The 60,948-nt window shown below is 44.5% G+C and overlaps 1 protein-coding gene across 2 annotated transcripts; it reads right to left on the bottom strand.

Annotated features, from left to right (window-relative positions):
- Positions 1 to 447: 447 nt before the first annotated feature.
- On the bottom strand, positions 448 to 47,918 carry LOC110505498 (cysteine-rich motor neuron 1 protein). 2 transcript variants are annotated; one of them, XM_036962754.1, is made up of 15 exons: positions 47,175 to 47,918; positions 37,485 to 37,646; positions 37,087 to 37,260; positions 25,761 to 26,003; positions 21,776 to 21,955; positions 16,518 to 16,721; positions 14,440 to 14,568; positions 13,996 to 14,149; positions 10,913 to 11,034; positions 7,452 to 7,670; positions 6,672 to 6,887; positions 5,274 to 5,486; positions 4,378 to 4,503; positions 3,599 to 3,777; positions 448 to 2,998 (listed from the first exon to the last, which is right to left on the bottom strand). In XM_036962754.1, the coding sequence occupies exons 1-15, from the start codon at positions 47,461 to 47,463 to the stop codon at positions 2,807 to 2,809; spliced, it is 2,802 nt and encodes a 933-aa protein (XP_036818649.1). In that variant the 5' UTR covers positions 47,464 to 47,918; the 3' UTR covers positions 448 to 2,806. The 2 variants fall into 2 exon arrangements, with proteins under 2 accessions (XP_036818649.1, XP_036818650.1); XM_036962755.1 differs by lacking the exon at positions 21,776 to 21,955.
- Positions 47,919 to 60,948: the final 13,030 nt, after the last annotated feature.

The following is a 60,948-nucleotide window of genomic DNA, read 5'->3' as shown; positions in this document are numbered from 1 at the left end:
AGTGGTTGAAAAACAAGTTTTAATGACACCAACCTAAATGTATGTAAACTTCAACTGTGTATATATATGATTTTCTTTTACTCTGAAAACTTGGGGTGCCAAATAAAACTTCCCGCGGGTCAGTTGGGGAACCCTGCTCTAGGCTTTGAGAAACACCACACACAGATCTCTGGCCACATCCTCTAACACAACACAGATAAGCAGAGCATAGCAACTATGCTAAAGAGAAATGGGAATATTAAATCCTTTTGCAAACTAACGGATAGGGAAAGCTGATCACCTTTGGCAGCACTGGGCAAGAGTAGTTAAAGGAACAGATGTCATATCTAACCATGTTACCTCTTTTGAACCCAACAAGCACAGCACACTTCCTCATTGCAAACATGATCTCACCATGGAAATGACACAAACACTGAAATGTCTTCCCAAACGTTAAAGGCAAAGTCATTTTTGTTCACACATTTTATTTTTTCAAAATAAGTGTAAATGTTACAGTTCAACATCTAAGAAAAATGTATTTACAGTTTGCAAAAGTAAATAAATAAGCTTGAATAACAAAGCAGATAGAAATGGTAAATGGTTTACAATATCGAAAATGTACAGCAGATTTGGCTACCAAGTTCATTTGCCAAAAACACATCTCAAACTATAGATTAGTATTAATAAATAAAGCTATGTGAAAAAATAAATAAGGTACTCTTCTGTCCACTACTTTTATCTACCTTTTTTACACATAGGAAAAACAAATAACTGTATGCTTTTACAAGCCGCATCTTCACTTCATTTAAAGCACATGGTTGTGATTCAAACAGAACCAAATCGACAGAATTACTTTCAGAACTCTTCAATAGAAATCTACATTTGTCTCCACCCACTTTTGACATCACAATGGTCTTTGTATCGAGAGAGTGGCAATGTAAATAGGAAATCATGCCCAAAGATTTCTTATTAAACCCCAGTCTGTTTTGTAAAGCTCCAAAGCACAGCTCTTTCACTAGATCGATCAGATTGTTAATAAGCCAAGACTGTGCTGCAAAAAGTATGTTAACTTGAGTGGTTTATCATTACGTGCTAAATATGCCTATCAAATCCCCGAGTAGGCCTTTATCCCTCTAGGAATTCTCCCCCACAGCTTTTTAAAACACTGAACACTTACAAAAGTGCTAATTTTCATGAACATGCTCTGATGTTGTAATGTACTATTATTTACAGTTCATAGCAGTCTCCTTGAACCCCTTGCCTTTGTTCACTGTAATACGTTATAAACTGGTGGAATGGGGAGACCTTCAGTCAGGTTACCTGGGTATGGAATACATAGCGCATCAGTTGAACTCTTCAAAGTGTACTGAATTGGGCTAGAATATGTTATTGTAGGAGAAACAATGAAATATTATAAACATTTAAGGCTGTAAAAGGAAGGCTACTAATGTTAACATTCTCTGGAAACAGTAGCTCCTGTTTGTGCATGGCTGTAAATTAACTTATATAAGTGAGGCTTACTGTATATCGACATTCCTCATGAGTAACTCGAGAAGGTCTGGCACTGCTTCTGTAGTTTCTTGTAACGAGTCGTCTTATCTGCAAGCTATAAAATAAGTCTGAATTCATGTTAATCCACTTCATCTTGAAGTCCATTGCCATTTCTACATGATGAAGTTCAGTCAATGGGATGATTGCTTCTGAAGGAAACCAGACTAAGAGTTATTGAGTAGAGAAGGATGAAGGACTATACTGTATTACAGACAGACACACTGGCTTCACGGCTGAGGCAGATTACATTCACTCATACTGTATTTGTTCCCTCTCTCCAGGGTAGCTGGTTGTTTTCTGAATGGAATGACTTGGTCATCTTTGAGGCAGACAGGAACCACTACAGTAAGTGGGAAGAGAAGAGCATCCTTCCTCTGCGTTAATGGAGAAAGTTTAGGCTGGTGTTTACAATGTTTTAATCTTGCCACCATGGAGACCATCACAAAACCAAGAAATACACTACAACTAGTACACAGAAATATAACAACAAAAAAAGAATCTAAGATGGATACCAAACATTCTAAAGCAGGAGTATGGGTCTATTTTCCCTGAGTCTGCTGGGTTCTGATGTTGCTCAGTCATTGACTGCGTAGAGGAGAGAGTCATGGATCTAGCCATATACTGTATCTGCTAATCCCTCCCATCTAATTTTGATTACAACTGATTACAGACCAGTTAAATTGGCTTCACATCCAAAACAATTGTTGATCAATTGAGTGCTGCGCTGCAGCACATGGAAACCAGCAGACTGGAGACCCTCTAGTCTAGAACCCAAACTTCTGTCCTAAAGCTTTTATACTCCTCCTATTAGCTTCATGTTCCAGCTCCAGAGGAGGCGAGAAGCAAAAATGATAATGTTCACAGTGCAGAGCTCTCTGGCTGAATAGTAGCCTCTCTGGCTGTCTTTCTGTCTGTGGTGAACTGTATGGCAAAGTCCCAGAATGGCCACATCCTCCTGCCTCCCCTGTCTCTCCTCACCGCAACAGCAGCCAGGCCACAGTAAAGCGCCAAACGCAGGATATAGCAGTATGATAAAGCAACAGGAAGTTGCAATGTTTTGTGTTTTGTTGTGGATCATCAGTTTTACTGCCAGAGAGAGAGGGAGAAGGGGGAGATCCCAGACATGTGTGTGGCTGTACAGTACAATATATAGTTTTGTGGATCGATCACCATGGAAATGTGTGAAAGAAAGAAGAGGAAGTACTGGGTAGCCCTGCGAGCGGTGTAGAGTTTGGGGGTCCGGTTAGGGGGCTGGTGGTCAGGGGCCTGTAGGGATCTAGCGCTGCCCCCTACCCTGGCCCATACTCAGCTTGGCCCGGGGGATGCTCATTCTCTCCACACACGGGGAGCTCATCTCTGGGGAGAAGTTGATGCTGCAGTCATTCTTCACGCTCTGGAACTTGTTCTCCTTTGAAGGTTCCATGTACACCAACGAGTTCTTATTCACATGCTTCTTCAGGATCACAGTCTAAGAAAGGAGAAGAGAGAGGAAAGATTCCCAGGGTTTCAAATATCAATTATTTTGCCAGTTATTGATTGGATCCTACTGCTTTGGGTTAGCGTGCACTGTGTCTAGTTCGGACGGGAGAGACTGTTCAGAAAGTATGTGACGATTTACGATTTTCTGTACCACTAGTCTTATTTCATGGGCGTGTTGTAAAACTATCACACTTGATGATAAACTTGACACAGTTCAAAGTGCTCCTTCAGAATTAAGTCCTGGAAAAAGACATGAATCCCTACTTTATGACGCCCTGAACACAAGTTGTAGCAGGAGCTGGAAGATCAAGGAAAACCCACGACCCACCCACAGATTAAAACCCAAAACAACCGCCCGCCCCACTATGGTGCTATGATTTAGCACCACAAGGGTCTAAGTTTGGGCAGCAATGCTGGGTTGCAGCAGGTAGTTTAGCGGTTAAAAGTCTGTGCCCTTGAGCAAGGTACTTAACCCTAATTGCTCCTGAAGTCGCTCTGGTCTGCTCAAATGTAAAGGTTGAAATTCATTGGTGAAACTGTGCGTTCAGTACAGGGCCTAATGAGCTGATTTACCCACAATGCCTCTCACCTTCTTGGGGGCACTGTAGCAGGACATCTGCACCCACTTCTTTTTCTTGTTGATGAGGAGCGCCACGATGAGGAAGATGATGATGGCCAGGAGTAGACCAGCCAGTATCCAGGCTGCTGATTGGTAGATGAGAGCCATCTCAGTTTGGCTGGGGGAGTTCTCTCCCAGGCTGTTCCCGTCTGCAAGGAGAATCAAACAGTATTAATATCAGCTCTCCCCCACTGACTAGACTACACACACTGCTGTCACACGGGCCAATATTTCCATTACATTATTCCCCTTCTAATCAATTGAAATGAAAAGCAGCTCGTGTCCTTCCTTAGTGTTTGGCAGTTTTCCACGGCCAATACCTCAGATACAGTCTTCAGATGAATGGTCTCTGTCCCAGGACTCTTATGGGTTAGTATTGTTTTGGCCACATCGATTCATCATGTGTCACTGTGCATTTATCTCATTTGTCAAAGTGTCCCTATATAATATATATACTTTTTTAAATGTAACCTTTATTTAACTAGGCAAGTCAGTTAAGAACAAATTCTGATTTACAATGATGGCCGACGCTGGGCCAATTGCGCGCCGCCATATGGAACTCCCAATCACGGCCGGTTGTGATACAACCTGGATGACATGTCAAGTCACAGGGCAGAGTTGAGGCAGGTGTTACCACCCAGTCCCATATTATTACTATTATTAGTTAACCATCGCTGTGGGCCATAGGACAAGTGAGTGAGTAAGTGAAAGAGAGGGACAGACAGACAGACAGACAGTGTTAGTGTTACCTGTAGCAGCAATGATAGGAGGTACGGTGGCAGTGGTGATCCAGACTGTGTTGTCCACTGTGGTAGTAACCCTGGTCTTGGGGTCCTTGGTCGACACCATCATTGGAACAGATGTTGTTGTCATTTCTGTAAATCAGGATATCACAACCATAACTCACATACCCATTCACTCATGTAATGTCAAACACACTTGAACCAAAAACAAATCCCCACATAAGTCAATGTAACAGAAGGTTATTGTTTGGATGAGTGTCTGTAGATAAGGTGTGTTTACAGGACGTGTTCTCTAAGCTTCCATAACCCTCCTTTGTCAAGTGCTGTTTTCCACCGAGCAAATAACCAAAACAAAGATGAAACGGCTACAAATCACAGGGAACAATGCAGGCCTGTGCCAAGGTTTTCCTCTATAGGAAAAGCTGATGGAGCTTTGCCTTCTTGTGCCGCCATGGAGAGTGGCGGGCCGGCTCAGCCGGAGACAGGAAACACGTGTGAATGTGCGGATGCTTGGGGAATGTTTTCTGTCGAAGTGGGTTGTGTCACATGGAATGTTGCTGTGAGTAACCGTGTTTGCCCATGCAGCGCCAGCAAGACTGGCACTCAGGACGCGACTCACACATGCTTGCCTTATTGTAGCTAAAGACTTTTCCTCCCTTCCTACAAGTTACAGTGTGAATAATAATTTTCTCAATAACAAGCTGTACCTTGTCCCAAAGGAACGACTTGTTTTAATGCATACTTAATATGGGTTTCTCACAGTTTTCACAAGACAATACATAAATACTGTATTCTACACACCAGAATTACAGTGGACATCATTAGAGAGGGTAACAAGCAGTGTGCTCTCACCCAGCTAGACTTTCGCACACACACACACACACACACACACACACACTCACCCAGACAGTGAGGGCAGCACTGGCCCTTGCGCAGGACGGGCACCCTGCAGTTGGCAGGCGGGCAGCGCTGGGAGAAACACTGAATGGTTCCGTTGTTGCAGGAACAACTGGTGCAGGCGTTGGCCTTCCAGGTGTCCCCAGCCAACAGCACGTCTCCCTCGCTGGAGATACAATACTCCTGCTGACTGGTGCTCACTGGGAGCAGGGGACCCTCTGTGGATGGAGGGATGGATGGAGAGAAAGGGTTAACTTTATCACAGATAATCCCCTGGCTCCCAGGCTAACACCGGCAGTATAACATCTCCCAGGCTAACACCGGCAGTATAACATGTTAATCCAGAGCGGTTATTGGACCTGTAGGTCTGTGTTTGAGATAAGATGATTTTAACTGTACGGTAAAAACTAGCAGGAGGCTAGCTAATGACTAGGGAACACATGGCTGCTGTGCTCTCTGTCAGTTAAATCTCTGGCTTATCTCTGTGTCTCATTGCCCCCGGGCCCATAGATCAGTGGCCTTCCTGTGACCAAAGACTTAGTTAGATTGTACACATATCGGCAGTACTGTACGCATACTGAACATCATGGGGCCTGTCATTGAAATGTGCATTATTCCCACATTCCTAAGAGCCAGGCTCATACATAAGGGCAAACTGCTTTTCTGGGGGAGATGTGGTGATAACGCAGCTAGCCGAGCATTCCCCAGGAGGCTCTGTGGGTTTCAGGAGCAGTCATGCATTTTTTATTTGTGGGGCTCATGCTTGTGGGGCTGAGGGAGGAGTGAGGGGTGGGAGGAGGTGTTGGGGCGGGGGGAGGAGCGAGGGGTGAGGGTACTGAAATAGTGCAGATGATCACCAACTCTGTTCTTCTCAACAGGGGGTGGGGTCACGTGACCTGACCAGGAGAAACTAGTTATATAGGCTATAACTAGGGCCCAGAGTTTTTCCTAGTCATATCACATTGCCAGGAAAAACTCCTGGCCCTACAAATGACCAGTGGAAACGGACAGGGTTGTCCACATGTGTTCCTGTCTGGAGGACATATACCAATGTAAACCCAGCCAGTTTGGTCTGGTTTCTTTATAAGCCTGACATTAAACTGTCCGACAGCGTTTAACATGCACCCAGGAAAGACAAGGCAAGGCTTCACAGTCCACAACCACATGTTGCGGATAATGGCTCCAGCTTAGATTTATCCCACTCTGACTGACCACAAACTGACATTTCTTTCTGGAATTATTCCTGGATGTACTGTAAGGGCTTTTGATATTATCTGAAATTGCTCTTGTCAAGGCTAATATGATGATGGAGTTCTACATTTACAGAGAAGAAAATGGCTTTGCATTAGATGCGTCCTATTAAAGCAGCCTATGACAGATGCAGGGGATGTAAGGTACTGTACCTGGGCAGACATGGCAACAGGTGTCCTTGTTCCTGGTTGGGGCCTGACACACAGCAGGGGGACACACTTCAGTGTCGCACAGGACGCGGCCCTTCCTGCAGGTGCAGCGTGTACAATCGTCCAGGTTCCAGGTCTCTCCCTCCACATAGAGTTCCCCCCCAGGGGCCCGGCACACCACCAGGTCCATGCCCTCCGGCTGACCACTTCCTGATTCATCTGGACAGATGATATATAGGTTAGGAAAGACAGATAACAGCAACACAACAACACACTCAAAGAGTTCAGAGTCTACAAAGAACAAGGTTCCCATCTTGCTACAATTAGATGTGTGACATCAATGCTGAAAGACTAAAGCCTGGCAGTTACACAACTATGTGTGGTGGACCATAGTTTCCTCTAGTCTAGTACAACTGTACAGATAAAACATTTGACTACCCATAGGGTTGACATTCGTAAGGAGTTAATGTCTTGTCTACTGACAAACGGGTGACTGAAGGTTGCAGACTTCTTTCACTCTTAAATATTTGAACAGTCCACTGAGTCACTCCCATATAAATAGACTGACTGGGAGGGGCATGGATGTGTAACTGTGTATCAATGTGTGTTGCTCCTTACAGAAACACAAAGTGTTCATGGAGCCTGAGGCCTGGGTTGACTACTGGGGCAAAAAGTGGGCGCTTAGGAGAGTGAGATCCTAGGGGACTGTGACCTGCCAGACCTGTGTGTGTGTGTCTTTGTATGTGTGTGTTGATAGACCAGGTGGCTCCAGACAAGACATACCTTCACAAGTGGGGCAGCACTGGTCAGGCCTGACCACGGGGTTGGCGCAACTGGGCACAGGGCAGGATATGAGCACACACATCTCTCTCCCAGTGTGGCAGTAGCAGTCGCGGCAGCCGTCGTGCCAGCTCTCGCCCTTCTCATAGCGGTGCCCGTTGGAGGTCAGGCAGTAGCTGGGCATAGGGGTGGGGGCAGTGGTGCTTGGCAGGTGGCCACTCTCTGGAAAACAAACATGAACACAGACAAACAGACGTTAGGCAGGGAGGGAGGCTGGTGACTTGAACCTGTGAGAAACAGTCACCAGGGATGTTTCAGGGCATGAGAAATTCAAAGTGGAAATTTCATTAAGAAGAATTATTTACGGTTTATAGTAAAGGCAGCAAATGTTATTGTCTTGGCTCTGTTACTGTCCCTGGATTCTCTCAGCTCCACCTTCACCAAACACCAATATGTGACCTTCTTTTTAAAGTCCCTTTATTTCCCAATAATCCATTTACAACAGCACCACAAATAAATAACGTTTAATCATTTCCTTGAGATTTTTGGCACCGGACCCAAAAGTGAGGTCCTGTGTTTCTTTTGAGGGATAGGTTTAGTTTATAAAACCCCACAAATGCCAATAACTGGCCTCCAATGTGTTACAAACCCAGTGTGGCTGTTAAGTCCTGGGAGAGCAGTGTTTTAGAATAGAACATACTGCAGTAGTTCAGTGAATCGCACCATGTTTTCACATCCAGGTCGGTGGTTTGTGCCTCTTCTCTCTTAACACACTGATATAACACACTGTTATACACACGAAAAAAGGTACAGCTCCCCAAAAGTTTCCTATCCATAAATACTTGAAAAGCCCACTGAGTACCTGATCCAAGAGTATCAAAATAAGGTCAACAACAGGACCGTGGAATAGACAGAAGTGTCTATGTGTGGGGAAATGGACCCACTGCACCGGCGTCTTGCTAAGCAAGAAACCAAAAATATATGCCAAGCTAAAATATTTATAATATTACTGAAAAAAAAGAAAATAAACATCAAATATAACTGTCAGTGTATAAATAAGCTGTTCGCAAACTTTCTTGAACTTTTGTGGTTGGTGAATCTAATCAGACATGCACACACAGGCCTCAGAGAGAGTTAAATAAAAACAAGAGTCAAAACATCCATTCATAACAGACCAGCTAAAGGTCCCAGCAAATCACATCTGCTACATAATGGGAGAAAGTCAACACTTCAGAGAGACTCGTCTCTCTCTAATTCACAGTATATCGCCTACTCCTCACCCTGAATCCTTTTAACAGGACACAGACACGATCACAATCACACACACAAGGTCACACACACACACAAATACACATGTACTGTATTTATTTATCTGTATGTTATGTATGCTATGTATGTATGTACAGTTGAAGTTGGAAGTTTACACACACCTTAGCCAAATACATTTAAACTCAGTTGTTCACAATTCCTGACATTTAATCCTAGTAAAAATTCCCAGTCTTAGGTCAGTTAGGATCACCACTTTATTTTAAGAATGTGAAATGTCAGAATAATAGTAGCGAGAATGATTTATTTCAGCTTTTATTTCTTTCATCACATTCCCAGTGGGGCAGAAGTTTACATGCACTCAATTAGTATTTGGTAGCATTGCCTTTAAATTGTTTAACTTGGGTCAAACGTTTCGGGTAGCCTTCCACAAGCCTCCCACAACAAGTTAGGTGAATTTTGGCCCATTCCTCCTGACAGAGCTGGTGTAACTGAGTCAGGTTTGTAGGCCTCCTTGCTCGCACATGCTTTTTCAGTTCTGCCAACACATTTTCTACAGGATTGAGGTCTGTGCTTATTGAAGGCCACTCCAGAACCTTGACTTTGTTGTCCAGAAGCCATTTTGACACAACTTTGGAAGTATGCTTGGGGTCATTGTCCATTTGGAAGACCCATTTGCGACCAAGCTTTAACTTAATGACTGATGTCTTGAGATGTTGCTTCAATATATCCACATCATTTTCCTCCCTCATGATGCCATCTATTTTGTGAAGGGCATCAGTCCCTCTTGCAGCAAAGCACCCCCACGACATGATGCTGCCACCTCCGTGCTTCACGGTTGGGATGGTGTTCTTTGGCTTGCAAGCCGCCCCCTTTTTCCACCAAACTTAAAGATGGTCATTATGGCCATACAGTTCTATTTTTGTTTCATTAGACCAGAGGACATTTCTCCAAAAAGTATGATCTTTGTCCCTGTAGTCTGTCTTTTTTATGGTGGTTTTGGAGCGGTGGCTACTTCCTTGCTGAGCGGCCTTTCAGGTTATGTCGATATAGGACTTGTTTTACTGTGGATATAGATACTTTTGTACCTGTTTCCTCCAGCATCTTCACAAGTGTCTTTTGCTGTTGTTCTGGGATTGATTTGCACTTTTCGCACCAAAGTACATTCATCTCTAGGAGACAGAACGCATCTCCTTCCTGAGCAACCGGCTGCGACTGAGAGGTCCGTGGGGCGACGCACAATTGGCCCAGCGTCGTCCGGGTTAGGGAGGGCTTGGCCGGTAGGGATATCCTTGACTCATCGCGCACCAGCGACTCCTGTGGCGGGCCGGGCGCAGTGCACGCTAACCAAGGTTGCCAGGTGCACGGTGTTTCCTCTGACACATTGGTGCGGCTGGCTTCCGGGTCGGATGCGCGCTGTGTTAAGAAGCAGTGCGGCTTGGTTGGGTTGTGTATCGGAGGACGCATGACTTTCAACCTTCGTCTCTCCAGAGCCGTACGGGAGTTGTAGCGATGAGACAAGATAGTAGCTACTAAAAACAATTGGATACCACGAAATTGGGGAGAAAAAGGGGTCAAATTAAAAACTTAGATAAACTTAGTGTATGTAAACTTCTGACCCACTGGAATTTGAATACAGTGAATTATAAGTGAAATGATCTGTCCGTTAACAATCGTTGGAAAAATTAAGTAGATGTCCTAACCGACTTGCCAAAACTATAGTTTGTTTAACAAGAAATTTGTGGAGTGGTTGAAAAACGGGTTTTATTGACTCCAACCTAAGTGTATGTAAACTTCCGACTTCAACTGTATGTATGTGTATATATACTGTGTGTATGTATGTATATTATTGTACTGCTCTAGGGATGTCATTTACTATCATGTATTGATTTTGACCTTTTTCAGATCATTTAATTACCATAGTGAATTATTGTAATATTTGTTTGTATCAATTAATCCCATAAGGGATGGTTTGCCAATTGCCGATTTTACCCGAAATAAAATGTAATTCACTCACTCACACACGCACACTTACACACGCTCACTCACACACACACACATGATCACACACACACACGCTCACACACACACACACACTACTTTTGTTGTTATGGACGTGTAGTCGTGTGACCGGCTGACCCAGAGGGATGAATATTGATGCGGACCAGATGAGACAGACAGACAGATGAGCACCATACCTTTGCACATGCAGATGGAGCAGCCCTTCCTGTTCTGCCGGTAGCCATCGCTGCAGTGCTTGTCACAGGTGAAGGGGGGACACTTGACACAGCGACACATCTCACAGCCGTGCTTATTCCTCCTGTGGGATAGATAGAACACACAGATGTCTTTATCAGATATGTAATGTGAGAGGGCAAGATAGGAAGGCCGTCTTTACAGCTCAAATTGTGCATGTTTCAGTGAAAGCTCTGAAGCCAGCGGTCGGGTGGAATGCTGCCGTGGAGCCAGATGGTCAGGCATGGTATAATAGATACATGGTTCTGTTATCCCCTGGTATATTAGTTGCCTTTGAAGAGGCCAGATAAAAGCAGCACCCTGGAACACGTGAAAGCCCCATGGTGCACAGCGCAAACACCATACCAATGCTAGAGTCTAGGGCACTGGGTTTAAAGCCAATTCGGATGCTTTCCATTAGATTCAACCTATTCAGATAGTTACTGTATTGCTACCAACTCCTTTGGCGGATATGTGAGGCCCAGAGCAGGGCCAAATGATATTAATGCAGCCAGGTTGATTAAGGGACATAGGTACTGAGAGGCCCTGCTCTCTATTAACTATGAGCTCATCATCATGGTTGATTTGTAAACAGAGCAGGGAGTTCAATTCTGTAGAGAGCAGATACAGACCCAGACACAGGGATGAGTTAGTACCAGAGGAAAAACAAACCCTGAGGAGTTTGAGAGACGATCTACATGGGGACTGAAATGAAAGTAAACCCCCACTAAATGGCCTAAAGGTATGAGGGATACAAACAGAGAAAACAGCCTGTTATTTAGCTAGGAACAGACGCAGATCACGTGACCTAGTTGGATCCAGCTATGGATGTCATAAAACGCACACTGAGCGCACAAAACATTAAGAAACACCTTCCTGGCCTCCCGAGTGGCGCAGCGGTCTAAGGCACTGCATTGCAGGCTTTACTTGGCTCATCGCGCTCTAGCGACTCCTTGTGGCCGGGCACCTGCAGGCTGACTTCAGTCGTCAGTTGAACGGTGTTTCCTCTGACACATTGGTGCAGCTGGCTTCCAGGGTTAAGCGAGCGGGTGTTAAGAAGCTCGGTATGGCGGGTCATGTTTTGGGGGACGCATGACACGACCTTCGCCTCTCCCAAGCCCTTTGCGGAGTTGCAGCAATGAGACTAGATCGTAATCACCAAAATTGGGGTGAAGGGGTAAAAAATTACAACAAAATTTGTTTTTAAATGAAACCTTCCTAATATTGAGTTGCACCCCCCCTTTTTCCCTCAGAACAGCCTCAATTTGTTGGTGCACGGACTCTACAAGGAAAGCGTTCCATAGGGATTCTGTCCCATGTTGACTCCAATGCTTCCCACAGTTGTGTCAAGTTGGCTGGATGTCCTTTGAGTGATAGACCATTCTCGATACACACGGGAAACTGTTGAGAGTGAAAAACCCAGCAGGGTTGCAGTTCATAACACAAACCAGGGCACCTGGCAACTACTACCATACCCCGTTCAAGGGCACTTAAATATTTTCTTGCCCATTCACCCTCTGAATGGCAAACATACACAATCCATGTCTCAATTGTCTCAAGGCTTGAAAATCCTTCTTTAATCTGTCTCCTCCCTTCCATCTACACTGATTTAAGTGGATTTAAGAAGTGACATCAATAAGGGATCATAGCTTTCACCTGGATTCACCTGGTAAGTCTGTTTCATGGAAAAAGCAGGTGTTCCTAATGTTTTGTACACTCAGTGTAGATGAGCAGCAGGTTGAGAAATTATGTTGATCAGATGGACTCATCTATTACATCACTCTAGCCTCTCTTTCTATATGTGTCTCCCACGCTCTCTCTTTTTCTGGAACAAGTAACCCATCTTTTCAATTAAACATTGAGCTTGTTAGGTGGGATTAATTATACTATTATTCTCTGTCGGCCACATAAATAAAACAGGAGATTAACCCTGTGTCCCATAGCAGCCGATCCACTAGCAGAGGGCACATCTCTGCTGAAACAGCAGTAAAGGCAGTATGGAGAGGCCAGGCTGAGCTCTGAGCTGGCTGGGTCCTCCGTGTACAAACACAGAGACAGAAAGTCTGGCCACCTTGGGAGCTGGGCTTTGTTTCAAAGGTGTTGTGTGGAATTTTGTGCACCATGCTTGGCTCTGGGGCTGCTGTCTCTGTGCCGGCCTGGGCAGCAGGAGAATGCCGTGCACGTCCAGTCAGATCCGATGATGATTTAGACCCATTGAGGAGGGGAAACGCTTTAAGTCCTCCTTTGTGTCCTGCTCAAGGCGCTCAACTGTGCCAAATGTCAATGTAAACACACCTTTAGGGCTCTGACCCACTCTGACAGCCCACTGCTCAGTGGTCACGCTTTCCCCCCTCTACACTGTTGAGATAAGAAAACTGGACTGTTCAAAGCAAGTATAGTTTATGAGGTTTGTATTAATTGTGGTTTAGTCACATACGCCACAAATTATATAGTTGATGATATAGTCTAGAGTTCTCTGCAGAGGTCATAAATGCAGCCAATTTATACAAAGCCGTCTCTGTGTTTTTTCACTGGTCCATTTTAGAAGCACCACTCTGCTAGAAAAGTGATGCATTACTTAGCTCATCGAGGATTCAGACTTCTGAAGCCAGTCCTGAACCGATGCTTATGAGTGATGAAGCCACCGCTTCCTGCTCCTCTTCCCCCTCGGGTTGCCTCTCTGCTGGCATCCTGTGCAGACATATCAGGCCCATCTTGAGCGGAGGCTCCAGAGAGCATGGTTCAGATACCAGAAGAATCTCATTGTATACAATTCATAAAGGCCGCTTTTGTGCAGATGTGTTTTTTAGCGTTGTTTTGAAACGGAAAGATGATTTATGAAATGTGTTTTTCCAGCTAAAGAGAGAGTGGATTGTGTGTCAGGGCCCATGTCAATAATAAACCAGACAAATCACCATTCCTTCAGGCTTTGGTCTTTCAGTCGTGACCAGTGGGTCTGTAACAGCCTTTGAGCTGCGTGGAAAATAAGGGGTGAATAATGAGCAGTGCTTAACTTGAAGATGTGTAGACCATTCAGAGGACTTACACATATCCGTAGGGGCAGGTCTTGCTGCAGGTCAGGGGTCGGCACTTGGGCATTGGAGAGCTGCACTCACACACCTCGCAGCCAAAGTCATCCTTCTCGTATCCCACGGGGCATTGCAGCGAGCAGTATTTCCCCAGGTCAGGGCAGGAGTAATCTGAAACAGTTCACATGGAGGTCACCTTACCATCGGCTGGCTCATCCATCAACACCATGTTAGTTTTCTATAGGGCGTTTCATTAGCGAATTCCAATGACAAAAAAACTGTGAATACCATGCAACCATGGTAACAAATGAAGTGCGACAGATATTTGCTTTATGTTTCTGTATTGGAGATAATGTGCCAGGGACTTGACATTTGGAACAAGTTCCAGTATGTGTGTTCATGTGTGTTTATGTGTGTTTATGTATCTGTGTTTAACTCTTTGCGTCTGGTGTGAGACTCACGGTTGAGACACTGGCAGAGCAGGCAGCCGTTGTTGTCCTGCTGGAAGCCGTAGGGGCAGTCCTTCCCTGAGAAAGAGCAGTTCTCCAGACGAGGACACAGCATAGGGCTCACCGTCTCATACGAAGGCTCTGTGGGACAGAAAAGCTGTTATAACTCTCTATGACATGTCATACTATACCTGCCTCTGTGAAGCCTATAACACTCACAGACATGTCATACTATTCTCAAATTAGGATTTTATGAGAGCAAAGAGTAAAGAGCAGAACACTTAGACACACAATGTTACACATCTATCTCCATGCCAACAGAAATGGTTCAGTGTTCACGTTGCTGCCATCTGAGAGAGAGCGCTGTGATTAGAGATAAACGCAGGGCCATTACAGATATAGGTGCTCTCTAGCAGAGGGCTTTGATGAATGAGCACCTCACATGTTGTCTAAACGACCTAGAGGAGTGCAGGAGCACGGCTTGGCTCTAGCCCAAACAGAGAAGCCCCTGTGTGGGAGTCTGGTGAGTCAGAGGCTGGCACTGGACAGACCCAGAGAGCCACATCATCACTGGAGCCCACCAGAGATGAGGTGTAATGCTGGCCTGAGTCACACATGTACAAGCCACAACCAGGGGAAGCTAGGTGGGGGTCTAGTTGGGGGGCCCTCCATTATCTTGCTACATTCAGAGGGAGGAGCACCAAACGAGCTGTAACTAATTACGCTCACAGAAAAACAGTGATCCACTCCAATTAAGCTTGATCCGGCAATGCAGTCGAGAGGCTCCGTACGGTAGGTGTGACGTGATTGCGGAGCCTCAGGAGACTTGTGGAGGCCAAATCAAGCTCTCTACCGCATCGCCGTGAGCCTCCCAAATGTTGTAACAATGCAGAGAGCTCCGTATAGCTCCGCACTGACATGATCGGTTGAAGGTAGGTTGGGGCGGTACGTCCTGTATAAACACAAACTCACTTCCTTGACAACTTCCTTCACAACAGCTATTCTCTGCTCCGTGAAGCGCAGGAAATATGAATGCCCTGACTTCTGCAGAGGCCGCATCGCAGTAAATGCTGTGTGGCCAATACAGACACCGGAATGACCATAAATCGGATTTAACCCTTCAGTCTAAGCCGCGCCTCATGCAGGTGGGTCTCATACTGCAGGCTGGGCCAATAAAAAATCACAAAGGAGCCTGCAGCTGAAGAATGCTCTGTGGCCTCCTCTTTAATGAGCGGCCAACATGGCCTCCACATAGCTTCAGGGGGAGAGACTATCCTACAGTCCAGTTCCACCAGTCAGGTTCTGAGCTCAAACTGACTGTACTGTCAAACACAAATGTTTTTGTAGTTTGGTCCAGCGCAGTAGGAACCATTCCATTTACCGATGAAGACGTTAATTGCCAGATGTACATTGACATGTTATACATCAGATGTAGGTACATTGACATGTGAGGGGGTGGCCATTAATGGGGGTGAATTCCTGAAAATCAGCTGGCGAGTTGCAAGTTGTTTACGATATCAGTTTTGACAGATACACTATGTTGGCTATATCAAGAGCTCAATGGAATGCCAGATGCAATTGGTGGTGGTGCCCCTGACCCTTACACAATACATCAGAAACATTTCAATTAGACATTGTAATTAGATTCAAAACCGTGAGTTCATGTAACGCTCTTTCCTGCCCTATTAGGCTAGTTGAACTGAAAATGCAATCTTCCATCAAAACGTGTGGTATGTCCATTGTCTGTACATGCAATATAAGGCTACTTCAGAAGAAGTGCGACATGAGATATTTCCTTGTGAGGGAATTGACTGCTTATGACTATGTGGGCTATGTCTAGAACATATGTAGCATTACATTTGACCTGTTCCTTGCTAGTTTCAGACTTAAATCTCCAACTACTTCAACACTAGCCAATCGGTTTCTCTCAGTTATAAGCCAGCTGTAGTCCCTGCTACAGGCTGTATGTTTTTATTTTGGACTAGTAACCTTCCGGTTACTAGTCCAACGCTCTAACCACTAGGCTACCCTGCCGCCCCAAGAACAGTATGTGCATACAGATATTATTGTGTGTGTGTCTCCATACGAACCCTCGCAGAAGGGGCAGCATTCTCCAGGGATCTTGACTGGGTTCTGACAGCTCTGTTTGCAGGCCATGGCAGTACAGTGAGGGTCTCCATCCACACACTGACAGAAGGTGCAGTCATCCTCCTTCCACTGCTCCTCGTGGCCACGCAGCTTGTTGTTCACCCAACAGCTGGCTTCTGTGCTGTCCATAGACAGGAGCTCCACATCTGGACACACGGAGAGGGGGACAGACAGAGGCTGGGATCAGAAGGAGAGAAGCGTGGGAACTATACTGTGCTGTTTGGTATGCCATCCTTACTTGTAAATGCTGTGTGGTACATATGCCTTATGACACACACTCTACTTCCTAACAGATTCAATCAGATCATCATCATAGTCATCATCAACGCCGTTGTCATCATCAACTACGAATGTGGGAACACGTCATAGCCACGTAATTGAGTTAACAAAGGATATGGTGGAATCAGAGGTGAGGGAAGCAGGATATTCCTGGCGGGACTAGGAGAAACTGGTCAACCATCAAGACCGGTGGATGAACCCTCAAGAGCTCCTCAAGAAGTTAGAGAGTGGATGTAAAGCAAATGTACTGGGATCTAATGTATGTAAGTAGAGCTGGATGGAAGAGCATGTCATATCGGAGAAAGATTAGTTAATTAAAAACACAGCGAGACATACATATCTAATTTCCTGTCTCTGCAGTGTCTAGTCTTTCCCCATAAGAGGAGTTAACCTCAGCCACGTGCATGTCACACAGATACAGTTTCATCCGTGCCCCCAAAGGCCAAAGAACAGTTCAGGGTTCAGTGCCATAAATTTCACTCCAAAGCAACAAAATCCCACTTAAGAGCATTAGAGTGCCTTCAGAAAGTATTCACACCTCTTGACTTGTTCCACATTTTGTTGTGTTACAGCCTCAATTTGAAAATGATTAAATGTAGATGTTTTTTTGTCACCGGTCTACACACAATACCCCATAATGTCAAAGTGAAATGATGTTTTTAGAGAAAAAAAATCAAATTAATTACAAATGAAAAACTGAAATGTCTTGAGTCAATAAGTATTCAACCCTGTTGTTATGGCAAGTCTAAATATGTTCAGGAGTAAAAATGTGCTTAACAAGTCACATAATAAGTAGCATAGCACTCTGTGTGCAATAATAGCGTTTAACATGATTTTTGAATGACCACCTCATCTCTATACCCCTACTCATGTAATTATCTGTAAGGTCCCTCAGTCGAGCAGTGAATTTCAAACAGAGATTCAATCACAAAGACCAGGGAGGTTTTCCAATACCTCGCAAAGAAGGGCACCTATTGGTAAAAAATAAGACCTTGAATATCCCTTTGAGCATGGTGAAGTTATTAATTACACTTTGGATGGTGTAGAAATACACCCAGTCACTACAAAGATACAGGTGTCCTTCTAACTCAGTTGTTGGAGAGGAAGGAAACCGCTCAGGGATTTCACCATGAGACCAATGGTGACTTTAAAACAGTTACAGAGTTTAATGGTTGTGATAGCAGAAAACTGAGGATGGAACAACAACATTATAGTTACTCCACAATACTAACCTCATTGACAGAGTGAAAAGAAGGAAGCCTGTACAGAAAAAACATGCATCCTGTTTGCAACAAGGCACAAATTGATGTAGTTCTGTCCTTGAGCTGTTCTTGTCTATTAGTGTTCTGTATTATGTCATGATTCATGTTGTGTGTAGACTCCAGGAAGAGTGGGGATACTAATAAAATACCAATACCAAGATAATACTGCAAAGAAATGTGGCAAAGCAATTAACTTTTGGTACTGAATACAAAGTGTTATTTTTGATGCAAATCCAATACAACACATTACTGAGTAGCACTCTCCATATTTGCAAGCATAGCGTCGGCTGCATCATGTTATGGGTATGCCTGCAATCGTTAAGGACTGGGGAGTTTTTCAGGATAAAAAATAAATGGAATGGAGCTAAGCACAGACAAAATCCTAGAGGAAAACCTGGTTCAGTCTGCTTTCCACCAGACATTGGGAGATGAATTCACCTTTCAGCAGGACAATAACCAAAAACACAAGACCAAATCTACACTGGAGTTGCTTGCCAAGAAGACAGTGAATGTTCCTGAGTGGCCGAGTTACAGTACCAGTCAAAAGTTTGGACACACCTAGTCATTCTAGGGTTTTTCTTTATTTTTTACTATTTTCTACATTGTAGAATATTAGTGAAGACATCCAAACTGTGAAATAACACATGGAATCATGTAGTAACCAAAAAAGTGTTAAACAAATCAAGATATATAAAAAGTTGTAGATTCTTCAAAGTAGTCACCCTTTGCCTTGATGACAGCTTTGCAAACTCTTGGCATGCTATCAATCAGCTTCACCTGGAATGCTTTTCCAACAGTCTTGAAGGAATTCCCACATATTCTGAGCACTTGTTGGCTTCTTTTCCTTCACTCTGCGGTCCAACTCATCCCAAAGCATCTCAATTGGGTTGATGTCAGGTGATTGTGGAGGCCAGGTCATCTGATGAAGCACTCCATCACTCTCCTTCTTGGTCAACTGGCCCCTACACAGCCTGAAGGTGTGTTGGGTCATTGTCCTGTTGAAAAACAAATGACAGCCCCACGAAGCGCAAACCAGATAGGATGGAGTATCGCTGCAGAATGCTGTGGTAGCTGGTTAAGTGTGTCTTGATTTCTAAATAAATCACTGACAATGTCACCAGCAAAGCACCCCCACACCATCCCACCTCCTCCTCCATGCTTCACGGTGGGAACCACACATGCGGAGATCATCCATTCACCTACTCTGCGTCTTACAAATTTGGACCAAAGGACAGATTTCCACCGGTCAAATGTCCATTGCTCGTGTTTCTTGTCCCAAGCAAGTCTCTTCTTCTTATTGGTGTCCTTTAGTAGTGGTTTCTTTGCAGCAATTCAACCATGAAGGCCTGATTCACGCAGCCTCTTCTGAACAGTTGATGTTGAGATTACTTGACCTCTGAATAATTTATTTGGGCTGCAATTTGAGGTGCAGTTAACTCTAATGAACTTATCCCCTGCAGCAGAGGTAACTCTGGGTCTTCCTTTCCTATGGCAGTCCTCATGAGAGCCAGTTTCATCATAGAGCTTGATGGTTTTTTCAACTGCACTTGAAGACATTTTCAAAGTTCATGAAATTTTCTGCATTGACTGACCTTCATGCCTTAAAGTAATGATGGACTTTCATTTCTCTTTGCTTATTTGAGCTGTTCTTTCCATAATATGGACTTGGTCTTTTACCAAATAGGGCTATCTTCTGTATACCCAACCCTAACTTGTCACAACACAACTGATTGGCTCAAACACATTAAGAAGGAAATAAATTCCACAAATTAACTTTTAACAAGGGGCACCTGTTAATTGAAATGCATTCCAGGTGACTACCTCATGAAGCTGGTTGAGAGAATCCTACGTTTAACACTTTTTTTGGTTACTACATGATTCCATATGTGCTATTTCTTAGTTTTGATGTCTTCACTGTTATTCGACAATGTAGAAAATATGAAAAAATAAAGAAAAACCCTGGAATGAGTAGGTGTGTCCAAACTTCTGACTGGTACTATAAATCTACTTGAAAATCTATGGCAAGACCTGAAAATGGTTGTCTAGCAATGATCAACAATACAATCTGACAAAGCTTGAAGAATTTTGAAAATAATAATCGGCAAATGTTGCACAATCCAGATGTGGAAAGCTCTTAGAGACTTACCCAGAAAGACTGCCAAAAGGTGCTTCTACAAAGTATTGACTTAGGGGTGTGAATACTTATGTCAATAAGGTTTTACCCATTTGTTTGAAGTCTAGGACCACAACATAATGAATCCTGTTTGAGAAGCAACCCAGAAAACACATGGAGCTCCATTTGAGGTGATGTATGCCCTCTGAATTCTGGGAATCTATTTTGATGACCTAAGAGTTTACCATAAATGATCATGATTGTTTTTATTCAAAAATGTATTGTTAAGAGAGGCAGGCCATTACCACAGCAGAGCTGTGAGGTGGAGTTGGAAGGTGGTCTGAGGGTAGTGCACTGAACCTGTGTGTGTGTGTGTGTGTGTGTGTTTGTGTGTTTGTGTGTGTGTGTGTGTGTGTGTGTGTGTATGTGTGTGTGTGTGTGTGTGTGTGTGTGTGTGTGGTGAAGGAGTGGGTCTCCCTAAAGACGGAGTCCTATTTGCCCGATTTGATTCCAGCAGAGATTTGGCTGCTGTGACTCCTCCATCTGTGTGTGATTATACTGAATATGAAGCAGTCCTGCTTTCCTCTCAATCTATCCCTTTATTTCTCTCTCTATCCATCTCTCACATTATCAACAGCAAGCCTAAAAATACAAATTATAATGCCTTCACACACAGCCTTGAAACACTTTTAGGGCTGTAGGTGACTTGACCTGTCTACAAATAGATTAGAACAGGTGTGCAGCTTGGGTTGCTCTTAATAATGACGACAAACCAAATACCACCCCCAGCTTAGAACAGTAACACTGACAATGGCTTCCTCAATGACTGGAGCTTTCCATGGCCAAGCAGGGACACAAGATGAAAGCATTCCCCAAAATCTCAGGGGCTGAACATTCCAGATATACCTCCAACACTGACCTCCAATAACCTCCCTCAGTCTTCCTCCCTCTCATGTGGCTGATCAAAAACAGTGGCAGCCAAATCTGTACACCACCACTATGCTTCACGAGACCGTCATTTGTTGGCCATATGCGCTGCCCGAAACCCAAGCCTTTTAACAACTCCAACCGCAGGTACCAGTGTTTTTACTTGCCTCTGAGGGCATGTGTTTTAGTGTCGAGGACAGGTACAAAAGGGGTCTCCCTCCATTAAGGCAACCAGATATAAGGAAGCCAAAGCACTCACTCAAAGGAGGTTTATGTTCCTGACCTCCTACCCATTGCTCATTCTTTTGACTGGTCCTTGTATGTGAAGCATGTTAATGACTGCTGAGTCCAGCTGAATGTAAACGGAAGCCATTAAGGTAAGGATATTGTACAGCGTGTTGGGAGCCCTGGGGGAGTGTATTACAGCCCTGTCTGCTCCGTACGTCTGCATGCCTCCCTACTAGCCTCCCTGCCTGTCTGACCACACTCAGAGCAACACTAATGACAAACGGCCTCCCGAACTGTGCCAGCTCACCTCCACCAATCATACGAAATCTCACATACCTATAAAACTATCTGTAATAGATACAGTTGTGTAACTTTAAAATGATGTGTGTACCTATGCATACAGGGCAGCATTCTCCCTCTGGGATGTAGAAGTTCTCACAGTCCAGTTCCGCACATTCCGCTTTGGAGCAGAAGGATATCCCTCCTCGACACTGGCAGAGCCAGCAAGGGTCCATACGGTACACCTCCCCCTCGGAAAACTCCTTCCCGTTGTGGACACACTTGGGGGAAACTGGGAAAGTGGAAGGGGAAACAGACGCTGTCAACCTGAACGACATGTGGGGCTCTTGATGGCTAACATACATTCACGGCTGATGAATGAACATACTATGCTAAACCATCCCATTAGGTATGTATTAAATAGCTTATAAACACCGGGACAGAATGAGTTTGTTCCTTCTGTAACCGTGCATTAACTCAGATGCAATAATTACAGTGTAACTAGCTGTGGATGGGACAGAAGTGTATTTGTGTAACGTTGTGCTGAGCTATGCACTTGAGCCGAGAGCCCTGGGGACTGGGCTCCAACAGCATTAGACAATGAAGCCAGCTCCATTGGGTGGAATTTAGCAGAGATCTGTGGAGTCTTGGCGGAGGTGGCACCGCACAGCGTAGCTCAGCTCAGCCCAGCGCTGGGTAAAAGAAAACAGCAGCGGGCTGGGCTGGCATAGTGTGGTCTGGAGTGCTGGGCTGCAGACAGCAGACAGGCCATGTAAAGCCAGCGCAAGTACCGGAAACCTCCACTGTCAGTCTCCAAGCGCCGGCCCACAGAACAATGACTACTGTACGGATCATTAGAGACCCATAACAAGCCCAGAGCAGCCGCCTTGCAGACACTACCGTCCAGCCACTGCACACGATGCTCCTGGAACACCCGAGGAGTGGGATGTCATTTTATTGGATTACCAGATAAACCATTTGTCTATGACACTGTCATTGGCTATGACTATGAGTCAGTGACTCAGGGCCTTGAAAGACCACATTAACTTCTCATTAAAACCATGACCATTAAGTTACTGCAGGAGAATGGTTACGTAAGTAGACCCTGGTCATTGTTTAATATACGGCGGAGCGGAGGGACAGGTACCAGCACCACACACAGGAGAAGTCTGCCTGGGTGCCCAGATGCTAACAAATGTAGCTAGCCCTATTAAGGTTTCCATGGGGGGAGGCAGCATCTGTATACCATACTTTGGTAGAGTGCTGTTCTGACCCCTCACCTTTCTCCCTGCTTCCTGGACCAGCCTACACTCTAATACAAAGCAGGTGGGCCAACTGAGTTGAAAGTAAAGTGAGGATTTGTTCTCTCTTTCTCTCTCTTTCCATGTCTCTCTTTCCCTCAACCTCCTTTCTCTCTCTCTCTCTCTCTCTCTCTCTCTCTCTCTCCCACTCTCTCTCTCTCTCTCTCTCTGCCTGCCTTGCGTGCAGCATAACCAAACAGACAAAATGCAATAAGTACTTTGCCGGGCAGAAATCAAAAGGCATGGCAACATTTTTAACGCTTGGGAAACAATAGGAAGTCACATGACAGGATGTTCACATGTCATTTCCCCAGTATTTGTTAATGGTAATCCCTAAAACAAACTTGCGGCAGAGACACTAAATTCCATTCATGCATTCTGATTTCCAGTCCAATCCATATTGAGGATGGGATAGCGGCAGGGGCTGAAGGTGCCATAAAACCCTAACCCTGGCCAACCCTAAAACATTCATGACAAACTGACATGGTGTGACTTGTCTTTCCCAGCAAACAAAAATGCAAAACCCAAATGATAAACAATAAATCTTTAATGTAATTTATTTTTACCCCGTTTTCTCCCCAATTTCATGGTATCCAATTGGTAGTTACAGTCTTGTTTCATCGCTGCAACACCCATACGGAGGCGAAGGTCAAGAGCTATGCGTCCTCCGAAACACAACCCAACCATGCCGCACTGCTTCTTGACACAATGCCCACTTAACAAGGAAGCCAGTCGCAACAATGTGTCGGAGGAAACACAGTGCACCTGGCCACCGTGTCAGCGTGCACTGCTCCCCGGCCCACCACAAGAGTCGCTAGTGCACGATGGGACAAGGACATCCCTGCTGGCTAAACCCTCCCCTAACCAAGATGAAGCTGGGCCAATTGTGCACCGCCCCATGGGTCTCCTGGACTCGAACCCAAAATCTCTAGTGGCACAGCTAGCACTGTGATGCAGTGATTTAGACCACTGGACAACTCGGGAGGCCATGATAAACAAGAATTCTGAGGAGATTTTTCTCAGTTTATGGCTTGGAAAGCATGTACCATACTAGTCTACATCAAGTGTCCTGTCCTGACCTAAATCCATGCTACATGGGACTCCAGACTGTTTGCTCATCTAAGGGTTGATAAACAGTAGGCTGCTGTAGCATGGTCATTTGGGACCATCTGCAATGTCAGATAACATCAGGTCAGAAAGACCATGCAAGCTCCTGTCCAGTCACCCAGACTCATTCTTCAGCCAGAGCTGGAAACGGTCTCTCGTCAAACATGGCCAAAAAACACAGGTTCATTGTCATATTAGTCTGTACACTGACCAAAAACCCACCAAAAGCCAACCTCTGGTCTGTAAAATCATGCCACTGACAGCTGGGTACTATTATGTGTTTCATAGAGAAATATTATAGGACGCCCAAACTTAGTTAATAATAGTGTGTTTTGTGGATGGGGCTTGGTGTTTGTGAGTGACCCAACATGTGGGATGTTTTGTTTCTGAGGAGGTCTTTGGGGAGGCTAGGGGGGATACTAGGGGGTAGGTGCCATGTCTTCATCCCCAGTCCCTCTCTGTGTGATTTCTGATGTGAGCGCAGTCATGCAGGGCTAACCGCCAGTAGGGCAGGCACAAAGGGCGTCAAGTCCGGAACCAAAGAGCAGCAGACACTTGTTATCAAAACACTGATCCCCTAGCCTCTGCAGCCGCCATTCAGCCCTCACCGGCCTGCCTGACTCGATTACACTCCCCCTGGCAGACTGGAGCACATAAAAAGCATTCCCATCAATGAACTGTTGAACCTTTTCCTCTTGGACGTGTGACCAGACAGGAACTCTTTGACACTGCACTTCTGTTGAGCAGATTGGTAGCCTAAGCACTTTTCTGGTCACTGCACTCATTAAGTCCATTCATTCCGGGACACGGCACACATTTATGGACGCAGAGGTGCCAGAATGGGAATTTGTTCTGTTGGTAAAACAGCAAATATTTGCTGGGAGGGCAGAGTAAACAGCCAGGTTCAGGTCCCCTCCCTCCCTGCCTAACTCCCTCTCTCCCTGACTCTGTGCCTCCCTGACTGGCTGGCTGGCTGATTGGCTAGCTGCTGTGAATGTGAAATCTAACTCTGGGCTGTTGGAGGAGGAGAGTGACTTGGCTGCACTACCAACATCTGCTCTCTCTCTCTCTCTCTCTCTCTCTCTCTCTCTCTCTCTCTCTCTCTCTCTCTCTCTCACACACACACACACACACACAAATACACACACACACACTCAACACACACACACACACTCAACACACACACACACACACACACACATACACACACACACACACACACACACACACACACACACAAATACACACACACTCAACACACACACACACACACACACACACACACACACACACACACACACACACACACACACACACACACACACAAAGGGCGAGAACACCAGTTACGAACACGCTCCACAGACACAATCACGAGGCTCATTATGATTAATATGCCTAGAGGTGTTGAGGTTATTTGCGGATATACCCCTGAAAAAAAATGTGAACCGTCGTCACACTCTGCAATGGCAGAGAGACTGATAAACAACCCAACTGTAATTACCATCTCATTGCTAACTGTCCTTTTCATCACAGGACATTTAGTCAACTGGGATTTTTGGGGGAAATTGTTTTCTGATTAAAATAATTACCTCCGCAAAGGCATAACATTTCACACCAGCACCACTTCTCTCAGCAAGAAAACAAAGAAGACTACACCAATTCTTGGCCTGCTAGGTTTATATACATTACCTTTCACGCATTCTAACACGTCGCAGCAGTCCTCTGGCTTGCCGGTGGCCTGGCTGAGTGGTACAGTCTTCTGGCCGGAGGGGCACTGGGGCTTGTGGCACGCGCGGAGGTCACAGGTGCACTGGGGGGGCACAGTGGGGCAGCAGCCAGCAGGGGGAGTGTAGCTCTTGGTCAGAACCGAGCCCTCAGGGCAGGAGGGCATGGACAGAGCAGGGCATGTGATCCCGACACACTTCATCTCCTCTGAAATATACATATACACACACACATCGAGTCAGTCACATACAATAACAACCCTCAGTGAGGCATACTGTAACACCACCTTCCACCCGGCTCCAGGCTACAACAGTGCCCACACTGTTCAGAGGGCGGCAGGGGAAAAGGGGGGAGAGGAGTGTGTCTCCCTGGCCTGCATGCTTGTGTTAGTGGAACAGTGTTGAACAGTGGTGCTCATGTTGCAGGCTTGGGGCTGAGTTCACAGCTCAGTACAGTCATCAGATCCCCTTCACTCCGTGGCAGCTTTACAGCATCCTGTTAGGATGGAGAGTAAGAGCTACGCTAGACTCTAGACACGACAACCTCTCAGCACATCCTGTCTAATGCCTGCCCTGATCTCTGCCTAACCACTGGATCCAGCTCTCACCCCAAACAGCCTCTCCATCTCACCACCCATTAATACAAGGCCATGTTCAACACTGCCCTTTTTCTCCTGCCCTGAGCCTTATTTTAGAAATCACACTACACTTAGCATAGCAGGAAGCCAGAGCCAACATAATGGTCCTGATACCCTGGTTAGGGGGTGCAGGGGGCTCAGGGGTATACTTTGGACACCATTCAGGAAAAGTAAAGTGGACTGGAGTGCCCCTCTGTACTCATATTGTAGAAGAACAGTAGCTACCTTACAAAGCTTGGCTTACCCAATCCTTAACCACAGTTTATTTTTGGTTCTACCATGTCACTGTAATATATACAGAGTCGAGGGATTGGGTGCTGCAGACTTACATCCTGTCCAATAAGTCTAAGTCATTTCACAGATCTGCTACTAGGACTAGGCTAGAGTGTAGATCTATGGCTTTTACGGAGGAAAAGGGAAGAGTGTGGAATAAAGCAGTGTATGATGTTGACAGTGGAGAAAATTGGTAATTATGTTTCTATTTCATGTATTCCCTTGGGCCTTTACAAAAGGGAACGCCATGAAGCTGATAAATGACTATTAGCCTCATAAGAGAGGGAAATGTAATGGCTATGATTGCGTATGAGAGGAATAATTCAATCTCTGCATGCATTCTGGTTTTGGTGGAGAGAGAATAAAATGGGTTGAAAAAGCTTGGGGTTAGTGGATCGTCCAAAAGCTGGTTTGTTGATGTCCTTCCCAGACTTTCGGCGGTTCCCTGGTGCAACACGACTCTAGCAGAGGATGTGTCTTATCCCTAACATTTGAGCACCTGTAAGAGGATCCCTGAGGCTTTTCCCACCAGATGGGAAACTGAAATGACAAATGGAGGGACTGGAGCCCAGGGGTCTGACTGTTGCCCCACTGACAGACAGTCCAACTCCACATACAGACAATGCCTCTAGTATTACTTTCAGTGGTCAAACCCTCCGAGGTTGAATATATCGGTCTGACCCAATGCTCGCCTGGCTTGTTAATTGTCTGGTTAAGAAGTCATTTGAAGTTTGCCTGACCCAGAAAATATGAAATGTTAAGTTGTGACTTGAGCAGGAGAATCATATTTGGGGTGGGGGAATATCTGACAGATGAAATTAAGGATAAAGTGTTGGATTTTTCCATCCCTGAATAAATACTGCAGGAGTGGGAGGTAGCGGTCTTCACAGGTCCACCCCAGATCCAAACCAAGACCTGAGCCGTCCGGGTCGAAAATTCTAGCTTTTCCAGCAGGTCCGGGTCGGAACCTGTTTGACTATCATCGGGTCTTGGGTCTATGTAACTACAGCTGATAGACCCGAGTGGACCTGAATGGATCCGACCAAGGATCTGCATAGCCTACAGCATATTTATTGTACCCTAATAAGGGGAATATAATGACAATAATATAAACGCTACATGCAACATGTTTTCTGAGTTACAGTTCATATAAGGAAATCAGTCAGTTGAAATAAGTCCATTAAGCCCGAATCTATGGATTTCAAATGACTGGGCAGGGGTGCAGCCATGGGTGGGCCTGGGAGGGCATAGGCCCACCCACTTGGGAGCCATGTCCACCCACTGGGGAGAGGCCCAGCCAATCAGAATTAGTTTTTCCCCACAAAGGGGCTTTAATACAGACAGAAATACTCTTCAGTTTCATCAGCTGTCCTGGTGGCTGGTCTCAGACGATCCCGCAGCTAAAGAAGCCAGATATGGAGGTCCCGGGCTTTCGTGGTTACACATACTCTGTGTTTGTGAGTCCGTTTGGACATACTGCTCAATTCTCTAAAACAACGTTGGAGGCGGCTTATGGTAGAAATAAACATTAAATTCTCTGGCAACAGTAATGGTGGACATTCCTGCAGTCAGCATGCCACTTGCATGCTCCCTCAAAACTTGAGACCTCTGTCATTATGTTGTGTGACAAAACTGCACATTTTAGAGTGGCCTTTTATTGTCCCCAGCACAAGGTGCACGTGTTGTGATCCTGCTGTTTAATCAGCTTCTTAATATGCCACACCTGCCACACTTGGTGGATGGATTATCTTCGCAAAGGAGAAATGCTCACAAACAAGAATGTAAACAAATTTTTCCACAAAATTTGAGAGAAATTTAAAAATTCTGGGATCTTTTATTTCCACTACATGTTGCATTTATATATTTTTTCAGTATATAAGGCCTAGCCAACATAAAGATATATGTCTTAACCAAAAAAGCAACTTGGTGGTAAACATAAAAACAATTGTCACTCGGGTCCAATTGAAACGGACCGGTTAGGTTACGGGTTGGGTCTAGGTCTGGTTAATGTTGGGTCTACTCGGGTTTGGTTCTGATTGTTTTTGTGGCTGGGTCCCCCTTTCAGGGCCGAGTGGCGCATCTCAGTGCTAGAGGCGTCACTACAGACCCTGGTTAGATTCCAGGCTGTATCACAACCGGCCATGATTGGGAAACCCATAGGGCGGCGCACAATTGGCCCAGTGCCTTCCTGGTTAGGGTTTGGCCGGGGTAGGCCGTCATTGTAAATAAGAATTTGCTCTTAACTGACTTGCCTAGTTAAATGTTAAATAAAAATAAAAAATAAAATAAATACAAATATTGCGTCCATTCGGATCTGGGTTTGATTGTCCTCGGGCTCATTTGGATCCGGGTCTGGTGGTCCTCAGGTCCATTTGGGTTCGAATCCAACTTTTTTGATCCAAATATACCTTTAGTGTGAGGTATCTGTACTGTACGGTTTGCTCTAGGAACCTGTGAACAGTTGGGGCTGGCACAAAGCTTGCATTGATAAACTTTGTTACTGAATAGTGTCATAGAGAAGGGGAAAATTCCCCTGAATTAAGTCGAGCAACAACCATTTTAACTGTTTTTGGCCTAATTCCTGCATTTGAGTTAAATAAACTTCAGTTAGATAGAAATAATACCTCTGAAATCAGCCTAACAGCAATAAGTCAGTATAAAATCAAATCAAATCAAATGTTATTTGTCACATGCGCCGAATACAACAGGTACCTTACCGTGAAATGCTTACTTTTCCAACAATGCAGTGTTAAAAGTAAGAAAGATTAGCCCCCCCACAGAAAAAGGAAATAGTAACACAGTAAAATAACAATAATGAGGCTATATACAAGGAGTACCGGTACCGAGTCAATGTGCAGGGGTACGAGGTAGTTGAGGTAATTGTAGGTAGGGGTAAAAGTGACTAGGCAATCAGGATAGATAATAAACAGAGTAGCAGCAGCGTATGTGAAGAGTGTGTCTATGTGTGAGTGTGTGTATGTGTGCTGCTGTCCAATATAGTGATTTGCATATGAAGACTTTTTAAACCATGAATTAAATGTTGTGCAATGTTTGCATTGAATAAACTTTCAGTGTATTGTATGTGCCCCAGTCAAAGAAAACAGATTGCTCATTCACTTCTAACAATGGGTGGACTGGAGTACGCTTGGAAACAAGCTGGCAGACATACTATTGTCATTCAAATGAATGACATTGTAGCCATTTGTGGAAATGCTCCAAACCAAGGAGGTCCAATTAATATCATTTTCTAAAAGATACATTTATGAGCACAACAGGCATGGAAACAGCATGGTAAACTCAGTGGAAGATAGATTTCAGCACATGTTTGTGTTCTATTTGGAAGCACCAATGGGGTAATTAGAGAGTCAGTGGTAACTAGAGCAATCTCTGTATCACAATGGTTGCTATTCTCTAGCTCAAAACAAAAACACAAAGTCCTAATTTGTCATGCTTGATAAATTCAGTCTGTAGAATGGCCAAAATATTCTCTTGTTGGGGTGGTGAGATAGTATGGAAAACCTAGCAACACTACCAAAGCCTTAATACCCACACACACATGCACAAACAAACACACGCAGACGCACACACGCACACATTCACATGCACACACACCCACGCAACCTGAAGCCAGGCTTGAGGTGGAATCTGAAAATTGGTTTATTACCACAGAATTGTCTATTGTAAACAATGCATATTTCTGGCATCTCAGAGCTCATTCAAGAAAAAAAAACTCTTTGTAAATGAGCTTTTTTTCTACAGAGGGCACAGATGCACAGTATTTTTCTGACTAGAGCAGCTCTGGTAGGCAGAGGAGGCTGTGTTGACAGCCTGAGTTTACTCATGGAAAAAGCGCACAATGTGAGTTCTGTTCAGTGACTGACTTTGGAAGCAAGTCAGCAGAGAACAAAGCTGTCTTAGTACAGCTGCCCTCCGTGGGCTTCTGGTCCGTCCTCAGGTTTTATACAGTTTGTCCGCAAAGGGACCCATCAGGCATGTCTCTCTCTCACAAAAGCTGTGGAGGTCTGGCAATGTGCCCACTGGCGGTTGGGGCTGAAAACGTCTGCATTGTTCTCTATAATAAAGAACTAAGTCTGAGAGGTGGCAAAAGCCACAGGGTCACAGGAGAGAGAAACATAGACATCTGAACCTCACACTCTAGTTAGAACAGTCAGGAGAGAGAGCAGCAGCAGCCCACCGTCCACACTCAAAAACACACACAGATCTCACAGCTCCTCGCTCTCTCACTCTCAGGCTAAATATTTGTGGCTGAAAAACGGGATCCTGGTGTCTCAGGCAGCAGAGCCGCAGCTGCGGGTCGAGTGTTCTCTTCTCTCAGAGTAGCTCAACACACCCTTCCCCATATTGTCAGATCTCCAATGAGATTGGCCCAGGGAAAGTGAGTGAGAGAGGCTGAGCTTTTATGATGCTGAAAGGGCTGAACAATGTCTGAGAAAAGGGGACTGATTCTTTTCAATGGGCCATTGTCTACAACAGAGCTGGAGCAGAATGCATGGGAGTGGAAGGATGGCACAACTGTGGTTCAAGTTGTATGAAACAGGAACAAACGGGCCATGAGTGGAGCTTCAAACAGAGTTAACGGTCTCTGGATCAGCCTTAGAAGACACTGAACATAAAACATGATTTGGGCTGCTACGCTCTGCAGCTGCCAAGTTTGTGGCAGTTAAGGCTGTTGAGTTACTCAACAGTGTTGGCCATCTGCTCATGTTTACTTACCGACAACCAGGAAAAGCAGAGGCTGGTGATATGATCTGTGCCCAGGCTAGAGCTGGAGAGCTGGGGCAAGGGCTGGAAGGCAGAGATGGATCTGTGGCTCGTTGCAGGGGCTGGGGCTTGGGTTGGGGCAGGGCAGGGCAGGGCTTGAGGGCCGGAGCACGGCAGGGCTCGAAGGGTTGGGGCTGGGGCTTGGGAAGAGTTGTGGTGTCTGGTGATCAGGGCTATAAGCTGACTGAGAGCAATGAGAGGACTGACAGGCTGAGACAGTGATCCCAACTCGCCTAGTGGAGACGCTCTTTGCCTGAACCACCACACAAGCTGAGACACACACACACACACATGCACACACCCGCACACACACACACACCCACACACAAACAACACACACACTTGGACATGAGCAGGCTCGCTGGGCGCGACAGGGGCCGTAGTTTCCGCAAATGACACACAAACACAGAGAGAGGAGAAATCTAGCACCCCTGCCAGCTACTGGCAGTCTGGAATGGCGAGTAATAGCAATACCACAAAGAGGCTGCAGCCAAGTAGAACTAATGATGCTTTCAGGAGAAGGACCCGGGCGGGAGGGAGTGTGGTGCTACAGGTGGGCCAACTCCGTAGTAACGAGCTTCATTGTACCATGGCATCATGGTGGGCACGGCTCCCGTGTCTGACCCGCATCAACTCCACTTTCTCTCTTTTTCCTCCCTCCACTTCCTCCCTTTTAAAAGTACTCATACGATTATACTAAACTTCAATACTGCCCCATTTTACAAATGATGTATTCAAACAAATGGAATTCTACAGTATTACATTGCATGTATTTAAGTATTTTGTTGTTGCAGTGGGGACAGTAACATTAGTACTCTCGAAAAATGATACTTTAAAGTAAATGGCTTTAGATATTGATTTATTTTTATGTTTAGCTCATGTTTAGCTCAGATAATATAATTTAAACTTATGAATTAAGGTGTCTGTATTATAATAAATGTGTCAATGTAGACATTAATAAATGCATTTCTATAGCTTCCAAAATACCAACATGGAGGAACGGTGGCTTCAAAACAGTGTGTCTGTCACGCCCTGACCCTAGTTTGCTGTGTATGTTTATATGTTTTGTTTGATCAGGGTGTGATCTGAGTGGGCATTCTATGTTGTATGTCTAGTTTGTCTGTTTCTGTGTTTGGCCTGATATGGTTCTCAATCAGAGGCAGGTGTTAGTGGTTGTCTCTGATTGGGAACCATATTTAGGTAGCCTGTTTTGTCATTGTGGGTGATTGTCTATGTTAGTTGCTTGTGTCAGGACGTTTCGTATATAGCGTCACGGTCGTTGTTCATTTATTGTTTTGTTCAGTTTACTTCGTGTTTTTTGTCATCTATTAAATGATGTATTCACACCACGCTGCGCTTTGGTCCGCTTCTTACGACGATCGTGACAGTGTCAGTCACCTAGTATATCAGTATACCAGTCAAAGTTTGGACACGCCTGCTCATTCAAGGGTTTTTCTACATTGTAGAATAATAGTGAAGACATCAAAACTATGAAATAACACATGTGGAATCATGTAGTAACCAAAAAAGTGTTAAACAAATCTAAATATATATTTTAGATTCTTCAAAGTGGCCACCCTTTAGCCTTGTTGACAGCTTTGCACACTCTTGACATTCTCTCAATCAGCTTCATGAGGTCGTCACCTGGAATACATTTCAATTAACAGGTGTGCCTTTGTGGAATTTGTGGAATTTCTTTCCTTCTTAATGTGTTTGAGCCAATCAGTTGTGTTGTGACAAGGTGAGGTTGGTATTAGGAAAATAAACCTATTTTGTACAAGACCAAGTCCATATTATGGCAAGACCGGCTCAAATAAGCAAAGAGAAACGACAGTCCATCATTACTTTAAGACATGAAGGTCAGTCAATATGGAACATTTCAAGCACTTTGAAAGTTTCTTCAAGTCCAGCTGCAAAAACCCTCAAGGTCTATGATAAAACTGGCTCTCATGAGGAACTCCACAGGAAAGGATGATCCAGAGTTACCTCTGCTGCAGAGTTACCAGCTTCAGATTGCAGCCCAAATAAAATTCTTCACAGAGTTCAAGTAACAGACATCTCAACATCAACTGTTCAGAGGAGGCTGCGTGAATCAGGCCTTCATGGTCAAATTGCTGCAAAGAAACCACTACTAAAGGACACCAATAATAAGAAGAGACTTGCTTGGGCCAAGAAACATGAGCAATGCACATTATACCGGTGGCAATCTGTCCTTGGTCAGATGAGTCCAAATTTAAGATTTTGGTTTTCAACTATTGTGTCTTTGTGAGACGCAGAGTAGGTGAACAGATGACCTCCGCATGTGTGGTTCTCACCATGAAGAATGGAGTAGGAAGTGTGATGATGTGCTTTGCTGCGGACACTGTCAGTGATTCATTTAGAATTCAAGGCACACTTTTAACCAGCATTGCTATCACAGCATTCTGTAGCGATACGCCATCCCATCTAGTTTGCTCTTAGTGGGACTATCATTTGTTTTTCAACAAGACAATGACCCAACACACCCCCAGGCTGTATAAGGGGTATTTGATTAAGAATGAGAGTGATGGAGTGCTGCATCAGATGACCTGGCCTCCACAATCAACTAACCTCAACCAAATTGAGATGGTTTGGGATGAGTTGGACTGTAGAGTGAAGGAAAAGCAGCCAACAAGTGGTCAGCATATGTGGGAACTCCTTCAAGACTGTTGGAAAATTATGCCAGCTGAAGCTGGTTAAGAGAATGCCAAGAGTGTGCAAAGCTGTCACCCATATTAACCTTCGGAGGTTAACCACGGTTGGGTGTTTAAAGTTGAAAGTACATTGATGTAACGTGATATACAGTAGTTGTGCAAAACAACCCAACGGTTTACATCCACCTTCCGTTTTCCCAGATCTGCTCTCTGTAGGCCACTACAATATTACGTCATATGAGCAACATGAATCAAATCAAAGTATTAGTAGCTGCAGAACAAGTCACTCTTCTGAAGGCCACATCGGGAAACTCCTTGTGCACAGCAGCTTAAAGCTTAATCATTAATCAAAGTCATAAAAGCATACACCGGGCCAGAGAACTAAGCAGAGACCCCAGGCCATTTTCTGCACTTGACACAAATAACTTGTTAAGATGGCTTCCCTGACTACCCCTAGCCAGCTCCCTAGCTGGCTCCCTGGCCTGGCCTCCTTCTCTTCTTAATCTGATCAATCTTCAGAGATTCTGTCTAATACTTCCTCCTTAGCAACACATGGTGCCTGTGTCAATGTGACATTGACACCTCACAGCAGCCATCATGACATTGACCGCCGTTTGAAGTCCAACAACGTGCGTCAGCATGCGGAAAGTACATACATAGAGAACCTTTAAAAGTACTAAGAAATGGCTGTTGGTGATCAAGCGCTGCAGACAGTGAAGTAGCAAATTACGTTTGCGCCCCAAGTCTTCAAACAAACAGTAAACAGGAACACCAGTCAGGACGGTTGGCTCGCCTCAGAAGGCTATTCGATAATCTGAACATGAAGAGCCAGTCCCAAACCACCACCATGTGTAAATGTACAGACAGAGGATGCTATGTTCAAATACAGGGCTGAAAAAGTGCTTAAAGTACTGGCAATAATTTTGCTTTCATCTTCAATTGCGTGTGAAGAGGGGTCGGAATCACTGTAAATCTCATGCAGCAAAACCAGAGCTTATATTATATGTAGACATCACACGCTAACAGACACATTCATACAGAGCTAAAGCACTACTTGGTGAGGTGGGTAGGCCCACGGTCCCTCTAAAGTCCCTGCCACTATGCAGACAGACAGCAAGACATCCACCAAGCCAGTCAGACAAAACAAGTTAATTAAGACTGCCTTGAACACACACACACACGCACGCACGCACGCACGCACGCACGCACGCACGCACGCACACACACACACACACACACACACACACACACACACACACACACACACACACACACACACACACACACACACACACACACACACACACACACAAATAAACCCGTTACTTAATGAGCGGCTGTTGGAAGGGTGTGTGAGGAGTGGTGAAAACCCATAGGCTGCTAAAAAATGTTGTTTACTGTTTTCAGTGTTGTCATTTCACGCTGTCGTCCTCTCTTGGCCGTCCTTGAGGACAGGAGGTTGCGAAATACAGCAGTCGACTGGTGTATATTTTTCATAGTGACACAGGAGAAGCTAATGACACTCTCTCTCAACAATACAATGTGAGCACAGTTTCCCACATGTCTAGAGGGATTTACTGAACAAATGTGGCTTAGGAGAAATATCCAAATACACAGCCAAGGGACTGTAAATGCTCTGTAACAACCCCAACATTTCTTTATAGATCTAATAACCTCAGATAGGCCTCTATGGCACGTCGCCAGCTATAGTACTACAGCTACACTGGCTGCTCTACCCCATACATCATTATATAATCAGGAATTATACCGATTTGCAACAACAGATTTTTGCCATTTCCCAACTGAATTATGCAATAAAAAAAAAAGAATGAAAGTACAAACATAATCTGATGTGGCAAATCTAAAACACACTTTTTAGTTCTGGAGCTAGTCAAATCAAATCAAATTGTATTTGTCACATGTGATGAATACAACAGTTGTAGACTTTACAGTGAAATGTTTGCTTACGAGCCCTTCCCAACGATGCAGAGTTAAAAAACTATAATAAAAATATGAATAAAAAACATGGAATTGGGCCTCCTAAGCTGAACAAATGTGCTCAGTATACTGACGTGAGTCCGGGCTTCTGGCACAATGTGGCTGTATAGTATTGTGAAGCAACTAATGATAACTAACACAGCGAGACAGAGAGAGTCTCGGAGTTCACTCACTGGCACTTTTTCAATGAGACCAATGTTCTTCATACGTACAGAGAGAGCTGCCATATTGGCTTTATGCATCTCTCTCACAGTTCTGTCAAAGCGGCGAAATAGAACCCACCTTAATAACAATTCTCACTTAGAAGTGCCAGTCAGAGAGTCAGCTACGTGAATACTTACACTTGGCCTCTCTATGAACCACATTTAAACAACCAGCCCATAATAGTCCCTCTGGTACCTGAGCTCTGTGGAGTTCCATCTTCCTCCTCACTCAGGGCTTTAACCCTGGACAGGGACAGCATTCAGCCAACACACTATACTGTTACACTTTACAGCCTGAACACTGTGTAAGCAGATTTATAACACTTCATATTTCCACAGTGCATTCTCCTCATATTATAACTTCTCTCTGCCTTTCTGTCTGTCTCAGTGTTGGCATGGAAAGGACTTAGAAATAGACTGACTGGTTGTCTACTACACCTCGTTGTGCTGACTCGCTGTACTGTATGAGTCAGGTAGCACATGACTCTACGTAAATATTAGGGTACATGCCTATCACTATTACCACATATGCTTAATAAGCTGAGATCAACTCAAATAGAGATTGTGTAAAAGACAGCATACAAGGGTTTTGTAGGATAAAAAAGGTCAGATCTGTTTATGAATCTGCATCTACATTTTGTTCACTGTATCAGCCCACTTTCTGCAATATGACTTGAGCAGTTGTTGGTTAGTTTTGGGTTAGTTTTAGGTTAGTTCAAGGTTACCTGCGGCCTCCTGGCACTGGCTGCGGTTGATGTAGGTGAAGTGGTGGTGGCAGCTCTGGGACTCACACACACAGCCCTGTCCTGTCAGGTTGCACCCAGAAAACATGCAGGCTGGGTTGGAGGGGCCCACAAACTTCTCCCTCTGCCTGTCCCGGTGCTCATGTCTACGGCTCTCTAAAAGAAAGAGAAGAGGGGACAGGAAATAGTCAGTCATCATGAGTCACTGACATTAGCACCACACAGATCCACGATGGGGCACCCTCATGCAAAGCCTGAGCTTGTGTGTCATCACTAAGATGTTCCTAGCGTTAGTCACCAGCATTCAACATCTGATACGGATTAGCAACGTTCAAAGGATTGCATTCTTTGCTCCTGACTGCTAGTTGTGGGAGACTCACCTGTCTTGCCGGCCCTCATGCAGGATTCCATGTCAGGGTAGGCGAAGGAGCCCAGGCAGGATTGACGAGCGTCACACACACACATGGCCCCCGCTCTGTCACAGCCCGTCTGCAGGGGGCAGCGCTCATCCTCCAACCCAGCCTCCGGGCTGTCAGGCAGAACTGTGGAGAAGAGGAGACGTGATATTAGAGGAGAGGAGAGAACAAGAAGAGAAGCATCATCAGAGCGATCCAGCACAGTGTAGTGGGGCCTGGGCTGAATCAGAGCAACCCAGCGCATCATAGTGGGGCCTGGGCTGAATCAGAGCAACCCAGCGCATCATAGTGGAGCCTGGGCTGAATCAGAGCAACCCAGCGCATCATAGTGGGGCCTGGGCTGAATCAGAGCAACCCAGCGCATCATAGTGGGGCCTGGGCTGCTTCAGAGCAACCCAGCGCATCATAGTGGGGCCTGGGTTGAATCAGAGCACCCCAGTGCATCATAGTGGGGCCTGGGCTGCATCAGCTATCCCTCCCTGATCTGTTCCTGCCCTGCATATCGTGCCATAACACCGCTGTTGAGCTGATGTGTTTGCTTTTGTTCCACTGCGAAGGGCCCTCCCAGGGTTCCCCTCTGCTGGCTGTCCTGATTCCTCCTCTGCTCTCTGTGTGCCACCACCTACACCATAGCCCATGCCAAACCATGTGATTAGTGTTTCATTTGAAGGTTAAAAAAGTGCCTGTCTCTCATTTTAAGGTGAACCCTGTTATGCGAACAGAACTCTTATTTTAATACGGTGAGACTATTATTATTCATTGCTATTTACTCCATAAGAAACATTGAACATCTGATAGTCAAATCATGGTGTAAAAGCAGGTGAGCTGGTTCTATTCTTTTTGGCCATTTTCTGGTGTTTTGTTACTCATAGATAGACAGGCTAGAAATGTAAAAAAAAGATATAAAAGAATGCCCCTCCCTGTTGCACACAACAAGCTTCCATTCCCCCCGTCACAAGGGGATTTATGGCTGATCTAAGATGAAATCGCCAACCCTGTTACGGTCAACCCTGTTACGGTCAACCATGTATTACGGTCAACCCTGTTACTTTATTTGGCAGTTAATAGTCACTTACAGTATTATTTTATTTATTTAACCTCTTGAGATGGGAAGACATGTTTTTATTAAGGCGAACATGTGCTCATCATGACAGAATGTTACAATTATGTGAAATGAATAATTCACTAACCAAAAGGGACTGATTTCGTGGAATGACCCAGCTCCTCCAGGCTGAGCTCTACACAAACACATCTAATGACAATGGTGGGTGGAGGGTGGAGGGGAGACAGGGCCCCTCTCACCATGTGGCTTAATTACCACCAAACCCCTGGGATCAGAAGACCCACCACGTCAGCTGCCGGGCGAGCCCCCCTTTCTGCTCCTCAGGGACCCCCACAGGGTGGCTCTGTTCAAGCCTGATGCAGTGCTGCCTGCCACAGAGTAAACAGGCTCAAACAGAACACGCCACAGCACAGTGCTCTGCTCCTCTCCCTCCAACGGCTTAGCCCCTGGGCCTCAATCAACAACGTAAAGACTTGATTACTGCTTATCAAAATATGCTGGCTTCTCTCACAGACACATTTAGAACTGTTGTAGAAAATGAGTGCCTGAGCGGTGCCATGGGTATACTTTTCATTGAGCTGCGATGGGTATACTTTTCATTCTTTTCTTTCAGAAAGGGAGACCTTGCTTTCATACTCTTCCCTGGGCCAGGAGACAATGCAGTGATGATTCATTAAATATGATGGTGTACGAATGAAATGTCTTGGCTGGCTTTGAAGAAAATACTTAAGAAAATTCACGTTGTTAATTTATTAATAAGAAACAGAGAATTGTGTTATTAGATGTTGTGGGAAAACAGGGATGAACTTCTATTCCTTTCAGAAGTGGTCCTTGAAGTAGAGCTCGCTGTCTGTAGCCTATAGTGGTCACCCAGACTAACCCATGGCTCTCTCTGTGGTGTTAATTCTGCAGCTCAAAGTGTGAATATGGCCAAACAGAATATTTATCAGAGACTCTAAAAGTGATTATTTCCAGAGTTAAATATTGGGTGGCAGACAGTCATGGTCCCTATGAGCTAAAACAGCTGAGACATTAGGGAGAGTAGAGGGGGGAGGAAGAGGTACCCACTACCCATATTAACTTTGGCTTGGCCTTGAAATGTCATCTCATAGAAAACTCCTCTGTCTATCAGGCAGCCTGGGTAGACCAGCCAGCTGGTAGAGAGAAAGGACAAGCAGGCTTTTCAAACAGACCTCTACTGCCTCGCCAAAACTCTTCCTCGTTTCCTGTCACTTTTAAATGATCCGCACCTCCAACTTTTTTCTATCTCTGGGCTTTTCTGTGCCTAGGAGAGTATTTGTACGCGGCAGTCATTGACACTGGGTGTCTGAGTCTGTGGGATGCTTCAGGAGTAGGAGGCAGGAGGTAGACAAAGCATAATGAGAGGATGGGGGGGGGGGGTGAACCTTTAATTACTGTAGCTAATGATTAGGTTGACCCCCTGGCTGTGATATGACCCCACTCAGCTGGCCTGGCCTGGTCCTGCTCTGACTCTGGCCAGGGCTTGGATCACAGTTGGGTCTCTGGGGGAGTCCTCTCAGCCATGGAGACTGCTTGTCTTGGCATCTGGAGCTGCGGTGGGAAAGTTGACCTCTGAGACCCTGTGGCTGATAGCGGGCCAAAAAGGAAGTCTTTGAAATATTAGATCATGCTAGAGGAAGAGGGAAGTGGACAGCATGTGAAGAATTACTGGAAAAGACGCAGTGTCCAGTCTGTGCTCTTGAGGACAGACATTCTGTGAGGTGGTATGTAAGTTCTCTGGAGAAGGTGGGAGCTTTGAAGAGAGAAGAGGGGGCACTAACACAGTGAGACAGCTAAAACAAAAACACCCTGGCCAAACATTGATATCACTCAAGTGGTGCAATACTCTTTGGGGGTGAAATTAGTTATCTATGTGTTTGGATTCACAGGCAACTTTCCCTAATCACAGCTGTCATAACAATAAACAACCACTTTATTGTTAAATGTGCAACCAGAGGGAAAAAAACTCTAGACCACCTTTACTCCACACACAGAGATGCATACAAAGCTCTCCCTAGCCCTCCCTCGCCCTCCATTTGGCACATCTGACCATAACTCTATACTACTGATTCCTGCTTACAAGCAACAACTAAAGCAGGAAGTACCAGTGACTCGCTCAATAAGGAAGTTGTCAGATGACACGGATGTTAAGCTACAGGACTGCTTTGCTCGCACAGACTGGAATATGTTTGGGGATTCTTTCGACGGCATTGAGGAGTACACCACATCAGTCACTGGCTTCATCAATAAGTGCATCTTCCCTACAGTGAAGGTACGTACATACCCCAACCAGAAGCCATGATTACAGGCAACATCCGCACTGAGCTAAAGGGCAGAGCTGCAGCTTTCAAGGAGCGGGACTCTAACCCGGATCCCGCTATGCCCTCTGGCGAACCATCAAACAGGCAAATCGACAATAGAAGACTAAGATTGAATCGTACTACACCGGCTCCGACTCTCGTTGGATGTGGCAGGGCTTGCAAACCATTACGGACTACAAAGGGAAGCACAGCCGCGAGCTGCTCAGTGACACAAGCCTACCAGACGAGCTAAATAACTTCTATGCTCGCTTCGAGGCAAGCAACACTGAAGCATGCATGAGAGCATCAGCTGTTCCGGACGACTGTGTGATCACGCTCTCCATAGCCGATGTGAGTAAGACCTTTAAGCAGGTCAACATACACAAGGCTACAGGGTCAGACGGATTACCAGGATGTGTACTCCGAGCATGCACTGACCAACTGGCAAGTGTCTTCACTGACATTTTCAACCTGTCCTTCACGAGTCTGTAATACATGTTTCAAGCAGACCAAGAACACCAAGGTCACCTGCCTAAATGACTACCGACCCGTAGCACTCACGTCCGTAGGCATGAAGGGCTTTGAAAGGCAGGTCAAGTCTCACATCAACACCATTATCCCAGAAACCCTAGACCCACTCCAATTTGCATACCGACCCCAACAGGACCACAGATTATGCAATCTCTATTGCACTCCACACTGCCCTTTCCCACCTGGACAAAAGGAATACCTATGTGAGAATGCTATTCATTGAGGACAGCTCAGCACCCTCAAAGCTCATCGCTAAGCTAAGGACCCTGGGACTAAACATCTCCCTCTGCAACTGGATCCTGGACTTCCTGATGGGCCGCCCCCTGATGGTAAGGGTAGGTAACAACACATCTGCCACGCTGATCCTCAACACGGGGGCCCCTCAGTGGTGCATCCTTAGTCCCCTCCTGTACTCCCTGTTCACCCATGACTGCATGGCAAAGCACGAATCTAACACCATCATTAAGTTTGCAGACGACACAACAGTGGTAGGCCTGATCACCAACAGCGATGAGACATCCTATAGGGAGGATGTCAGAGAACTGATCGATACCATCGGTCACCACATTCTTTTGGAGAGATTGCAAACCCAAATTGGTCTACACGGACAAGTTCTGGCCTGGTTTAGATCTTATCTGTCGGAAAGATATCAGTTTGTCTCTGTGAATGGTTTGTCCTCTGACAAATCAACTGTAAATTTTGGTGTTCCTCAAGGTTCCGTTTTAGGACCACTATTGTTTTCACTACGTATATATTTTACCTCTTGAGGATGTCATTCAAAAACATAATGTTAACTTTCACTGCTATGCGGATGACACACAGCTGTACATTTCAATCAAACATGGTGAAGCCCCAAAATTGCCCCCACTGGAAGCCTGTGTTTCAGACATAAGGAAGTGGATGGCTGCAAACTTTCTACTTTTAAATTCGGACAAAACAGAGATGCTTGTTCTAGGTCCCAAGTAACAAAGAGATCTTCTGTTGAATCTGACAATTAATCTTGATGGTTGTACAGTCGTCTCAAATAAAACTGTGAAGGACCTCGGTGTTACTCTGGACCCTGACATCTCTTTTGACGAATATATCAAGAATGTTTCAAGGACAGCTTTTTCCATCTACGTAACATTGCAAAAATCAGAAACTTTCTGTACAAAAATGATGCATGAAAATTAATCCATGCTTTTGTTACTTCTAGGTTAGACTACTGCAATGCTCTTCTTTCCGGCTACCCGGATAAAGCACTAAATAAACTTCAGTTAGTGCTAAATACGGCTGCTAGAATCTTGACTAGAACAAAAATATTTGATCATATTACTCCAGTGCTAGCCTCCTACACTGGCTTCCTGTTAAGGCAAGGGCTGACCTACAAAGCATTACAAGGGCTTGCTCCTACCTATCTTTCCAATTTTGTACTGCCGTATATACCTACACGTACGCTACGGTCACAAGACGCACGCCTCCTAATTGTCCCTAGAATTTCTAAGCAAACAGCTGGAGGCAGGGCTTTCTCCTATAGAGCTTATTTTTTATGTAATGGTCTGCCTACCCATGTGAGAGATGCAGACTCTGTCTCAACCTTTAAGTCTTTACTGTAGACTCATCTCTTCAGTGGGTCATATGATTGAGTGTAGTCTGGCCCAGGAGTGTGAAGGTGAACGGAAAGGCTCTGGAGCAACGAACCGCCCTTGCTGTCTCTGCCTGGCCGGTTCCCCTCTTTCCACTGGGATTCTCTGCCTCTAACCCTATTACAAGGGCTGAGTCACTGGCTTACTGGTGCTCTTCCATGTCGTCCCTAGGAGGGGTGCGTCACTTGAGTGGGTTGAGTCACTGACGTGATCTTCCTGTCTGGGTTGGCACTCCCCCTTGGGTTGTGCCGTGGCGGAGATCTTTGTGGGCTATACTCGGCCTTGTCTCAGGATGGTAAGTTGGTGGTTGAAGATATCCCTCTAGTGGTGTGGGGGCTGTGCTTTGGCAAAGTGGGTAGGGTTATATCCTACCTGTTTGGCCCTGTCCGGGGGTATCATCGGATGGGGCCACAGTGTCTCCTGACCCCTCCTGTCTCAGCCTCCAGTACTTATGCTGCAGTAGTTTATGTGTCAGGGGGCTAGGGTCAGTTTGTTATATCTGGAGTACTTCTCCTGTCTTATCCAGTGTCCTGTGTGAATTTAAGTATGCTCTCTCTAATTCTCTCTTTCTCTCTTTCTTTCTCTCTCTCGGAGGACCTGAGCCATAGGACCATGCCTCAGGACTACCTGGCATGATGACTCCTTGCTGTCCCCTGTCCACCTGGCCGTGCTGCTGTTCCAGTTTCAACTGTTCTGCCTGCAGCTATGGAACCCTGACCTGTCCACCGGACATACTACCTGTCCCAGACCTGCTGTTTTCAACTCTCTAGAGACAGCAGGAGCGGTAGAGATACTCTTAATGATCTGTGATGAAAAGCCAACTGACATTTACAACTGAAGTGCTGACTTGCTGCACCCTCGACAACTACTGTGATTATTATTATTTGAGCATGCTGGTCATTTATGAACATTTGAACATCTTGGCCATGTTCTGTTATAATCTCCACCCGGCACAACCAGAAGAGGACTGGCCACCCCTCATAGCCAGGTTCCTCTCTAGGTTTCTTCCTAGGTTTTGGCCTTTCTAGGGAGTTTTTCCTAACCACTGTGCTTCTACACCTGCATTGCTTTCTGTTTGGGGTTTTAGGCTGGGTTTCTGTACAGCACTTTGAGATATCAGCTGATGTAAGAAGGGCTATATAAATACGTTTGATTTGATTTAGTCCCAGGATAACAACCTCTCTCTCAACGTGATCAAGACAAAGGAGATGATTGTGGACTATAGGAAAAGAAGGACCGAGCAAGCCCCCATTCTCATCGATGGGGCTGTAGTGGAGCAGGTTGAAAGCTTCAAGTTCCTTGGTGTCCACATAACCAACAAATTATCATGGTCCAAACACACCAAGACAGTCGCGAAGAGGGCACAACAATTCCTTTTCCCCCTCAGGAGACTGAAAAGATTTGGCATAGGTCCCCAGATCCTCAAACATTATACAGCTGCACCATTGAGACTGGTTGCATCATTGCCTGGTATGGCAACTGCTCGGCATCCGACCGTAACGGACTACAGAGGGTTGTGCGTTCGGCCCAGTACATCACTGGGGCCAAGCTTCGTGCCATCCAGGACCTCTATACCAGGCGGTGTCAGAGGAAGGCCCTAAAAATTGCCAAAGACTCCAGCCACCCTAGTCATAGACTATTCTCTCTGCTACCGCACGGCAAGCGGTACCGGAGTGCCAAGGCTAGGTCCAAAAGGCTTCTTAACAGCTTCTACCTCCAAGCCATAAGTCTCCTGAACAGCTAATCAAATGGCTACCCAGACCATTTGCATTATCCCCCCATCCCAGCCCCATTTTTACGCTGCTGCTACTCTCTGTTTATTATCCTTGCATAGTCACTTTAACTCTACCTATATGTACATTATGACCTCAATTACGTCGACTAACCGGTGCCCCACACATTGACTCTGTACCGTTACGTCCTGTATATAGCCTTGCTCTGTAATTTTAATGTTGCTCCTTAATTATTAGATATTTTTCTATTTTTCATTATTATTATTATTTTTAACTTCAGTTTATTTCAGTAATGACTTTCTTAAAACTGCAAAACTGAAAGAATATTTCACTGTAAGGTCTAAACCTGTTGTATTTGGTGCATGCGACAAATACAATTGGATTTGGTTTGATTTTAAGATGAAAACTGTCCTTTAAAATGACTGCACTTAATATACGGTATGCAAATCCAGTCCAAAAGTCGTTATAAGCTTACACTTACTGGATATTTTGCATTCTGTTCAATATCAATTGTACAAAATATTTTCTCATTGACTGTACACGTTTGTCTACTACAGACATCACATGAATACTTGGTCTACTTCCTTCGACCTCTACCACTCTTCCATATTGACCACCCAGAACAAGGAGCAGAGAGAGAAGCAGGAATCAGAGAGCGGAAACATTTACCCCCTACTCCTGATTGCGACCTCACTTTAATATCCTACCCCTGGCATGGGAGGGAAATCCCGGATCAACCTGGGCCCTGTGAGGTGTTTATTTACCCGCACCCAGCCAACTCTGCTGGGGGGCCACGTGCATGTGCTGGGGCCCACCGCTAAGGGACCAGAGGCACGACTCAATCATGGAAGCCATTCAGTTGGACCCATTCAAAGTTGTTAATTTGACAGAGGAAGTATCTGGGGGTATGAAAGGGGATTAAGGCCTCTGAGAACAACCTTAAATAAAGCCCAATCAGGGACACTGTCTCCTGGGACACCCTGGGGTCGGAGACCCCCAGACCCCACAGCGTGATGATGGAGGGCAGGGTCATGTAGATCTGGCCCCAACGTGGGACTGCTTTCTCTCACCTCTGGTCATGTCAGTCCCATGCAATCCCTTTATTTCAGTCTGGATAGAGACCAGGTGAGGGGCTGACTGGCAGGGGGTTTGAAGTGATCCTGACCATGCCCCATGCCCACTTCTCTCAGGGGGAAACTCCTGTTCTCCCTCACCAACTGTGTGAAGAGCTAATCTTGGCTAGAACACATGCACCCACCCACACACACACACACACACACACACACACACACACACACACACACACACACACACACACACACACACACACACACACACACACACACACACATGGTGATGGATGGGTAGCCTAGAGGCCCTATAAGAGATTTAGAGAGCCAGCCTCTGGAGTATAATCTTCCTGGGAGCCAGGGATATCATGTGCACAACAGCTTTATAGACTGTTAGTATACAACTGGTATAGGACATGGGTCTGATAGGAGGGAAGGCAGGGACACTACAGTGTGATTCATGGTAAGGTCATTCAGATAAATCTGCCAATGACCTTTGCAATTTTGCCTTGACCCCAAGGGAGCCCTCAGAGCCACATCACAGGCCTACTGATTGTGTAGCCACATCACAGCAAAACACTTTCTACAAGGACAGCCAATCAGTTTCAGGATCAAATTAAGACAGAGTACTTGAAGTGTACATGCACAGTTACAGTCAACACATTTCCCATTGTTAAACCACCCATGCTTTTGAAATATTAATTTCTGTTTAATCTCAATTCAATGACTTTTTTTTAGAGATGTCAGGTTGGGCTCTGGCAGTAAAGTCTGCACTCTAGTAAGACTGACGTGGAGGCATGCTGCCAAAGCTTTGGCAACCAAACCTATTGTCATGCCTGCAAGCGAAGAGAGCTGGTGTTTAAATGGGGAAAGTGAACAGTCTATCTAACATGAGACGTCCTCTGTTGGCAGTCAAGAGCTACTAAAACCTTGAAATCTGGTCCAACCAACCCACTGAGAAGAGAGACAATGTCAACACAGCACAGTCAATGGAATCATGAACTGGCTGGCACACTGTAGTGTAGCCAAGCCAAATGACAATAATCACTTACTACGGAGATTACATTTTTATGCCCTGAGCTGAGAGTGATCTTGATGAACAATCGTGTTGTTGGAACCTCAAAGCCAAACCTCCTATTCTTCCATCAATCAATAAGAAATGATTTCCTAGTAGCCTTACTATAAAATTAAGATATTTTTGACACTCTAGGTTATGCTCACATTTCAGAATGGGAAACAATACTAACATTTAATTGGGACTACTTTATTCATAAAGTGATACAAGTCTTATTTTAGACATAAGCTACCCACCTTTACAAACTCCTATATCAGGGAGCGTTACAGCTCCCGTTTGGCTGACAGCCGCGCAGGTTAGTCCTAAAGAGCAGTAGCCCAGTTCCCAGTCCTTGCCGCCGCACGGCTCCCACTCCAGCCGGCTACACTGGTCGCAGCATCCGCACGGGTCCTTGGCTAGAGTCCGGCCACTCTCGCAGGCTTTCAGCGGACACGTCCGGATATCACAGGGCTTACATTCATGAGCCATCAACACACGCACCAGAATTGAGAAATGCAAGAATGTGACCAAACACTTACTGAACATATTTCAAAGCTGATGATGAGTCCAACAAGTTTGGTATGTTAAAAATGTAAGCAGACTATTTTCTTCTGTCAAGTGAATCGCCACATGAAATCCGCGAGGTCCGTTGTTCCAAAATGTAAAAGTTGCGGTTGAAAAATGAATTTAAAAAGTTGTTGGTGCCTTGCGCTGTCAGTACCTTCACTACAACAGACTAGGCAGCATAAAGCCTTCTACAATAGCCTACCGTGGAAAAGTGAACGGATGCTCCTGGTCTGAACTCTCCGGCAGGAGAGATGCCAGTAGGTATTTGTACTTTCAGTGTCGTTTCAATTAAAATAATATTTTGCTACTCTCACGCCGCGTCCTACGACATCCACTGTGCGCGTATGTCTGTCTTCTGCGTTTGGAGAGGAGTGAGGATGCCCTAACACCAAAACACGGGGATGCAATCTGAGACCCAAATTGACATTTCAGGCACATAGAAATTAGCAGCACCCCTTCCTCTTGACTGACATGGACGCCACCCAGTCACAAGTAGCGAACGGAGGGAGGATTTGAATTTAGATATCCCCTAATCGTTCGGCTGGTCCTCTCGTTTTGTTACGCAATAGGTATGCATTCTCAATATAACCTTGACAGTCCCGCTGAACATAATGTTCTTTCCACTTTTGCTTTTCTTTTATACTTTTTTAACTTAATGACAAATGCATAGTTTGCAATTCAACAAATACATGTTTTTCAATCAGTAGGCTGCACACTAGGGCATCTCAAGAAGCATGTAGACCAGCATTCAGGTGTGATCTCAGTCACACACGAACACAACAACATTCTGGGCACATTGCTTAATTAACATCTGCACACTGGACATCATTCAATCCCAATAACTCCAGTTGATGGCCCATGTCAAAGTATAATTTGCCTATCCAATAGCCCTTGTCCACCTCAGAGAGCTGTTAAGCAAGGCTCGGCCACATCTTGAGTTCTCTCTGCCCATAGAAAGACAGTGCAGTGACCAGTGGAGACCTAAAGTAGTGGTGCCAATGACCAGTGGACACCTTGGTCAGGTCTATATGAGGTATGTCATATTGTGCCATTTACAATACCATTTACAAAGTAGCCTTCAACATCCCCTGTTAGCTGTTTAGCTCGCCAGTATTAAGACATGTTGGCTATAGGCCCTAGTCATGTGTATTGTCTTGAGATGTTCAGCAAAACTTAGCTACCGTTAAAGATAATTCCTTAAGACTGGACATTGGGTGCTTTTTTGAAACATGGTGGGTCTCTTGAGAGTCCACTGCTGTAGCTCAGAGCTCAGAGTGGGGTCCGTGATGGCCAATGGGGGCCCCGGCTTCATGTCATACAGTCAGGATACTGGACTCAATGATTCTCACACAGAGGACAGGCTGCTTTCATTTAGCTACAGTTGTTTTATTCACATTGTTTATGTTATGACGACATATCAGATATTGGTCCAGAAAAGGTCTTGTAACACACAATATTTCTACATTTGTTTATGTTACTTGTCGGCAAAGCACCACAGTTTATTGAATCTTTTTCAGCTCACTATGACTCCTGGTGGTAATCTGTTTTGGGTCTATGTTTCCCTGCTTATGCTCATGAACAGAAAGCAGTGCTACTCACTAAAACTCAACAACTGTTAAGAAATAATCTACTAGGGTTCAGTACTGGATTTGGCAAAGGATAAATGAGTCCTTGTGCACAGATATGCTCTCTTTACAATGGAATTTTCAATGGAATGGAACCTTTACTGTATAAAAATGATTCATATATACAGCTCTGAAAAAAATTAAGAGACCACTGCAAAAATTTCAAATTCTCTGGTTTTACTATTTATAGGTAGGTATGTGTTTGGGTAAAACAAACATTTTTCTTTAATTCTATAAACTACTGACAACATTTCTCCCAAATTCCAAATAAAAATATTGTCATTTAGAGTATTTATTTGCAGAAAATGACAACTGGTCAAAATAACAAAAAGATGCAGTGTTGTCAGACCTCGAATAAATTGTCAGACCTCAAATTTTTAAACAACACAATACTAATGTTTTAACTTAGGAAGAGTTCAGAAATCAATCTTTTCAATCACAGCTTTCATGTGTCTTGGCATGCTCTCCACCAGTCTTTCACATTGATGTTGGGTGACTTTATGCCACTCCTGGAGCAAACATTCAAGCAGCTCGGCTTTGTTTGATGGCTTGTGACCATCAATCTTCCTCCATTGTTTTCAATGGGGTTCAGGTCTGGAGATTGGGCTGGCCATGACAGGGTCTTGATCTGGTGGTCCTCCATCCACACCTTGATTGACCTGGCTGTGTGGCATGGAGCATTGGAAAAACCAATCCTCAGAGTTGGGGAACATTGTCAGAGCAGAAGGAAGCAAGTTTTCTTCCAGGACAACCTTGTACGTGGCTTGATTCATGCGTCCTTCACAAAGACAAAACTGCCCAATTCCAGTCTTGCTGAAGGACCCCCAGATCATCACTGATCCTCCACCAAATTTCACAGTGGGTGCGAGACACGGTGGCTTGTAGGCCTCACCAGGTCTCGCACCCACTGTGAAATTTGTCATCAAGCATTATCCCACCATCATTAATCAGCTAGATTCAGACATTGTGTGGTGTGTGTATTAAGGCGACCGCATGCTACCCAACCGAAACAGTTCAGAATTTTTGCATGTATTATGATGACATTTTGTGACGTTTTCGTTTGTTTTGGACTTCGGTGAGGGTTTTATCCGGCTGTTTGGGCACACAAAATTGTTTCTGGAGGTAAGCCGAAGTTCGGAGCCAAAGTCTACGCCCCTTTGTCCGTGATTGCTCAACAGTAAAGCTTCTTCGATAAAGTCTTTGTTGTCATTCAACAAGAGACGACTCGTTTTCATGCACATTTTTTCATTGAAAAATACTGCCCCAAACATCTCAAAAACGTCAAAATGAATGACAGATTTCTTGTATTATTTTAGGCTGCAGTCCCAAACACATTATTTTGATTCCCTCAGCCCTTGCTCTAGCCACTTTCCTTTGGGGGAATCCTGTCGAAACCAGATGCAATTTGATTGCTATCTTAAGTGGAGGTCCAATTCACTAACGTTACCCCCTCGGTCTTCGATTTAGCTTAAGGGAGCGAGTGAAGAACTTTGATCACTTGTGAGGTGACTGCGAAGTGTCACATGGCTGCGAAGTGTCAATTTGAATCAACATTGCTGCATTTTCGGTATGTCAGACAAAATTAGCTTGCTAAAAAAATATGTAGATGACCTTCATTTTAGCATTGTCAAATTGGCTTAGTTTTGTAGTGGGGACGCTATGTAGCTAGCTTTTGTAAAAAAAAATTTTTTGGGGGGGGATTCTGAAATGTATTGTAATAAATAACTGTTAACTATTAAACTAGCTAGCCAGCTATGGGTAACTGTAGTTAGCTAGCTACCTGACAGGAGTGCTAGCTAGTTGTGTTAGCTTGCTAGGAACATTAATAGCTTTAGGTTGGTTGTTTTTAAGATCCATTTTAAGATTTCCACCAAGGACGCTGCCTCTCAGATCATCACTCTCCCTCGCTTGGCCAAGCGACATTTAAGGTAAACTCGGATGTGACGATGTAAAACGTCATTCAAGGGCCGAGGGTTTAGGGCCGAGGGCTGTCTTCTTTGAATTTGGACTGCGGCCTTAGATTCCTTGGGACTATTTTGATGAAGTGTATACTGACTACGATGTTTCAAAATGGACAAACAGTACTATTGTCGCTTTTTTCTTGTTTTTCAGGCCTTTTAAAGGATTATGTGGCCACTCTGAAATGACATTCCATGAGGGACTATGTAATAAAGGTCGTCTCGAATCCTGACATTGAGATCCAAACAGAATTGGATCCGTCAAATTCCTACCTGAGCCCGACAGGTTCTGGTCATTAAAAAAAAAAATCTATATACACAGAGTATACATAACATAGACTGACCAGGTGAATCCAGATGAAAGCTATGATCCCTTACTGATGTCACCTGTTAAATCCATTTCAATCAGTGTAGATGAAATGGAGGAGACACGTTAAAGAAGGATTTTTAAGCCTTGAGACATTTGAGATATGGATTGTGCATGTGTTCTATTCAGAGGGTGTGCCTTTGAATGGGGTATAGTAGTAGGTGCCAGGCACACTGGTTTGCGCACTGGTAGAAACTCCAAATACAGTTGTGCCAAGCTTGTAGCGTCATAGCCAAGAAGACTTGAGGCTGTAATCACTGCCAAAGGTGCTTCAACAAAGTATTGAGTAAAGGGTTTGAATACTTATATAAACGTGATATTTCCATTTTAAAAAAACTGTTTTGGCTTTGTCATTACGGGGTATTGTGTGTAGATTGATGAGGGGGAAAAATGATTTAATACATTTTAGAATAAGGTTGTAATGTAACAAAATGTGGAAAAGGTCACGGGGTCTGAATACATTCCGATGGCACTGTATCTGACCATGTGGCACAACACTGTCACGTCTAAGACAGAAAACCTCTTGATGTCACACACAAGATGTCTGTTGATGTCTGTTGACACGGACCAGGTCTCTCTTGGAAAAGAGATATTATCTCAATGAGAAAAAAACCTGTAGAAATAAAGGTCAAATAAAAAATAGAATGAGTCAGTTTGCTTACAGCAGCCTTAGTCCATCCAGAAGTTGTTGGCACTGTAACAGCAACATGTACACATCACAGTATGTATCCCCCCTGTGCACTACTGTATGTGGCACAGAGAGTCCTCATCCTCCCTCACAGCCCCACTCTGTTCTGTTATCCCTCTCTGGAGTTAGCAGGCAGTGAAACCCACCAGTTAAAGCAGGGAGAATGACAGTGGGTCCATGAGATAATGAGCTAGTCTTAAAAATACTTGGGTTTTATGGGTGTTTGAAAATTATTTAAAATAAAATGAATTGCTTTCTTACTGTCTGGCAGTGAACTTTAACATGCATTTTCGGTTGTATCTAAAAATAATTGATTTGTGGTCTACAGTTTAGTATTTTCAAAATGACATGCCTGTAGTTAGATGCAGAACATTACGAGGTTTTCAGAAATATATAATTTCTTCAGGTCATTATCATCACGTGCCAGACTGAGAGCAGCGAAAAAATTAATGAACTTTTAGTCTGTAACCTTAAATTCTGTAGGCCTATTATTTTACTGTGCTTATTATATAGTTTTGATAAACTCTTTTGGAAAACCTAGATTTATACTTAAGGTAGGCTATAGCCTATTTGACCATTAAGCTTCCTACTGAAGGATGGAGTCTACCATCTGCATTCCTGTGTCATTTCCAACAGTTGTGATTTGTAGATCTAGGTTTGAAGCCTATTTCCGATATGACAACACTACTATAATTGGATGTGGAGCATTTAGAGGTTTTCAGAGATCTGTTCACTTTGTTTCTGTTGACCATATTTTTTAGATTGCAAGATTTTTATGTGGTGATTTTAGGACGCTAACTAGGCTACAGTCAGCGAGTCACTCAGCTTTATGCTGACAAATATCACACTTGACTCGAGTCATTCAACATAAGTTAACAAACTGTTATTTTATATAAAGAAAATAGCCCAAATAAAATAGCAAAATAGCTTACTAAATAGGCCAAGTCTAAACAAACAAATGAAATAGCCTAAAAAAACTAGTAAATTGAATAAATAAAACAATTAAATGAAATAGCTCAGGTCTTGAAATTATGAGCAACCTTTTCCCCTACCGTATCTACATTGTGCATAAATTAGGCCCATACAGACGATTTGCCTGTTGTTTTTTCTACACTGTATGCTCTTTAATTCTGTTTCTTTTTCACATCAGCAAAGAACAACTCAATGTTTCAGAAACTCACTTTATATAGTCTAGGCTATCACTCTTTTCCTCTGCGTCCTTCACCTCTCCCACAACAAGTAGCCTATTTTACCCCAGCGCAAAGTGGCTCGTTTTCATAAAGCATATATGCCGTTTTGTCACAAAATTATATTTTGACACATTTGGTTTGATGAGCAATCCATTAAGATAACAACATGTAAAGGTGTGACATTGTGAAATTACTTTGTTTTGGTCGGTATTTCACATATTCTTCACACAGATCTGAGGTCGGTATTTACTGATCCCATGCAAGTTTGTAATTAAGGCACATGAAGTTCACATGCTCCTGTTTTTTCTCTCAAACGGCCCTAAGGTGAAGTAGGATCTAGCGTCATCTGCCCCTGTTGGGCTGGCATGTCACATTTGTTTGTGTAGGTGTTAAACGTTAGGTGTGAGTGCAAGTGAGTTGAAAAGGTAAAAGGTTAGGCTGTGTTTGTTTCCTTGCAGTGGCAGATTGATGCTCTGTGTGTAGGCACAGCTGCTGTGGGCAGGACAGAGGCACAGACCCAGCTCCCTGTAGTGTCAACAACAGATGACAAAAGCCTTATGTGAACCATGAGGTAAGTTCCTGAGGAAGAGGCGTCTTGATCTTTTAGACAGCATTGGGGAGATGCGGAAAACAAGGCAAGGCAAGGGAGAAGGGGTAATAGTCCTTAGCTGGCTTATACTATATTTATAATACCTTCTATTATACATAGTGCCTTATGAAGCTTGCTATAAATAGGAATAACAGTCGGTGTTGCCTTAGAGGAGTGTAATAAATAACAGAGAGTGTTGCCTTAGAGGAGTGTAATGATAGAGGACACATTAGTAGCCATCTAATGCCATACCAAATTATTTTACTTTTATGGTAAACCCAATAACACCTCCTTCATGTGCAACATCTGCCGTGGGCAACAGGTTCCAACACAAACACTGCATCCAGGAAACCAGCCTCCAGCACGCATAATCAGCTCTCGCTAGACAACCCTGTTCTTGTTTCCCTAACCCTCCTTCCCTCCTCCCTCCATCCCTCCTTACATCTCCTCTCAAACGGACCGACTGCTGGTCGCCCGGTGCTCTCCAACGACAGATCGGAGACAGAGGTTAGTTTCCATTCACTCGTAAAGATCCAGCCCCCCGAGAGGTACAATTACCTATTTGCTCGGGATCAGCTTTTAACTAGGTCCAGCTGGCTACGCAAAGGCCACTCATCTTTCCCTATCGTCCAGCAGGGTTTGCTTTGGCAGGGTGGAAGAACACCAAAGCTCTCAGGGAACACAACTCTCTCTCTCTCTCTCTCTCTCTCTCTCTTCCTCTCTTCCTCTCTCTCTCTCTCTCTCTCTCTCTCTCTCTCTCTCTCTCTCTCTCCCCCCCTCTCTCTTTCTCTCTTTCTCTCTCTCTCTCTCTCTCTCACTCTCTCTCTCTTTACATGCAGTGTGAGCTACTAATCAGATCTGGCTTTGCCTGGAACAACAGCATAGAGCCTACACCTCCTGGAAGGGAAGGGAAAGCTGTGGTATTTCAAGAGCAAATCATTAGGCATCATTTGTCTGTCAGAACCTCAGTGATTGGGAACAAGCCGAGTGTGACATACAGAGTTCAATGTCATTATACCCACTCTGATAAGGCCGTTTGGCCTCAGTCTGATACAAGGCCTGCTAGAAACCTTTGTTGTCTCTGACCTCAAGCAACTCATTTTGACTTTTGAAATGAAATGTTATCTTAGTACAGAGCTCTTGGTAACTTAGAGGTGATGCTTCAAAACTTGTGTGTTTGTTTGCGTGTACATGTACTGTACATTTCTGAGTCCCAGGGCAGGGAGCAGAGAGCTGGTGGGTTACCATACATTCTCAGTTCCTGAATGTGCTGGTGGACTGACTCATGGGCTAAGGAGCACCAGGGGCGCTGCTGCTGTTACTAACTCCCCCAACCTGCAGCGTGTCCATCACTCTCCCCCATGACCCCAGGGTGCAGACACAGATACCCTGGTTGTCTCATCATCCCATATTTGAGGAGGCCTACAGTACAGCTGGAGGGGGTTATTAGGGTGGGGCCACGTTTGAGGGGCTGCCACAGACCCACAGTACAGGGCCCATGGTGACGCAGCAAGCCCCCTCCATGGCCACAGGCTATGTGTTACAGCCTAGAGGGCTATGTGTTGAGTGTGTATGTAGTGGGCAGCGTGTGGCACACCTGATTACAGGCCTGAGGATGTAAGGAGGGATATATGGGCCTGCTATCGCACACTCTATGCTTATCAGTAAACGTATAGCACTGAGCTGGGCCTCAAGGCCATGGGGATGGCAATGCAAACATAGTGACAGTTTAAAGAATTTTCCAGGCGTTCACATGTCTATAATGAATAGCAGTGGAGATACGGAGCTGTTGGTACTGCAGTACAGTAAGTAATAGAGCATGCTGAATTGCCCTGCTTAAACACAAGCAATGTTAGTTAGGTCATCTGTTTCTTATACACTCATCACCTACTCACTCAAAAGAGAGAAAACATGAATATGCGAAGGAATGATAATGAGCCAAAACAACGTTTCTTTAGCTTTTGATGGCATGGCATGTGGCAGAAAGTTGATGAATACAACACAACACTTAGTCTTGCCTGTCTCCGACATCTGTACAGCATATTGAGGTAATAACAAACATGGGTTATTACTTTCCTTTTCCATAATTATTATCCAGAGGGACTTTCAATTCTCACGATACACCTTTCATTTGTTGGGGCCTCTGTGGAGAAACTGAGGAAACCCCAGTGGTGTAGTGGGGCCTGGAGACGTGGGTATACTCTAATTGTTCTCCAAAATGTTCCAAACGGCCCACCCAGCAAAAAAAAGGAGCCCTGTGTGAAAAATTCTATGAGAAACAGTGACATACACTGAATGACCTAAAATGATGAGGCCAATCCAAGCTGTACTGTGTAGTATGCTAATAGTAGGGCTTCTGTCGAAACAGATAAACTGAGTCAGAAATTCACAGGTTTTAGATTTAGCCAATTTTTTTTCAGGTTTTCATTCTCAAAGTCACTTTTTTTTAACAGAAAAACATTCAACTTGCATATTCTAAGTCTACAACAATGCTTAAACCACATCAGGAGACCACTTTTGAGTTCTGGGGAAAATCTAAGAAATTTGAATTTTTGAGAGTAGTTACCCTTTAATTAAAGTGTGCAGGCACCTAGCACCATTGTTTGATTTGCATGTTTCTATAGCAAATGAGATGGAGTTTGCAAAATAAATGGCCACTGAATGATCAAATAATCATGATATCACTCTGACAGGTAGAAATAGGCTACTTTGTAGCTAGTTACCATTACTAGTGAACAAAAATATAAACGCGACATGCAACAATTTCAACAATTTTACTGAGTTAAAGTTCATATATGAAAATCAGTTAATTGAAATGAATTCCTTAGGCCCTAATCTATGGATTTCACATGACTGGCCAGGGCGCAGCCATGGGTGTGCCTGGGAGGGCATAGGCCCACCAATCGGAATGAGTTTTTCAGTTTCATCAGCTATCCGGTTGGCTGGTCTCAGATGATTTCCGCAGGTGAAGAAGCCGAATGTGGAGGTCCTGGGCTGGCATGGATACACGTGGTCTGCGGTTGTGAGACCGGTTGGATGTACTGTCAAATTCTCTAAAATGACGTCGGAGGCGGATTATGGTAGAGAAATTAAAATGTTCTGGCAACAAGTCTGGTGGACATTCCTGCAGTCAGCATGCCACTTGCATGCTCCGTTAAAATTTGAGACATTTGTGTCGTTGTATTGTGTGACAAAACTGCACATTTTAGAGTGGCCTTTTATTGTCTGTGTAATGATCATGCTAGTTTAATTAGCTTATTTAATCAGCTGCCAGGTGGATGGATTATTTTGGCAAAGGAGAAATCCTCACTAACAGGGATGTAAACATATTTGTGCACAACATTTGAGAGAAATAATATTTTTGTACGTATGGAACATTTCTGGGATCTTTTATTTCAGCTCATGAAACATGCATTTTTATTTTTGTTCAGTATTGTCACGATTGTTATAATGATTGGACCAAGGCGCAGCGTGCATAGAGTTCCACATATTTTAATAAATCGCAACTCACCAAACAAAACAATAAAGCACAAACGAAATGTGAAGCTAACAGTGCTACTAGGCAACTATACATAGTCAAGATTCCACAAATCACAAATGAGGAAATGGCTACCTAAATATGATCCCCAATCAGAGACAACGATAAACAGCTGTCTCTGATTGGGAATCATACCAGGCCAACATAGACAAACAAATCACCTAGATGACCCACCTTAGTCACTATCACGCCCCAACCAACATAGAGAATAAACAGCTCTCTATGGTCAGGGCGTGACAAGTATAATAAAGAAGGTTTTGGGAAAGCGGCTAGGCTTATCATTAGCATCGCCATATTTTTCCAGTTCCTTAATTATTTTAAAGCTGGACGTTTTATTTGATATTATGAGGCATGTCTTACCTTGCTTCAAAGTAGCCTATAGACAAAATCCTAACATAGAAACGTGAAGGCAATTATTTTGATTAACTTGCTCCTGTTCTATTGGTTTTCTTTAAACTTTCTTTCATTGTCTTGCTGCTAAAAACATTATACTAATCATATTAGCAACCCATGACAATGGTTGCATCTTTAAATCCCCCCTCCTTCTTACAGATATTTCCATCTCTGTCCATGAAACCACTTGCATGTGCAGAGCGTGTTTTCCCGCAAATTGCATTTTGGAACATCCATGTTCCGCGTACTGCGGAAATAAGCGGAATAAATAATATTTTATTCAAATTGTAAGAAAAACATTTAGATCCTCCACTGCACTACTTTGATACTTAGCACTACACCACTGGGAAACCCACTGAAGTGTTCAACTTCACAACTCACCAGGTTGTGGTGAGGGGAGGGTCCAAACACTGGAGGCATCTCTCCTTTTTTATTCTCTCTCTCTCTCTCTCTCTCTCTCTCTCTCTCTCTCTCTCTCTCTTTCTCTCTGTGGGGTCTGGTCTAGATGGAGTTAAACACTGTCTTCCTCCCAGTGAAGGGTTTGTATTAACCAGGGTTAACAGCAGGTTGACAGGCTGACAGACACAGCAGGCATGTGTCCATCTTGTTGGATTCTCTGTGACCTTTTGAGCTGTCAGAGAACAGCAATGTTGGAAGGCCAGGGAGAGGGATGCGTTCTGGAACTGAGAACAAGAGAGTGCCCCTGGCAATAAGTACACCTGAGAGTTAGAGGGTTCATGGAGTTCACTAGCACTGATGATAGGTTATACACCAATCTGGCTTTGAAGTGTGGGAAAACCCCATGAGATGACCCTACTGTGTGAAGTGATGTCCACAAGTAGTAAATCAGGCCAGACCCATAACATTGTGTGAGAGAGGTAAGGGCATAAATATTATTGTGTAATCACTATTGTTTAACCTTTAAGATAATGGGGACGTTTTCATCCCTGCTTTCTCAGGGACGTGAAGGGATACAGGAAACGGACTGCCCAATACTTCAAACAAACCATGAGCTGTCTATTAGGATTCCCTTATCATCAACCACTTACATTACATAAATCCATTCACAATCAATGAAGGAGAGGAAGAGGCAAGCTTTGTTTTTCCATCTGCGGTCTATTGGCTGGCATTTATATGTCCATTGTCAGAGGCCTGGGTAGAGTTGTGGACCTTGACTATTCAAACAAGGACCAACAGCACCACTCTCACACTAATAGAGATGTAGTGACACATAGTGTCTCTGGGTTTGGTGGTTGGCACCTCAGAACTTGTGACTCACTCACTCATGTAGAGTTGGAGTATGGAGTTGGAGAGGGGCCTCAGTGAAGCTTTGCTTACAGTTCTGGCTGAGCTCCTCTAGCCTTGGACCATGCTTGTGACAGACGGCTTACAATGGGCCTCTTACCATCCGCAATCACAGGGAAAATATGACCTTAGAGAGGGATGGTCACAAGCTTGTTTGACATTTGTAAGTGGCATACTAGCTCACCCCGTCATGCTTGAATGGAATGTTAAGTGTGACTTCTCAGAAGCTTAGTCTATTCGTATTTGTGTTGGTGGAGAATTACAGAGTGGATTGGGAACTTAAAATAACGTTTGTGTCCAATTCCCACAACAACTGCCCATTACAATGTCACTTCATATGTGGGATCAATGACACTATGGAACCAGCATAGCTTGTAGAGGATGCGTTTAGATGAACAGGAGTCAGGAGTCCGGACCATAACCCAAAGAGTGTGCTAGTCTCCCTCCATGATTGTAAACAGGTCATGTGTGGCAGGGCGCCTTATCATATGAATCATCTGGAAACCTCTCACCTTTTGTGAGTGTCCGGGCGGTGGGAGTGGGGCGGGCCATGCAGGAGGGAATCTCCCCAGGTAACTGAGGCTCCAGATTTACAGCCAGACATCCATCTGGCTCTGGAATGTCCATGCCCCCTGTTACAGCTGTAAATTCTGACATAATTACAGTGTTACAAACTCAAACATTAAGGTGAAACAACCACTTTGGTGGCGGAAAATAATTACTTGTCTCTTTTTGGGTTAGGACATAAGGGCCAGAAAAGGAACGTGAAATATGTGAGAGTATGACCTTTATGAAGGTGAAGGACAAATTCTGACATCACTGCAATGACTTGCGTGTGTGTATATGCAGTCTGTCTGATTTGAATATAGTGTTTACAAGTCATTAGGTGGAAAGAGGGAGCTAGCTTGGAATTAATCTCTATTTGAGAAGAATAAAAAAGAAGCCTGGAGGCTGGAGATATAAGTCTAATAGCTATCCGAACTATCTGCATTGACCCTCTTTGCACCAACTCTTTTGACTCATACATATACATATGCTGCTACTGTTTATTATCTATCCTGTTGCCCAGTCACTTTACCCCTACCTATATGTACATATCTACCTCAATAGAACTCAGAGGGTTTTCTTTAATGGAAGCGTCTATAATGTCAAACATGTAAAGTGTGGTGTACCGCAGGGCAGCTCTCTAAGCCCTCTACTCTTTTCTATTTTTACCAATGACCTGCCACTGACATTAAACAAATCATGTGTGTCCCTGTATGCTGATGAGTCAACCATATACACATCAGCAACCACAGCTAATGAAGTCACTGAAACCCTTAACAAAGAGTTGCAGTCTGTTTTGTAATTGGTGGCCAGTAATAAACTAGTCCTGAACATCTCTAAAACTAAGAGCATTGTATTTGGTGCAAATCATTCCTTAAGTTCGAGACATCATCTGAATCTGGGAATGAATGGTGTGACCGTTGAACAAGTTGAGGAGACTAAATTACTTGGCGTTACCTTAGATTGTAAACTGTTAAGGTCAAAACATATAGATTCAATGGTTGTAAAGATGGGCAGAGGTCTGGCCGTAATAAAGAGAGGCTCTGCTTTTTTGACACCACACTCCAAAAAGCAAGCTCTCCAGGCTCTAGTTTTGTCTTATCTTGGTTATTGTCCAGTTGTGTGGTCCAGTTTTGCAAAAAAAAAGACCTAACTTCTCTAGGGTAGGGGGCAGCATTTGGAATTTTGGATGAAAAGCATGCCCAAATTAAACTACCTTCTACTCAGGCCCAGAAGATAGGATATGCATATAATTAGTACATTTG

The sequence above is a fragment of the Oncorhynchus mykiss genome, chromosome 25 (genome assembly GCF_013265735.2).
Source record: "Oncorhynchus mykiss isolate Arlee chromosome 25, USDA_OmykA_1.1, whole genome shotgun sequence".
In the NCBI taxonomy this organism is placed as follows: domain Eukaryota; kingdom Metazoa; phylum Chordata; class Actinopteri; order Salmoniformes; family Salmonidae; genus Oncorhynchus; species Oncorhynchus mykiss.
This window is presented reverse-complemented; position numbering and strand designations above follow the sequence as displayed.

Coding starts and splice junctions, on each gene's coding strand:
- LOC110505498 (XM_036962754.1), bottom strand. CDS start 47,463: ATGTTCAGTAAGTGTTTGGTCACATTCTTGCATTTCTCAATTCTGGTG. Junction 14,150..14,439: donor GCTCTGCCAGTGTCTCAACC/GTGAGTCTCACA, acceptor GAACTGTTTCAG/ATTACTCCTGCCCTGACCTG. Junction 11,035..13,995: donor ACCTGCCCCTACGGATATGT/GTAAGTCCTCTG, acceptor TCTATCCCACAG/GAGGAATAAGCACGGCTGTG.